The sequence below is a fragment of the Gallinula chloropus genome (assembly GCF_964237585.1).
Source record: "Gallinula chloropus genome assembly, chromosome: 2".
Classification (NCBI taxonomy): Eukaryota; Metazoa; Chordata; class Aves; order Gruiformes; family Rallidae; genus Gallinula; species Gallinula chloropus.
In genome coordinates this window covers 124,343,659-124,410,610 of record NC_140086.1, presented here as the reverse complement: position 1 = coordinate 124,410,610, position 66,952 = coordinate 124,343,659, and the positions used below count along the sequence as shown (strand labels likewise).

The 66,952-nt window shown below is 41.8% G+C and overlaps 2 protein-coding genes across 2 annotated transcripts; one reads left to right on the top strand and one right to left on the bottom strand.

Moving 5' to 3' along the window:
* Positions 1–6,577: 6,577 nt before the first annotated feature.
* On the top strand, positions 6,578–50,774 carry KAT2B (lysine acetyltransferase 2B; the record flags this gene model as incomplete). The annotated part of the gene is made up of 18 exons (XM_084279806.1): positions 6,578–6,799; positions 14,796–14,922; positions 19,730–19,875; positions 20,363–20,452; positions 22,168–22,349; positions 24,609–24,800; positions 27,765–27,871; positions 30,090–30,215; positions 32,619–32,755; positions 34,197–34,405; positions 37,041–37,167; positions 40,120–40,230; positions 41,817–41,960; positions 44,344–44,458; positions 45,209–45,245; positions 45,559–45,622; positions 45,720–45,804; positions 48,745–50,774. The coding sequence occupies 18 exons, from the start codon at positions 6,578–6,580 to the stop codon at positions 48,936–48,938; spliced, it is 2,415 nt and encodes an 804-aa protein (XP_084135932.1). The 3' UTR covers positions 48,939–50,774.
* Positions 50,775–52,469: 1,695 nt separating this feature from the next.
* On the bottom strand, positions 52,470–57,232 carry SGO1 (shugoshin 1; the record flags this gene model as incomplete). Its single annotated transcript, XM_084260744.1, has 8 exons — positions 52,470–52,611; positions 52,851–53,019; positions 53,541–54,392; positions 55,512–55,663; positions 55,824–55,888; positions 56,370–56,474; positions 56,819–57,015; positions 57,097–57,232. The coding sequence occupies 8 exons, from the start codon at positions 57,230–57,232 to the stop codon at positions 52,470–52,472; spliced, it is 1,818 nt and encodes a 605-aa protein (XP_084116870.1).
* Between the last annotated feature and the right edge of the window lie 9,720 nt (positions 57,233–66,952).

Below are 66,952 nucleotides of genomic sequence, written 5' to 3'. Positions count from 1 at the left end.
CAGGTCGGGATAGGTGGTTCTGCCTCCCTGCTCTTATGAAACCCCACCTGGAGTACTGTGTTCAGCTCTGGGGTCCCCAACATAAAGAGGACATCCAGCTGTTGGAGCAAGTCCAAATGAGGGCTACAAAGATGGTCAGAGGGCTGGAGCACCTCTCCTATGAAGACTGGCTGAGAGACTTGGCACTTGTTCAGACTCAGGAAGAGAAGGCTCTGGGGACAACTCCTAGCAGTCTTCCAATACCTAAAGAGGCCTACAGCAAAGCTGGAGAGGCACTGGACATAGAATGATAGAACAAGGGGTAAGCTGATGGAGGGTAGAGATGGAGGATAGAGATGAAGAATACATTCTTCCCTGTGAGGGTGGGAAGGCACTGGCACAGGTTGCCCAGAAAAGCTGTGGCTGCCCCCTCCTTGGCAGGGTTCAAGGCTGAGTTGAATGGGGGCTTTGGGCAACCTGGGCTAGTGGTGGTTGTTCCTGCCCATGGCAGGGGGGGTTGGAACTAGATGGGCTTTCAGGTCGCTTCTGACCCAAACCCTTTTGTGATTCTATGTAGTCTCTATTACACTCATATTAGACCTCTGAAAACTCTTCACCTGAAAAGACAAACTCATTTGCTAACCCAGAAGCCATGCCCTACACCTTCCACCAGTCTTAGGAGAGCTGGCCCTCTCATTCTCCAAAACTGTCTGCAGAGGGAAATGATGCGGAAGGAGCAAGACATCTCCCAAATGAGTCAACTTAGGTGTGCTTAGTAGCCTACTTACTGTATCCCCAGAAGCAATGATGTAGCTTCAAAGAGGTATTGTTATGAAAGGTGTGGGAAGAGATAAAGACGAACTCTGTGAGTCACAGGAGCATGCTGGGGGCAGAGCCTGCCTTTGGGACTTGGGAACACTCCTACCTCTAGACCTGGTAATAGGCAAGAAATAAGGAAATTATTAATAATTAAAATAATTATGGAATAGATTAAGGTAATTAGTATCTTTATTTATCATCTTAAGTGTTGTCCAAAACTGGAATCTTAGGATTCTAGGCCCACTGGTTTTGTGTCATCCTACAAAGCGGAAATGATCTGTATCATTAGGTCGTCTTAGGTGAGAGTTGTAATTTGTGACACTGTCTGCTTGGGCAGAGGTGCAGCTCCTCCCCTGGTAGGAAGCCACACTGGGAAATGGGAGTAGCAAAAAAAATACCAGCACTTCCCACAGCCTAGACACTGTGTACCTCTTCCTGGTAGCTGGTTCTGTCTTGGTAGGGCAGAGACAGCAGTTTGTAATGCACCTTGGATGCATGAGGTTTTAGGGATCCGCAAGGAGAAAGCTGTGGCAGAAGTTGGAAGATGGGTGAAGATAACTGTCTCCTGCACTCTTTACCCATGGACACCCTGCCTCCCTCAACCCACACCTGGCATTTCTGCAGTACTCCTTGGGTTCTCCTGCTTTTTCCATCTGTACATACCGCTGCCACAGCTGCTGTAAACAGGGGACTTTAATCTGTTGAGTTTCTGTGGTTTAGCAAAGGGACCAACTATGGTGCCTTCTGCCCATAGTCCTTGGTGTTCCCAGGTGCTCTCCAACACAGGTGTGGGGAAGGCCCAGGAGAGGGTTTGCATGGTCACATGTGCTTAGGTCAGTGTAACTTCATTTTACAGGAATAAAAGGGATTTTCCATGTGGAGTTTTATTATTTAAATCAGCGTCACATCAAAGGTGCTCAGGTGCAGGTAGCAGAAAGGAGGCCCTGTCTCCTCACCCACCTGCTGCCAGCTGAGCTGGTGCCTATTGCCTGGGTGTCTGTAAGGCTGCCAGCACCCAGAAACCATTGACACAGGGATGGGGAGTCTTGTGAACCTGTTGATGCACAGGCAGTCACAGTAGGCCGAGTGGGGTCCTGGAGAATCGTGGTGATCTCTGCTGCATACCAAGCAGCAGGAAGAAGAGAAAAGGATGTTAAGAGAAAGGAATAAACAAAACACACAGAAGTGGGTGGGCAGAAGAAAGAAAAGGTAAGGGAAAACCAGACAGTGCCTCCCATGTTGGGTGTGAAGCAAGGTAGAGCTACCGCTGCCACCAACTAATGGTGTCAGCCTGAGTAGCGACTGCCACTGGCTCAATCAGTGTCACAAGCAGCTTCCAAACTTGGCACGTACGATTGACATTGTACCGGCAAAGGCAGTAAATGCCTTGAGCTGTGTGAGCCCAGCCTTTAGTTCTGTTTGTGTTAAAGCAAAGCTGACTGCAGTCAAGAGGAGCATCGGCTGAGTAAGAAGTGAATAAAAACTGCTACGTGCTTCATCGCTAACAAGCAGATTGTGTTACTAAAACAGCCATGAGTGTTACAATGACATCTTCTCTTCCTGCTGCCCTCCTCCCCCCATTTTTTTTTCTTTTAAAAATATGGGTAATTGGGGTGTGAGGTTCCCTGTAACAGACAAAACCCAAGTGGGAAGGTCTGCCATCTGTATGATTAAAGTCACATGTAAGCACCATGGGAAGCTGACAAGATGCGAGAGACCGCATAATGAGCAAAACTTTTGTACTGTTAATACTTCCAGTCATTCATAAAATATTGATAGCAGTCTTTGAATGTGGTGTGGCCAAGAGGGAGGCCGCTTCACCCATGAGGAATGTGCTAACGAAAGGACACAATAGGATTTTATATCCAGAAAAATTCCCTAGAGGGGCAAGAGCCCTGCTTTTCAAATTTGCATTGAATGGCAAGAATAAAAACAGGTGGGAGAGCAGGAAGAAAGTCCCATCTTGAACAAAAGGAGAGAGGGAGAAGGCTGGGTTGGGTATGCTTGCTCTGACTAGTTCAGGAGACAGGGATGAGGGTCAGGAGTGGGCTCCCAGAGCTCAGCTACAGGGCTGGGAGGTCCCTCTTAGAGAGAGGGAGTGTTTGGCTGCTATTAGTTGAGTCACTCTTTTAATTTACATGACCAAGATAGGCCCCAAAAGTCCTAAATCACAATTGGGTAATAACAAGGCATCAGTCACACCCTAAACTGCATTTTTATTTCCTCTTTTGTGACTCGGCATTATGAATGCAACCTCCTACTTTCCTGCCATAACGCACAGGCTCTTACATTGAAGCCTGTCGGGCATTCGCTGGGAGTTCAGGCGAGAGCAGCAAACACCAGATCTCCTGGGAGAGCTCTCTCCTCCTCAGGGCTATCAGCAGCCTGAGAGACACCTGAAAATCACAGGAACTTTGTCTCACCCAGCTCCTGGCTTGCTTCATTTGATGCAGATGAGTGGCCTGCCTGAAGTCACCCGGCTCCTCACCTGAGTTTGGGAGCTGAGCAGCACAGCAGGCAGCCGGGCTCGCTTGGGCCCCACCAGCACCTGCTAAACGCAGGTTTCCAAGTCAATTCAACCCATCGGCATGCCCCGAAGGGCAGAAACTGGGAAAAGGTGGTGAGGGTTTTTCAGGCAACGCTTTGAGTTTGGATCTAGTGTCTTCATAGCGTGTGTTTAATGATGGAAAATAAGCAGGGGAGTGATTCTGCTGCGCTTAGAGTTACACATGCATTACAATTAGGAAATGAATATGTGCTTGTTTGTAAACTCAGTCAATAGAAAAAGGCAGCTTGGGTATACAAACTGGAGAATAACTTTTGTCAAAGCATGATTTTGGTTTTGCCAATGCAGTGCAACGTGTCATGGCCAAATCACGTTCGCTGAAGCCGCCACGAATCAAAGCAGCCCAAGTTATAGTCCCATGTTTCCAGACATCAAATGATATTTTAATTCCATATTTTTGACAAAATTGTGAATATATTATTGTACCTGTCACTGGAGCAGTTTAACAATGTTTTTGTTTTTTTTTTAACAATATATTTGCACAAACTTACAATGAAAGCAATGATTTAAGTCAGGCTTAAATTTAAAAAAAAACAAACCAAACTTACCTATTTGCAGTTAGTGATTTTTTTCTAAGCTGTCCCTCTGCAGTAGCAGGCAGTAGTTCTCCATGTGTAGTGAAATTAGTGTTTGTAAATGTTACTATAGTAACTGTATCCGTAGCCACAGGCTGGTAGACTTACTGTACTGGTTATCTAGTGAGCAGCAAGGTAAAAAGGGAGGAAAAAAAATAACAGTATTGTAAGATGTGCTCTTGAGGATTCAAAAAGGAACTGCAGTAAAAGTAATTTTTGCCTCTACAGTAACTGGTGCCTTGCTGTGAGCAATGCAGCAGTGTTGTTCCCATTAGACCCTTATAAACACCACGAAATACAAGCAATTATTCGAGCATTTAGCCAAAGTCAGTATCTGCTTTGCAACAGCTTCCATTTCTGATTCTACTTTAATGGAAAGAAAAACTTTTCAGATTTTTGAGGACCTTGAAGAATAAGCTTTGCGTGGCCGTGACGGTGTGAACACTCACCTACGCAGCTTCAGACATAAATGCACACTGAGTGGCCTTAATAAACACTAGTGGAGTTACTCATCTGTGTAGAAATAATACATGTATTTTCAAAACTGAAACTTCTAATTAATTTACGGGTGGGTCTGCAAAGTCAGTGCTGGCTTAAATATCATTAGCTGACTGCTTAAAGGAGAAGCTGGTGATTTGGGAAAAGAGTTAAAGAAAAAAAAAAAAAGGAAAGAAAAAAAGTGAGGACACCCCCCCCACCCCCCCCCCCCCCCATATTGGGGGTGTGAGCGCTATAGTAGCCCCAGAAAAACTTAGGAGTCTGTATTCAGGATGGGCATTACCGGGTCCATAGGAGCCGGTGCGTTGTTCCAGCTGTGCTCTTGGCTTGAAACATCGGCTACCGAGGAAGAGCAGTGGGAAAGGTGAAAGTGAAACTAAGCAAGAACAGTTTCAAGTAGGAGAGGAAAGTAGAAACCTAACCGGCATTAAAAGAAAAAAAAAAAAAAAAAAGAAAAAAAGCAGCAAGCAAAGGGGCGGCTGTTACCATGCAGCGACTATTTTTTATTTTAAAACATTGTCAAGACACTTAAAAAAAAATTACTCTCTCTTAAATTGAAGAGAAAACGTATTTTTTAATTATTATTATTATTATTATTAACAACACACGTCCCTTCCCTTTCATTTGCTGCCAAGCCTAGCGCAGCCGCCGCCGAGGACATCGGTTCCTCCACCTTAACAGTCCGTCTTAAAGCACCGGGGATGGCAGCAGCCATCTTACGGGTCGCTGTCACAGCTGCCGGCAAACCCTAAGCCAGCACCCGGCCTCCGCCGCCCGCTCCCCGGGGCCGGGATTCCGGCCCCGGGGAGCGGGCGGCGGAGGCCGGGTGCTGGTCCAGACCTCCCTCCCCCCCCCATTAAATCGTCAGCCAAAAAAACCCACCCCAACCAATCAAACAACCTCTCCCCACCCCCTTTTCATTAAAACACCACAGCGTTTTTATTCCATTCTTCTTTTTTCCCCCTCTGATGAGTAACACCGACTCGCCGTGTAACCTTGAGCGCTTGAAAGCATCCCCAAGAGCTCTGAGAATCCGAGGACCACGGTGGGGGGGAAATCGTTGAAAATACATCGTATCTATCATCCCTCCTCCCCCACCCTATGCTACCCCTAACTTTGCAGAAGTCCGGAGTCATCTTCGGTGGCAAGGCCCTGCATCAGCGTGGAGCTCTTTGTATGCTTTGGGGAGCGGAGGGGGCCGGGGAGGAGGGGGGGTGGTTCCCTTCCAAACTACTAACGCTGCCTCGGGTTTACACATCAAAAGAACCGGAGATCCCACGCCTCAATCCCAACCTTTTGCACCCTGGTGCCGCGCTGTATAGAGCTGCCGTTTGTGGTTTCTCTGCTTAACCGCGGCTTTTTTGCACGGGTGCGACGGAGGGCAACCGCCGCAGCGCACAAGTGCTCGCGTGTGTGCACCGGCCGCAGTTCCTGCGGTGGGGGTCATTTACGTAATTTTAGCTTTCAGTGAAAAGGCGACAGCTTTGTAAGACGTAAGCGGACCTGCTGTCAGCGCTTGCTTGTTCCTGGACAAAAAAAAAAAAAAGACAAAAAAAAGACAAAAAAAAAAAAGGAAAGAAAAAGCCTGAAAAGCGTAACGCAAAGCACTGAGCGGACTCCCCTGTGTTTAAAACTTACAGGTATTGATCTACCGAACCCTTTAAAGCGGCCGCGAAGGGCGTGCTGTGGAAACGGGGCGGTCAAGTCATACAAAGTGGGGAAACTGAGGCTGCGGCCGCGCCGCGGGCTCACTGGGGCTCAGCCGGCGACGCTGCCTCTTTCCAGGGCAACTTTGCCCGCAGGCTCCAGGAGGGCCGGGATGGCTCCGTAGCGGCTCCCCGCACGCAGCGGGTGCCGCCGCCCTTCCCGCGGGGGCGTGAAGCGCCGCCCGCCCCCGCGCAGAGATGCGGGCGTGACCCCCGCGGTGCGCAGCGGCGGGAGGCGGGTGCCGGCCGGCCCCCCCCCTCCCCGCCCGGCGGGGCAGGAGCCGCCTGCGGAGCGGCGGGGCCCTCCTCCCTCCCTCCCGCCCGCCTTCCCCCGGGGAGCAGCCGGCGGCGGCGCGGCGAAGGGGAGGGTCTAGGGCCGGGCGCACCGCACCGCGCCGGCCGGCCGGACGGGCGGCTGCCGCCGCGCCGCGGGCATGGCGGAGCCTGGCGGCGCCGGGGCCGGGGCGGCGGTCGGCGGCGGGCCGCAGCAGGGCTCCCCGGCCGCCGGCGGGGTGGCCGCCGGGGGGCCGGCCCGCAGCGCCGCCGAGAGCCCCGGGGGGCCCGGCTCGGCGCGTAGCGCGGGGAAGAAGGCGCAGCTGCGCGCAGCGCCGCGGGCCAAGAAGCTGGAGAAGCTGGGCGTCTACTCCGCTTGCAAGGTACCCGGCCGCGGGCGCCCACCCGCCCACGGAGGGTGGGGATTGACGGGAGGAAGGGAAAGAGGGGAGGAGGGCGGTGGTGAAGGACCGTGCCGGGCGGGCGAGGCAGCCCGGCGCTTCCCCGCGGAAGCCGTGGCCCCGGTGGCTCCTGCTCCCCCCGGAGCTTTCCGGCCGGCAGTCGCAAAAATAAATCCCAAACCCACTGCAGACGGGACCGCGGGGGAAGCGCCGCCCTCCTGCTGCCCGAGTCGGGCGGCAGCTGAAGGTGTCCGTCCTTCCGCGGGAGGACGCGGCGGCGGGCGGGGCGGCTCCCGGTGCCGGCGGTAAGCCCTAGGTTAACATCGCTGCCGCAGCTGCCCGCCGCGTAAACACCCCGGCAGGGAGCGGCGACACTCGCCAGCCCAGGGAGGGTGCGGCCCATCGCGGCCCCTGCCCCGGCCGGGGGGAGCGCAACCCCGGCCCCGGGCGGAGACTGCCTGTCGGCCGGGGTGCGGCGGCCGCCTCGCAACGCAGAGCTGTCGACATCGCGAAAGCCGCTGCCCCGACCTGGCACCGTCGCCAGCCGCTTTGGCAGAGGAGCGAAGGGGCGCGGCCTCTGGGCTTGGGAAAGTTGTGTTCCCGCTGGTCACGTACGGCCGGCCCGCTGTCCGGGCCGGCAACAGTCACAGCTGCCCGGTGCTTGCCCGCCTGCCCGGGATCTCTTCTCCAGCGCCTGCCCGGTGCTCGCTGCTCGTATCCAGGAAATCGTGTTTCCCTCCATAAGCACTTCCCCTCCACCTGCAGTCTTCTTCTCAGTGGGAGAAGCAGGACCCGGGTGTGGGAGCCTGGTCGGAGCAGTCGCTCCTGCCTCCGGAGGTCTGTGACCACTGGCATTGTCATCTGTGCGTCCGCCGCCGCTGTCAGGGCGATTCCTGGATGCACAGTGTGTTTGACATGTTCAGATTGGCAGTGCTGATGTCAAATCTGCTAGTGATGCTTTCGGCATTGAAAATAGCCGTCTGTGAGAAATGCCCATCTTACTTTCGCTGTCTCCTTACTGTGGAAGCCTCGAAAGGGCAAACGTGAAGCGAAAGGCCAGACTAAATGCTAATGTATGGGAAGAAGCATCATAGTATGGCTTTGTGGTCCTGTCTGGTGGCACGAGGAGTGCTATCTGCATGCTGAAGGCACAACACCATGCTGTCATGTGAGGGCAAATGAAGGAAGCCACGCACATTTCAGTTTCTTAGCTGTTTCCAAATGTGCAGGCACCCCCACTTCAGCTTTGGGGAATGGGTGGGACACAGCAAGTTTACACCGGCGTCGGTAAGTTGAAAGAGCAGCTAGTGTACTTGAAACTTGTGGCCTTGGCTGCAGGCTGAGTAGCATGTTTTGAAGCTTTCCCAGTGCTGAATCTCTTTTGCACACCCAAATTTTAATAGTACCAAGTCTTGTGGTTAAAGGAGGCTGGTTGTGGGGTGGGTAAGGTTTTCACGGGCTGTTAAGAGTGTGTGTTTGTGTGTGTGTCTGGGTTGCTGCTTTTCTTCTCCAGTTAGTTCTTTTTTTCTTCCCCGATGTACTTCTAGTGAAGGCAGAAGCCTCCTCCTGAGGTGCTTTGCCTCACAGAGGTAGCTGTGCTGTGAAGAAGTGCGGGCAGCTTCATCTCCATACAAACCTTGTGGTTTTTCAGGGACTCACCAGCCCTTCCTTTTCCTTCCCTGTGGGATCTGGTCACAGCCACAGCACTAAATACTGCTCAATGTTTAGATTAAAACGCAGAATCTAGGGTGGAAGAATGTGTTGGATTTTTTCTTCCTGAACACTGGGCAGGTGCTCCAAACCGATGATGCTTGGCTTGTAACATTAGTGGTTTGCATGAAACCATAGGTAGCAGCGCAGAATATAACTTTGAATTTTTTTCTTACTTAGCTTCTCTGCCATTTATTTTGCATTTCTGTGTGTGGCTGCAAAAGAGTGAGAGGAGGCAAAAATTCAAGTAGAGGTAGTGCATGAATCTTGTGTAAATCCACATAGTACTGTGCAAGTTGGACCATGGAGAATATGTAATGGCATCCTTCCTTCCTATGGACCACCTTCTCCCATGTGAAATTCCTCACGAAATTTACTGTGCAGAATTCATGAGGAACTTAACCTCAGAGATGCTGGGAGTAGCAGGGGCAAGGAGCGTATGTTTGCTGGGGATGGAGAGCAGCAGCACAGGAAGATGGAGAGGTTGGTGGCTTTGTAGAGGGTGAGTCTCACTAGTGACAGCAGAAATACCAAGCAGGAAAGGGTGGAAGGCACTGCTCTGCGGTAGGGTGCTCAGTCCTCAAGACGGACCTCCCAGTCTTCCTTCAGTGATCCTTTTTCTTCACGGGTGACATGGACAAGGACCACCAGCAAAGACATCTTCAGTGTTCGCATATCCTGAGCAGAATGAGAGTGAAGTATAGGGAGCTGCTGCTTAGGCTAGAGAAATGCAGGATTTGTTTCTTTTTCCTGATGAAGAATTGGGACGGGACACTTGCAGCTGCTGAGCTGTTCTGCTTGACTTTTTTCCCCTGTGAGAAAAGGTTGGGGCAAAAGGGAGAGAAAAGGCTCTTCTGTGTGGAAAAAAACCCCACCTTAAATCCCAAGTTTGTGTGTGTAGGAAGAAAACACATTCTGAGCAGTAAGATATATATTTGGGAGTTGGCAGAGTTTTCATGACTTTTGGAAGTGCATAGGAGTGCTGTATGCTGCGTGAGGTTTTGCATTTGGCACTTGCTGTATCTGTGCTTTTATGAATGGCTGCATATATGGTTTTGGTTTTGTCCAGCATGAAATTGAGCATGAGGCATGCAAGCTTGCAGCACTTTTATATAAAAAGCAGCGCTGTGTGACTTAAACACATAAAGATATTTAATAAAGAGGTAGGAGGAAGTCTCCTTGGCTTTTTTTCTGTTGGTTTACAGTGTGTGAAAATGCAGCTCTCTTGTCTCATCGGAAAAACTGTCAGGGAGTTTTTCTTATAAACAAGTTGAAATATGTACTCTTCAGTACACTGTGCTTTCTGTGAAATTGGTTATTTCTCCTTGTATGTGTGTATATATATATCTCTTACAGTAATGCCTGGATGTTTATAAATATAATCAGAACCCAGTGGCCTAAGGCATTTGCACTAGTAGCGGGGAATATCACCTCCTTGAAGACAGACCTTGTGCTTTAGATAAACAAAACCGACAGAGAGTGAGAAGGGTTATGATGACATGACTTTGCCAAGGCCCTGTGAGCGGGTGGCAGAGGTAGAAGTGAAAGCAGTGTATCACTACAGCTGGACTCTGTACGGGGCAAGTACAGCTCCTTGGACCTCTACTGGAAATTTATTAAAGGTGTTTCCTGTGGAGGTGTGTAGGAGACATACAAGACATCTGAAGTTTTCTTATGATCATTTTCATAGTGGGGGGGAATCTGGTTTACAATAGCTTCCAGGCCCAATTAGAGCTTCTTCCTTTAAATTAAATAAGAAATCTACCGTTCACTTTCCAAGGCAGGACCTGGGCTTCTGTTATTATTAAAAGCTTTATATGGTAGCCTATATCTACTGATCTGTAACTGAAACTGGAAAACACAGGCAATAAAACACTCACATTGATCGAAAAATGAAGAGCATGTCCTTAGTGCTCCACATTGAACTGATTCTTTTGCATTGTTAAAGACAACTGGGTCAGCTTATTTCCCAATATGTATGAGTAGGTCTGGGTGCTGGACTTTTGAGTAGGAAAAATATGTATTTTGAATTCATCACCAATGTATTTGTTGTGGTTTGTTTGAGGTTCTTTTTTAAAAGCATCAATTTGAGATTGTTGCTTGCAGGAAAAACTTTACAGGGTGTTTTACACAGCTTTTGTGTTGGGAGGAAGAGTATGTTCTCCTGAGTAATTATACATGCTGGAAATAAAGATCTGCAGTGTTGTGTGTACATATATATATATATATATATTTATATATGTAAATCTTTTGAGTCAGATTTGCATCACAGTTACCAGACAGGGCAACCTGTGTGATTTTGATTTGGAAACAGAGCCCAGCACAACAGCTGCTTTGAAACTCAGTTTTAAAACTATTGGGATCTTTTACTTTGTAATTAAGTTAGCTTGCAGTTTGCACCTTCCTGTGCTCATTTCACTATCCGAGAAGGGAAGGAAAGTTTTAGTCCATAAGTTACTTTAAAATTCTTCAGTTATTATTCTTCAGATACCAAAAACCCACTTAAAAGGGGTTGAAATGTGCAACGTTGTAACTTTCAGGTGCTTCCTTTTTAAATAAAAATGCTAACAGTGTGTTAAAACGTGCTGTGTTTTTTCACTGTCAGTTTTCCCCTGTTCTTACTCCGTTCAGTATTTTCAAAGAAACAGAAACCTTACTATCTCCAGTGTTGCAGTTTTCATTGCCCAGAGCTACCAGGCAGTTTAATTTCTCACATTGCAACACTCCACCTAACGTGGAAGGGGTCAAAAAAGTGGTTGATGAAGTTGTACAATGCAAAATGTACATAGTTTTGGCACCTTGTACATAAAATGTACATAATTTTGGCACCTTGGGGGGGATGTGTGTGTGTGTGCAGGTGAGGAGCAGGCATGCAACAGTGTCTGATTATTGTGTTTTGTTATACTGCTCTCATCCAATTTTATTAAAAACTGACAGTGATGATGCAGCAGTCGTGATCCCCAGGCCTGCAGAGACGACAGTTGTTACTTTGCAGGCTTCAGTAAGGCAGAAGTCTCCAACTTTCTCCAGTGGCTTTATCAGAGCTTTGCAGATGTCCCAGAAAGCAGGGCTCCAAGGACTGAATGTACTAGTTCAAATGCTTCTTTTCCTTCCTTCCCTCAAAACTGTTTTGATCTTAAATTAAGTTTCTTCAGAGGTGAAGTCATACTTTATTTTCTAATGGAAAGCAGATGAGTGACATTAAAAAAAAAAAGGGGGTGGGGGGAAGAAAGGAAGGAAAAAGCTGAAGATAGTCAAAGAAAGGACTGAATGAAGGAAACGCTGTGGAAGACTTGAAACAACTCAGCAATTTAAGCCACTGAGGAATGCACATTGCGTATTCACTGCAAAATACTTGCACTGTCGACATCTACAATGAAGGCTTAGTTTTAAAGAGGACCTTTCTGGGTTGTGTTTCCTCTTGGCTAACAGAACTTTTCTGCTGATTCTGGTGTTTTATAGAGAGATTCAACAAGAAAACAAACAACCCCCACCCCAACCAAACCTCCCTAGTAGTTGTTTAAGAAAGGTCTCTGGAATAAGTTGAACGATACAAATGAACAGCTGCTTCAGAAAGATCTGGCGAGGAAATACTACTGAGGGCAGAAGAAATCTGCCGGCAAACACGCTGTTTTTATTCTTCTGTGGGTGGGGTGGTATTTATTTTTGGCAGTTTAACTGAGCTGTTATCACGATTCGTGCATCTGTTTGTTTGCATCTTTGCTGTTAATTATTGTGTGACACTAGAGTTTGTGGAGTTACTCACTGTTTATAGCTTTTAGGTTCGATAGTAAACATTGTGTGGTGAGCTTCTGTGAAATACTGCTTCCACTTGGCGAAGGAATTCTCAGAAAGCTTGTGCCTAGTTTGAGGGGGTTTTTTGGGCATGTTTCATTGTGATCTAATTTAAAGCAATTAATAATAAGCATGATATTATGTCAGTAATTTACAGCGTTGAACATTTGTCCAGACAGCTGCATGGGAAGGATCAAATCTTGCTTCCCTAAAATAATATTCAACCAATTTTTGTTTGAGAACTTCTTTACAGTTGTCTCTTGAATTTTCTTTGGCAATGAGCTCATTTTCTGACAGTTTGGTTTGTTTTTTGTTTTTTTTTTTCTTCTGTGACAGTTTCTCTATCCTTGTCTTAACTGCAAAACACTTCCACAGTGATGTTGCCTCTCCCACAGAGCAAATGCAGATAGCTTATTTGGCCTTGATTTTGCCTGGCTCAAGGCTCTTAATTGAAAGTGTGGTTTCACATTATCTCTTATCCAGAGTCCCCAACACTATGACAATCCTTGGTTTGCAGGTGGCACTCAATCACTGATGTCTCTCTAGTCATTAAACTTTTAAGAGGTTCTGTAGGTCTGGGTAACAAACAAAAGCAAAACTGGCTCGATGTCTGTGAAACTGTAAGAGACGGTTTCTGTTGGAAAATAACATCGGGCTTTCTTCACTTCTCTGCCAATCATATTACTCACAGAAAACATGATAGAGAAAACAACATAAAATTCACTGTGAATCCTTCCAGATTGCATTTCATGGGACTTTAAACCAAATAAATAGTTTTGATCTTCCCCATGTTCCATACTGAAACCTCACAGATGCCACATTATAGCTCCGTGGGGTGGCAGGCAGTCTGCACCCCCACAGTGAGATTGGAGAACCAGGGGTTTAGGTGGTGTAGGTTGTCCCTCTTCCAAGGGAGGTACGTGTAAGTGGTTTTTGTGGGCACTTGCAGGTGGATTTCTGAGTCATCCTGGTGGCTCCAGCTGCTGAAAATGCCACTGACATCCCGTTGTACCCGCCAGCCCACCCCATGTGCAGGCAGAGACAGTGGCATCTAGGGCCAGGAGCGCAGCTGAATAGACTTAAGCCTTAGACATGGTAAAAATATCACGTGGGGCTCAACAAACTGCAGGCAGCTGTTTTCTTGGTGCTCAGGTTGTTGAATATTGAAATGAGTTTGGAAGAACAATTTACCATCAATCTACAAAGCTGTCAGTCTTAGGAGCTGTCAAGCTGTGATCCTTTCTGCTTCTCCTGGGTGCTTCTTCCTTGGGTACGATGGGATTTGGAAACATAAAAGCAAAATGAAATAGGTTCCTGAAATAGATTGCTTTAAATATATTCAGAATTGGTTTTGAAAAATGACACATTAGTGCTGGATATATTAACATCACAATTTTTCCTACGGAGGTTGTTTCAGCGATAAATATTAGGCAGCAGTTGGCATACTTTCCTCACTGAGGTCTTGGCACTGCAAATTCATGAGTATCTTGTTACAGCCCAGTGCACAGATATCTCCGAACAGTAGAAAAGCACCCTTTTCTTCTGATTAAGATTCTCACCTAGGGCTACAAATGCTGCAAGAACAACTCTGCCATCAAAATAACTAAGACCTTTTGGATATGCAGAAGAAAATCCCCTCCTATAAAGCTGCTCTTTGGATAACTAGAATCAGGACTTTGAACTCCTGAATGATTTGAAACACGATTACCCAAGTCATGGCCTCTCTCTCTCTCTGCAGTCACCCCTTTTAGCTGCAGTCACTGAGCGTAAATAAACTTTCCAGGGTAAGCAGCAGGTTTCATTGGCAGCGTCACTCTTTGGCACCCATTGCTTTTGTGGCCAAGCCTTGCTTTAGTCAGCATTCTCCAGCAGCACGGTTATTGTTAGCTGGTTTCAGCATTTAGTTAGCCTTGCTTGGGTTGTTGTGGGCTTGGGTTTAGTTGCATGATCCCTTGTTGATGGTGTAGCTGATAAAGCAGTGATAAACATGTTTCCTGCTAGATAACTCGTTTCTGTTTAAATGACTGCAACTGTCTTGGTGACAGTATTGGTACACCAGTAAATGTTTGAATACGTCTTTGATATATGTGCTAGAGAGAGGGCTTTCTCTAAAGGACTTAGCCAGAGCTTGTGTATGTCATTTTTGGAGCACAGTTTGCTTAGAAGAGCAATGTAACTCTCTTGATTCCAGGTGGTGTTCTATTTCTGATAATTTCCAGAAATTAAAATCTTGCTGTGTGGTAGATATAAAAAACCAACAAGGAAACAAAGCAACAACAAGAAATTCACCACGCCACCACTGCTGCACCCCAACTCAAAAGACAAAAAAAACACCCACCAAACTTGAAATTAATAACGTTACTTCATGTTGCTTTAAAAATAACACATTACCAGCAAGTTCCTGGGTTTTGTTTTGAGATTATTTTTTTTTTTTTTCCTGCTGTTGATCAACAGCCTTTTGCTTTGATTTCAGGCTGAGGAATCCTGTAAATGCAATGGCTGGAAGAACCCCAACCCGCCCCCGACGCCTCCCCGGGCAGAGCTGCAGCAGGCGGGTGTCAGCCTCGCAGAACCCTGCCGCAGCTGCAGCCACGCACTGGGTAAGCTTCTGCCTTTCTCCTGCACTCCAGCGGCTTGTACCCAGAAGTGTCCGCTGTGGTGAGACAAAGGGCAGGATGCCGTGCCAAGACCTAGAAATGGGGGTTAGGATTGGGCACAATTGTCAACAACTTGAATTAGAACATGTCAGAAATACATATTCAAAACTCAGAAAATGAGTTTTGAAGAAACTGAACCGAGGTACAACTTCTGAACTAAGCTACAACTTCTTACATCCCAGACCTCATAAAGCTGTTAAAATGCAAAAGCACTAAGTTACCCATCACTATTTTGATACTCTGTGTAACATATGCATTAACCTCACAGAATCACAGAATCGTAGGGGTTGGAAGGGACCTCAAGAGATCATTGGGTCCAACCCCCCCTGCCAAAGCAGGCTCCCTATCTCATATTACATAGATAGGCATCCAGATGAGACTTGAATATCCCCAGTGAAGGAGACTCCACCACCTCCCTGGGCAGCCTATTCCAGTGCTCTGTCACCCTCACATTGTTTTTGCTGCCAGCTGCCTTATGACATAAACAACTTTCTCTTGTAGGCTGTGTTATGTTTTATTATGGCAGAATAAACTATAAAAATTCTAGAACATTGTTAAAGCAGGTAGTATTCTGTACAGAAAGCACCATGCCTTTGCCATGCTGCAGAAAAGAATTCTGGGGTTGCACGCCTTAGCATTGTCCAAGTTATTGTGCAGACAGCTTGCACATCTTGGAAGCAACTGCTCAAGATCCACCATTAAATACTGTTATGAGGTTGGGTTTTTTAAAAGACTAATACATAATAATTTGTTCCACAAATAGCCTGAAAAAGAATGTTGAATCACTGTGTTATTTTTTTAAATAATCTGTGCTTATCCAAAAGAAAAGATGATGACTTTTTCTGTAGACACCAGAATAAAAATTGGGAAAAAAAATCAGAACTAATGGAAAAGAAGCAGTTGCTAGTTAATTTTTGTTGATATCCAAAACTTAGGACAGTGAAATAAGAAAAAGGAAATAGAAAAGTTTCATAGTGGAACATTTATGGTTTTACTTTTGAAAATAATATTGTGCTTTATGTGGAATACCTTTTTAAAAAAAAATTCGAATTTACTTCTATTTCTGTTCTCCTCTTTTTATGGTCTCATTACACTTGATCTACTTCTGCACTTTTCACCAGGCTTCTTTCCCAGTATCCCAAATTCTCTGGGTTTTCTTGCAGATTAAGAAATGCATCCTGTTACAGAATGTCCAGTCACTGTAGCCAAGATAGTTTCAACCTTTCATCATGCAGCTGCTCTGCACTGCTTGTGGTTTTGTCAGTAGGGTAGCTTGTGTTACCCATCCCTTTTACTCCTGGCCTTTGAAGAAAGAGGGGTTTTCTTCTTGGGCTGGGTTTTTTTTTGGGGGGGGTGTGCTAATCTTATGAGATGTTGTATCTGCCAGTTCCCCGTTCTTCAGTGGAATTTGTGGATGACTATGAATTTTGTAGAAAACCTCAGCTCTTTGAAAGACTGAGACTGGTTTTGCTCTATTAAAAAAAAATTAAGATTGCTCATTAGCTAGGGAACCAGGGAAAATCAGTACTGTAAACTCAGTGCCACTGAAATTGTATGAAATGTGTCTTTAACTTTTCTAAAAACAGCAATAGGAAAAGTTTCTTATTCTGCTGGCTGCCGCTAATGAGGATGATGTTTCATTTGAAATAACTGAGATGAGTTGCTGCTTGCTTCTTTGTACTACTGGCACAAGCATGTCTTTCAGTGGTGTCTTCCAAGATAATTTTCCTGTTCATCTCCTCTAAATGAGCGTGTTACTGATGAACACCTTGACACCAGACTGACCACGAGATGTGCAGGCTGTCATCTACACTGCGTTTTCTCTCCCTCAGAGAGCTGTTGAAATAGCAGTGTGGAAGTTCCTGTGCTGGTTAAAACCATACCTGATATAAAATGTAGGCTAAGGGCAACAAGGCTGGTGAAGGGGCTGGAGGGAGCTGGGGTTGTTTAGCCTGAAGGAGGCTGCAATTACCTGAAAGGAGGTTGTAGAGAGGTGGGAGATGGTCTCTTCAGCCAGGTGACAAAAGGTAGGACAAGGGGAAATGGCACTAAGCGGCTCCAGGGCAGGTTAAGATAGATTTTAGGAAAAAAATTTTGACTGAAAGAGTCGTCAGGGCCTGGAGCAGGCTGCCCAGGGAGGTGGTTGAGTCACCATCCCTGGGTGTGTTTAAAAAAAGGGTAGATCAGGTACTTAGGGGTATGGTTTAGCAAAGGATAGGAATGGTTGGACTTGATGATCTTAAAGGTATTTTCCAACCTTGTAATCCTGTGATTCTGTGATAATTGAGCTTTTTGCATTTTTTATGATTATTTTTTTCAAAGGCAATTGTAGACATTAGTTTTTCTTGAGACATCTCTTTTGCAGGGTACAGTTCAGTCTTCAAGCCAGTGCAGTTTCTAGTGCATAAATCAGTTTGGCATTGCATGTTAGCTTACTGAGTTTATTTCTGCCTACTTAGCTACACCGTGTATTCTTCTACTTGAGGCCCAACCCTGCAGGTTGGCTCTGTACTGGGTTTTTCATTAATATTTCTTCTGTTTGGGTGATGTATTGGATCACTACCCTAGCACATTGAAGTGGCAACTTAATTGTGTGCTGAGAATTCTCTCCTCCAGCCTGAAGACCAGGTATTAGGTAGAAAGAAGCTCTTTAATCATTTTTATTTTATTGGCATCTCCTGTGTTACAGGGTGCATTTTCCTAGTGGTAAATATGTTTGGTCTTGAGTCACATTTAAAACCAGTTAATTAATGTGTTAGTACATTATATACACCCTCAGTCTCTTTTTACTTTTTTTACCTTTTTGTTTGTCTGTTTGTTTGGGTTTTGGTTTTTTTTTTTGGTTAATTTTCTTTTTTTGCCAGCCGAACAGCAGCTGAGGAAGGATGTACCAGTCAGGCAATACAGATGAATGGACTTGGGTAGTTCTAGTCAAGAATAACATAGTATTTGATATCAGTGTACTAAACCTTTGATTTTAATAAAAGGTTCACTAATGAATTCCCACAAGAATCTGGGAATGGGCTGTGAACATCTGAAGAAAGATAGTTTGTTGGGCTGATCTACAAACATAGGTACAGGAAATGGTCACTGATGGTAAATACATGCTGGTGATATATTTAAGTTACTTTTAGATTCACAGCATGTGTAATAATTCTCTAGTTTAATAAAATGTTTAAGTACATCTACTAAGCAGTCAAGGTAACTTTCACTATTGTCATGGAAATTGCATGGAAATGGCTTCTTATGCTGATGTTTTATTCATATGTTAGTTGAGTGCAAGGTTTCTTTAGTATGCTATCAAATCCTAATGCAATGCTCATCTAGGAGGGAATTTATTACTTCTATAAGATCAGAACAGACAGCTGGGAATATTAAACCTTCATATCTGGCTCAAGGACAGAAATGAAATAATTTTATTCTGAACCAGAATGCTGAATATTTGTCCTTAAAGAAAGCCCATGATGGCTTTCCCAAAGACATTAAATTGTGGATGTTCATTTAAGTGGAAGTGATTACTGGCATCTTTTTAATGTTCTGAGCCACGGTGTCCTTTTTACTGGGAGATGCAGGAATTTACTGAATGTAAACATTTTGGCAGGTGCCATACCAAACTTTCCAAAATAAACCCATATTTGCTGAGCGACAAATAAATATGATTGTTTTCAAGTCAGGTGCTATTTTTCTCCTTAAAAAATCAGTTTTATGCTGAAAATTTCTTACCAGTCCTAATCACGTTGGCATATCTAAGATAATGTAGTAATTATTTAAGAAGTAAATATTGATAAATGTTATTAAAATATATGAAATCTAATATGCCCAACCTTTAATTTTTTTCCTTGTAGAGGATATTTTCATGTCCTTTCAGGGGAAAGGACATGTATGCATATCATGTACATTGGCCTATGAGTCTGCGAAGATGGTTGCTTTTTGTAATGCAAATATCTTCTTTCTGGGAATTGATTATTTTTTTTGTTTTAAATTGCCTTCTCTCTTCCTGGGGCCAGTTGTTCAAACCAGCTGGAGATTAGTGTCCTGCTGCATGAGTACAAAGCTCAAGCATTTAAAAAGTACAAGTGTGGGACTGTATTTGCCTTTGGAGATGATAAAAGGCAGTTCATCACTTAGAAATTATGATATGTTGAAAGATCCTTTTTTTGTAAACTTCTGAACAAACGAGCATGTACAATCTCCAGAAGCTTTGTTAATGTGCTGTGCACAAAGCCTACTCTCACCTTACATGAGATGAAATTAAGAGACTTAGCCAGTAATGTTCAGTTTAAAACAAAAAGCCTATTTACAGGACTGATTTTTATTTTTTAATCTTCACAGTATAAGGTGCTACTTGCATCAAAACCTGGATTACCTATTTTATGGGAATTACGTGTTTATTTTCTTTAGTTGAGAAACCTTTTCTCAAAAGCATAAATCTTGGAAAACAAATCTGTGTTTTGTTATATATTGCAACATCATTAATAGAGACAGGAGTTGTGTGGCCTGTTTTAAGTGTTAACAGATGCTGTGATTCCAACCAGCCGTTGTTCCTCCACTGTGGGAATTGCCACCACTGGACTATCTCTACGAGTGGCTCTGATGTGACACATATTTCAGTTACCTCAGATAAGATGTTCTGTTTAAATAGGTTATTACAGGATCGGTGCTTTTACCATTAGGGCTTAGTTTGAGATATCCCAGAGAATACTTGTGTTATTGGTGCTTTTTTACAGATTTGCATTTTTATCTTGTTTAGCTGCTCACGTTTCTCACCTGGAGAATGTGTCTGAAGAAGAAATGAATAGGCTTCTGGGGATTGTATTGGATGTGGAGTATCTGTTCACCTGTGTCCACAAAGAAGAAGATGCAGACACCAAGCAAGTTTATTTCTACCTGTTCAAAGTAAGCTGACCTCGCGCAGTATCTTCTCAGGTTCTTCACTCATGTGTAAGCAGATTTCACTGCCCCATATGCATATATTGACTTCATCTGGTGAGAGGTTTTCCTTTCCCTGGTGTGATGCTCTGGTGTAGGCTAAGTGTTGTACCGTGTGTTTATTCCAAAAGATGATTGAAGAGCTGACCCTGAGTCTCGTCCATAAACTGTGCTTGCAACCACCTGCAAGCCTTGCCCTCTTCACTTACATGTCAGAAAAGCCAACCTTAGCTGCCTACACGTGCTCAGAGAGACCTCTGGTACGTGTTTCAGAGAAGATATGGAGCAATTCACAGTAAACATGAGTAGCTATAAACTTAGATGGCTAAAGAAGCAGATGTATATAGCCAGGAGATTTTTTTACACTGCTAGCCGTGTATTATCCACCTGTGACTTCCATTCACTCTATGTATGCAAATATTCTGATATTTAAAAATTTGTATATTTTTAACAGCTGTTGAGGAAGTGCATTTTACAGATGGGAAAACCAGTAGTAGAAGGATCTTTGGAAAGTCCACCATTTGAGAAACCTAGCATTGAACAGGTAAACAGCCAAAATATGGGTTTGGTTAGTATGGTGTTTGTTTTGTTTTGTTTTTTAATTTGGTGGGGCTTTTGGGGGTTTGCTTGGTTTGGGTTTTTTGTTGTTTGGTGGGTTTTTTGTGGGTTTTTTTTTTGTTTTTTTTTAAACACAGGCAGTGGTTTTGAAAACATGGCATATAGGCAGTTTGCAAATCACTTAGGACAAAGTAAGAGTCATCTACTGCTGCTTCTCCATTAGTGTTGGTACAATACTTATATTATTTGATTTCTCTCATCATTTATCTTATGCTTTAATGAAATGATTTTTTGTGGTTTTAGAGAATGAATTTAAAATGCTACTTTTATGTGGGGCAGTTCTCATCTTTCTTTGTTTCAAGTGATGAAAAATGCTGTTGAAGTTTTGAAATCCATTATTAAAATGACACTTGTCTTCTGTAAATCAATGAGAATGTTACAATCCAATTCAGTGAGATCATAGCCTTTCCTTTCAAAGGCTACACAATAAAAAGCAAATCTGAAACCAAAGGATAACTGAGGCTTTTTTAACTCTCAGTGGATAAAGAACATATGACAAATTCAGATTTTGGTTAAGCAAGCTCCTGAGAATGCACTTTTGGCACAAAAACAGGGCCATTAGCTCCAGTGAGACTCTGTAGAGGCTCACATACCTCTCTGAAACAGGAGCTCAGTGTTTACTCATCGGTGTATGAATGGATGTTCTATTGTTAAACAGGATATCTTAAATGTGAAGACTGTTACGGGTAGTAATTATTTCCTTGCAACTCTCACTTCTTACAATTTAGGAAAATCAAAACACTTTATTGCTGAATTTCTGGGAAGTCTGCACCTTAAGTTCTTTAGTTTGAGTATAAACAAAAGAATAAGTGTATGTAGTCCCCATGCACACCTTAAAGTATACTATTTAAAACGTTTTGTGCAATGTAATTTTTTGTCACGTTCTTCATACTGTTCAATTTGCTTAAGCAAATAAAGTGTAGAGATGGAAGGGTAATTATTTTTTAATTATTTTGAAATAATTTTCCGTTAAAATAGACAGATATTTTCAATTCTGGTTTAGCAGTTCAACAAATCAGTCACAATTATTTGCTAAGCACAGTTATAAATGAGTTATTAGATATAGGTATTGCAGCAATTTCAGTCACACATTTTAACTGTCTTCAGTAGGGTTTTTTATAGTGGGCAGTATACACAGGGCAATGAAGTCACATACTTGAAGAAATAATATGGTGTGTAGACACGAGCCTAACCAGAAGTCCACAAGGCCTAGTTTGGCATTGAAAAATGTCAGGAGAGGGTTTTTTTTGGTGCTACTTGGTTACAGAGAGGAAAAAAAGATGCAGCAAATTCGAGCACATGTGAGCATATAGAAGAAAAACCTGGATCTTTCTCTATTCCTTGACAATTTTTTTTTTCATTTTGAAAAGCAAGGAAAAATAGAGACTTTTCCTCTCTCCCTTTAAGCCAGCTGCTGGAGGTGGAGAGAATAAGAACATCTGGATGTGCCTGCTGCTGTACAGACAGAGGAACCAGTCTGTGGCAGCTACATGATTAGCTGAGCAAGGAGTTCATGCTCTCTGGTTTTCTTTCCATTTAGTGCAAGTTCAGGGTTGATAAACATAAAGTGAGGAATGTTCAAGGGCTCTTCTGAAAAAAATTATGGCTAAGTAAATAAACGTACTTTTCTTCTGTTTTAAGGGTGTGAACAACTTTGTGCAGTACAAATTTAGCCACTTACCCTCAAAAGAAAGGCAAACGATAGTGGAACTGGCTAAAATGTTCCTGAACCGCATTAACTACTGGCACCTGGAGACACCTTCTCAGCGAAGACTAAGATCACCCAATGATGATATTGCAGGTTATAAAGTGAATTATACCAGGTAACTCTGCTTTTGCTTGTTGCAAGTCTTGCTTACAAATACAGCACATTCACACTTCAGGAATGTGGCAGTACCTGTACACCAATAGGTGCACTTACGAGTTTTTGCCGTCTTGGAGATTATATGAAAACCTGAGGAGTTTAATCAGACTATACCAGAGTCTCACATGCATCCTTGTGTTTTGAGAGGTGTGCTTTATCAGCCAAGAACAGGGAGTATATGTTGTGAACATCTGTATCTAATAAGGCTTTTGCCTTTTGTTCCATGTTTACAAAGTTAGTCTCAGTCCTCTTAAGATATGAGGCTCATGTGAGATCCTTACTTCATGTACTAAAAATTCAGTCAATTTGTTAGTCAACTTACACACACACAAAAGACAATAATATTCAGCATTGTAAAGTGTTTGAAACCAAATCATGGAAGATTTGAAAAATTAAAATAGTTTTGTAAGTGCTTGAATGCTAAATGGTGAATAGATACTAGTAGGTTCCATAAATGATAGTTCTTGTTATGACCCTTTAAAACCTTGTCAGAATTCAAAGGAATGACTTGGTCACTGTGGGGAGAAGAGTGAGGATAACAAGCTGGTTCTCTCTTAATTTTGCTTTTCTCATAACAGCAGCACAAGGCCTTTTTTCAGTTAGCACAACGGCCGCAGTTACAGTTCCTGCCAGTGTTGGCAACAGTTAACGTGCTGCCTGTGAGTGCAGGCAGCAGTGGGTGAAGGGCTCTGTCAGCACACACTTCTTCCCAGGAACGGCTACAGACACTTTTCCTGGCTGAGGATGAGCACTGCCTTCTGCTCACTTTCACAGCGGCCTTTCCTCTGACAAACCTCAGTTCATGAAGGAGAACAGCAAACCCTGGTAGGAAATGAGACTGTCTGGTGTGCTGTGACTGACCGGGATGCTCTCAGATGGCCTGTCACCTCAAATAACTACCTGGCATAAAGGACAGTTACTGATAATCCATGGGGCTCCTAAGACCATGTTTAGTGGGTCTCTGACCCTCATTTATTTGTGATGCAAGTGTCAGATAGCCAGGGTTGATTAGAGGGAGCTTCTATTTAGGAATTGATAGCTAGCATTGGCTCTGATTGGTGATTACTGTTGTTTATCATTTTGCCACCTGGGGTTTTTCAAACCTTCCTGCCCACAGTCCCTAAGGTTCCCTCCAGTGCTGATGAAGCCGCTGGGTGCCATGAGTACCTCATGAATTCTTGCAGTCATTTGAAAAATCCGATAACTTGGGTGAAATTTTATCAGCATTTCACATACATCCTTGTGTTTTGAGAGGTGTGCTTTATCAGCCAAGACTAGGGAGTAGAGGTCGTCAGACAACTTTATCTCACAACTCTTTTGCAACTCTTGTGTTTGCAAAGATTAAGACAGAAGAGTTTTGTAGAGCATTTTGAGATAGCCTGTACTTTGGGTCTGGATTAGAAAATCCATGGCGGGATCTGGCATAGTCTGTTTGCGTCCACTTCTTAAGGTTTTCTTTTCACTGTTGAAGGTTTCATAGCAGTTGTGATCTGATTGTGCTAAAGCTACCGATAGCATTGACTGCTCACATATACACAGATAACAAAGTCTTGTTTATAAAGTTAACAGATACTGTGACCTATGTGGTTGGCGTACTGCCGATTAGCCTCTTCAGTTTTGTGATCCCTTTTCCAAGAGGAGTAACACAACATGCCACATTTTCATAGGCACTTCTTGATGCAGAGCTCATTATGGAGGGAGTTACTGGTAAACATAAGAGTGTCAAGTCAGGGTGTAATGGGAAAAAGCCAGCTGGTGGGACTCCAGTCAGAATGGGATGGTGCTAGTTAAAAGTGTTACCCCTTTTATCTCTAAGTGTGGAAAAGTAGAAGTTTAAAGAGAGGAAAATGGGCTAGGCTAAGGGTCTTTGGAGTCGCAGTCAGGAGGCACGGGAGGCTGAAGGAATGAGCTGTGGAGAGAATCCCCGACATCAACACGAGTCTCATGTGATCTATTATTATTGTCTGGAACAAGAGCTCTTTGTGGAAACTAGACTGCAGAGAAAAAGAATATATGGAGACTTAAAAGTACTTGGCTGTCATTTCTTTAAAAAACTGGGCAATATAAATGCTACTTAACTCTGCCCAGACTGGATGTGGAACTGATTTATATGGTCATATAGCTCTCAGCTATGTTATAAACGATGTGGGTAGTGGTTTTATTGCATAAATTCATAAGTTTGGTGGTGATAATTATCTGGCTTTTTCCCCCTCTACAGGTGGCTTTGTTATTGCAATGTCCCTCAGTTCTGTGACAGTCTACCTCGGTATGAAACCACCCAGGTTTTCGGTAGGACATTGCTTCGCTCGGTTTTTACTGTAATGAGACGACAGCTGCTGGAACAGGCCAGGCAAGAAAAAGACAAGCTTCCTCAAGAGAAACGAACACTAATCCTCACCCACTTTCCAAAGTAAGGGGTCGCGCTGTGCCTGCATTCAAGGTTAACCAGTAGTATGCAACTTTGCCATGGAAATGGAAAAGTTATCTGCAGCTTAAAATCATTTTTCATTTCATTCATAACAAGGAGGTACTGCAGCTGCGTCTTCTGCCATATCTTTAACAAATGTATTTATGTACACCACCGCTTGACTTGCTTTGTCCTAGGGCTTTATATAAAAAGGCTTATTAATTTTACTGTGGACTTGTGCTTATTGCCTATTACTAGGTATTGTTGGTCACTTAACTTTCTTTTCCTCTAGTCCCTGGAAGCAGCATAGGTCCAGATCTCCAAAAACATATGCTCACTTCTGGTTTTGTGATAGACCACTAAAAAAAGAGGGTTGTACTGGGGTTTATAAGCACCTATGAATTTCAGCATTGTAATAGTTAACAGAGTAGTCACCCTACCCCAGAAGAGATGTGTTCATTTGACAAAGAGGAGAGCAGATGCTATAAAGCTGCATCAGTGAATCCGAAACTCATGAATTTCATATTGACTACTGGTTTCACGACTGGAATATTGATGATGCTCTCTCACAGTTAAGCAGTGATAATTACATATTAGTGAATGTGGGAGAATGACTTGTCTCGAAACATGCTCGAGTTTGACTGTCCTTAATTTTAGACATTTTACTAATTGTTAAGTGGGATGGTGGTGCCAGGATCATTCACAGAATCACAGAATCACAAGGTTGGAAAAGACCTTTGAAGATCATCAAGTCCAACTATTCCCATCCTAAGATAAACCATATTCTTAAGTATCTCATCTACCCTTTTTTTTGAACACGTCCAGGGAAGGTGACTCAACCACATCCCTGGGCAGCCTGTTCCAGGCCTTGACAACTCTTTCAGTAAAACATATTTTTCTAATATCCAATCTAAACCTGCTCTGGTGCAGCTTCATGCCATTTCCCCTTGTCCTATCTCCTGTTACTCGGGTGAAGAGACCATCTCCCACCTCTCTACAACCTCCCTTCAGGTAGTTGTAAGTGGTGATAAGGTCTCCCCTCAGCCTCCTCTTCTCCAAGCTAAACAGTCTCAGCTCCCTCAGCCACTCCTCATAGGATTTGCCCTCCAGCATTCATTGTATGTTTCATGTTAAAATAGTGTATCACTTCACAAATACCCTTATTTTGTGAGGATGCTTGGCTATCTAGTCCATATCTTAAAGGTCTGGCCCTCCCTAACAGCAAAGGAACCAAACCTGCAGGAGACCTGGTGGCACTGATGCTATGCAGGCTACTGTCTGGGGCTGGAATTGGGTTAGTGCCCAGGGGAATGAAAAACATGAACTTTCCAAAGCTGAGTACAGCCAGGATTTGTTGTTCCTACTATTAGTAGGAGCAACAAATTAATGCTTTTTACCACTTCAAAAAATGTAGACTTTCTCTGGGGTAGGCTATTAAGGATTTGGGAATGTTTGGGTCTATCTGGGAAGAGGATCATGGTCTGTCCCTGAAATAGGTATAAAAAAGGATTTAACACCACACTGCTGATACAGGAAGCAGATTTGTGGAGAGAGGAGGTGTGCATAACCCCCGGCTATGTTTCCACTACCTTTTCTAGCCTGGATAAATAATCTGAAAAGCATTATTATTCACTCCAATGCCTTTTAATATTCTGCTGGGTGGGAAAAAGAAAGACAAGAACTGTTTACTGATGATCTGTGAGAAGTGTGAATAATGTTTTCAATCTTTTATGGGCTCTACTTGTCTGAAGCATTTGTCTCTCTGCTGGCATTAAGCAGACCGAACCCAGCGGAGTTGCTCAGAGCACTGAGCCGGTGCCTGGCTTCAGTGCAGGGCTCCTGGCTGCCCCAGTTGTTCCTTCCTGGGCAAAGGGAGTGGCCACAGGGTATGTCTGTACGCCCCTAGGAAATAGTCACCAAGGGGTCTGGATGCAGAGCCTCTGGGCTGCCTGTAAATGTAGCCTTGGCTGAAGTTTGATTTGTGCTTTTGCTCTGCCACAGATGGTCAAGCAGCTGTTGCAAACTCCTTAGCCATTATCAGCTGTAGAGATCACCACACATTGCTGTGCTTGGATATAGATGTCATATATATATATATAATACAAGAATAGGGCTTGATCCTGAAAATCCTTATCCTGTTCAAGAAAGCCTTATTCAACGGTCCTATTGGTTTCAGCTAGACAGTTTCTATACATATAAATGACCCCAGAGAGTAAAAAATGTGCAGTGTCAACTTCTGGTCTGAAAACCCCTTTTGTGCATCATAGGATATGCAGCTATCTTGCTTCTGAAAGGGAATTGATGTGTTAGCCCTGTGAAGGCAAGCGTGCTGGATAGTCTGATCTGTGGAATTTCTCTCAGATAGAGTAATACCAAGAGAGGTTTAAAATTATACTGTTGCTGTAAGTGTACCAAAGAAAGATTAAAAATACTGTTACGTAAGCACAAGCATGCAATTAAATGTTACAGTAGCACATTTAAAGGAATGAAATATTTTCCTGAGAGCACTCTTAATATCTAACACGGGAATTTTATAAATCTGTAAGAGGCAAGAAACAGATGCCTTTGCAAAACACTGGTTTATCAACATAGACGTATTTTGCCATCATTGTATAACATGGGTACCTTGACATCTGTCAGCCTGTAACGTTCTTATTAGTGCACAATTTTGATCTATAAAAGTAGTTTGTAACCGTTTCTTCCTGCATTTGCAAATTAGATAAATGACACTTAAAAGAAGAGATAAATTTTCATAGGTGAAAGCACTCTACTGAATTAAGGTACTTAATGCCTACTTCAGCTTGTGATTTTGTGTGTTTGTTTTAAAGGAATTGGCCAACAGCATTTTTGTTCTGAATTATTCAATATCTTTAAATTTTAAAATGACGTAAATGCTTATTCTGAAAAAGAACCTGTTTTGGATAATCCTATTAAATTATATACACCTACACCTGATTTTGTGCCTAGGTTTCTGTCAATGCTGGAAGAAGAAGTGTACAGCCATAATTCTCCCATTTGGGATCAAGATTTCATGGTTTCTAGTTCCCGTACTGGTCAACTGGGAATCCAGACAGGTAATTTGCATTTTGTTATGGGTAAGGGAGCACCTGAATATGAAGATAACCCTGTACAAGTGATGAATTCTAAGCAATGAGGCTTATATAGTTATCTTTGTAAATAGGAGGCTCTACCGAAATCAGTCTGCCTCGAGTAAGCACAGGGTATCTGACTCTGGAGCTTCCTCATAGAAAGATCCAATTTTGATTGTAAAATCCAGCTGATTGAAATTGCCAGTGAAGCATTCAATTTGAGACTGAGTATTCAGGCGACACAGTGCACTCAGAGTGGACAAGTGAGAATCATCAGTGGGTAACTTGCTGTGGTGGTCACCTCCTTCACCCATGACAGCCCTCCTACTTCCTAGCAGTAGGAGTGTAGGGACCTGCCATGTCATCAGGGTTTAATCCCGGCTGGAAACTAAGACCATGCAGGTGCTCAGAGGGAGCCACTTGTTCTCCAAGTGGGATGAGGGAGAGAATTGGAAGAGTGAAAGTGAGAACTCATGGGTTGATGTGAAGGCAGTTTATGAGGTAAAGCAAAAAGCATACACGCAAGCAAAGCAAATCAAGGAATTCATTCCCCACTTCCCATGGGCAGGCAGGTGTTCAGCTGTCCCCAGGAAAGCAGGTTCCACCACATCTAACGGTTATTTAGAAAGACAAATGCAGTAACTTCCAGTGTCCACTGCCACCTTCTTCCCCCAGCTTCATATGCTGAGCATGACGTCATATGGTATGGAATATCCCTTTGGTTGTTTGGGGTGCACCTCCAGCTCACTCAGTGGTGGGATGGCATGAGAAGCAGAAAAGGCCTTGGATCTGCATGAGCACTGCTCAGCTGTGACTAAAATATCCCTGTGCTATCAACACTGCTTCTAGCACAAATCCAAAACACAGCCTGATACCAGCTGTGAAGAAATTAGCCTATCTCAGACAAAACCAGGACACGCATCAGATGTCCCACTGCCTTTGCAGACATGCCTTTGCCCTTCTTGTTTTTTTTAAAATAGCTTTTCCTTGCTTTGTTTCTTATCCATGCACCTTGTTGGCTCTTCTACAGCTTTATTCACTTATTCACACCCAGGGTACTGAGGTGTAAAGTTGTCTCTAAAATTGCAGAGACAGGTTGATGATGGTTTTCTTCCACTTTCCCCTTCTCCTCTTCCTTCCTGTTCAAAAGTATTTAAAATCCTGTTATGCAACTCAGGTTGAACTTAAATTTTCAGGTATTTAATTCAATATTTTGTAACAATTCAGAGTTTTGTTGGTTATCAGTTGGCAAAACCATTATGTCAGCACTATATCTGATAGTAAATCTCCTAGAGTAGTTGGGAAATTCCACTGTGACAGATACAGGCTTTTTTGGGTGAGAGATTCCTGGTTTGCACTATGAACCAGCTTTAGGTACAAGTTCCCTGCAACTGTAAAATCATGTTGCTCTCAGAGTTCATTCGGTCACATACATCTCTGTTTTAATGTGCACCTCTTAAACACTGGATTCTTGACATGAATATGGCACAAAAAGAGCTGTTGCTGGTGGCAACACCAGGATAATGGGATGCAAAGAGAAAGGCTGCAGGTGTCCAGATTACGAGCTGTCACCTCAGCCCCGCACCCGCCTGCCAAAAATCCCGACACAAGTGAAAAGTGGATGATTTGTGATGAGATTTTGGTTTGTTCGTTGTGTTTTTTTGGTTTGGGATTTTTTTGTGTTTATTTTTAAAATATTAGTCTATGGCTTTTAAAAATAAGTTTCATCCTCTTAACTGGTGCAACAACTTCTCCCTTTATTGAGTTTGATTTGTCTGACCAGTCTTAGAACGTTGTTAAAGTGGACAACTGAAGCTGAATGATGAGATGTTGCTTTTCAATAGACCCCTACAAAAAGCCTTTTCATGAAGCTAAATGCCAGCAGACTTGGCAGGTATGTGAAGGAAGCTTGTTTTCTTAGCCTGTGCTCAGCACTGCAGAATAATAAAGCCTGACACCAGCAGTCTCTGTCATCCAGCAGTAATACAGTCCCTCGTTAGGTAGAAGTTTAGAAAAACAAGTTGAGGTAAAGATTTAATGTCTCTGCTTCTGAAACGGTGGTATTGCTGTGTTGCACAAACTCAGCAGTTACTCTCAGGTGGTGGGTGTGACGTTGGGTCCATCCCTGTGCCAGTCCCTTAATCAACACGTAATGGGTTCTATGTCCTGATTTTTTTTGTGTTTGTCTTTTATGCCATTGCAGTTATCAATCCTTCTCCTGTTGCAAGATCTGTTTCATACAGTGCTAGTCCTTCATCTCTGGAGCAACCCAACAGTGGGAACATGAGTCCTGCTTGCAAAGTTTCTTCTGCCCTTGACCCAAACCTAGGTAACAAAGAAGGAGACTTGCTTTTTGGCTTCTGTCAATGTCACCAGTTGTTGCACTACATGGTGACCATTGCCTTCACTCTGCAGTAGTGCCCTTGAGGTGTTTTTGTTAAACGACACGCACACACGTACCTTTTCCTCACTACGGTAATGTTTAACTAGCAGAAATGGCAACTCTGTTTGGAAACAAAAAAAAAAAGATTTGTTTAAATTAAATTAAAATGGGAAAAGGTCTGCTGATGTTAGGGGTTGTATAAAAAGACTTTATTTGGCATACACGTATTAAGATCCATGAAAAAAGTTTCATTTAAATAAAGACAGAGCAGAAGGGGCCATTGCACTTTGTTGGGGGGGGGGGGTTGGGTTTTTTTAATATTCAGGGCTCTGAAATTACATACATTTGAGCAATAAAGAAAAGCACAGACATACCAACCAGGTTAAATTTAAAACCTGAATGAGGTCAGGTTAAATAAAAATAAAAAAGGGGGTTGGGGGAAAAAAAAAAGTTGTTGAATGCATAAATTCTCCTAATAAATCCTTTTTCAAACACCTCAGGATTAATGAGCCTGTCAAGAGAGTTTGTAGGTCAGAGAGATGATCACGAGTTTATATAAAGTAAGTCCTCAAGGAAGTAGAAATGGCTGAATGAATTCTTAGCCTCAGTTTTTGCTACAGAGGAACTTGAGGCAGCTCCTAAATGGCAGATTTCACAGAGGGACGAATTGGGAAATAGTCTTTGAAGTGGGAATGAATAGAGGATTATTAATATTATTATTATTACAGGTCAGCAAAATGAGTAGTAAGTAGTCACTAGAAAAATTACTTTTTTTTAAGAGTTTTGAAAAGAAATATGGAATTGACAAAATAATTTAAAAGTTTTGCAGCTGAGCTATCATTGGAATTGCCCTTGGCACCACAGAATTGAAATACCACAGATGCAAAATGAGTTTTTAAAGGGATTCTGAGAGAATTCAGAAAACTCTCAGTTGTAAGTCTTCTATTGCAGAGAATTAGAAGAAACTTCTGATTAAGAATGTGAGTAATGTGTTGCACAGAAATGTAGCGTGCCTTTTGTAGAATTCACTACTTGCAAATATCTGTGAAGGAACTGGTGAGCATTTAGAAGGGGTCTTGTGTGCCTGGATTTCCAGAAAGCTTTTGACAACTTCCTTCAAAAAATTGTTTTAAAACAAGAAATGAATCCTTTGGGAAAAAAAGAAGGAAGGCTCCTTCACATATAAGTAACTGTTTAAAAAGTAAGGTATAAATGATTGGGATAAAAGTTTTACAATGAAGAGATGTTAACAATAACACTCTATTGTTAAGAAAACAGTTGCACTATTTAAAGTCTGAAAAGGAGAGTAAACAGTTTAATCCTCATATATTGAGAACCCTGTATCTCTGGGAAAACAGTCTCTACCATACATGGAAAATAGCGGGCTCTAAGCTACCTGGTTGTTTAAGGAAGAAGATCTTAAAGTTGTTTGGAGTTTCCTTAGGGGAAAAAACCCAACCAACTAAATAAACCCAAACTAACTTAGTTCACCACTAAGTGCTGACCATAAAGGCAAAATTTTGTGTATCCTGGCTCTGACCTTTAGCAGATCTCTAGGGGAAAAAATAGAGGAACAAGTTACCCATGGAGCGATATTCCTGTTTGTATGCTTTCATTTGGCACTTTGCTTTTTGGGTGAATACTGATAGCTGGCTCTATCACTGTTGTTGGGCCTCTGCTGGTACTTGGTAGACATGTCTATCATGAATTTGTTTGACTGGTTGCTTTTGCTGTATTACATGTTGGTCCACGGTTAGCAGGGTAGCTAATAATTAACATGTTGTATTTTGATTTGGAAACTTCATATGGATTTTCTAAGTCAAATATGTATGTTGTGTTGGACTGTATGTGCTGCTTGGTTTACAAAAGGGGTGAAAGAAATCTATAATAGATGCTTAATTCAAATGAATCCCAAAATGAGATTTTGCGTTATCTGGAAGTATGCACAATAATTAGTGTATTGAGCACTGACCTTTCAAGGCAGCAGCACAGAGGTTGACTGCAGAAGATGTTGAAGCAAAAAGAAAAAGCAAGTAGTTTCACTGTGAGCTTACAGAGGTAGAGGAGTAGAGGTATATTCATCCTGCTGCATGCTAACATACCAGCGCGAAGACGAAACTGCAGCAGTAAGTATTGTTCGGATTTCATTTAGTTCTCTCTCTGCATTTCTACAGAGATTAAAAATCCAACCCAAAACTTGGCATGCAAACTAAAGAATATAACTCAAGGTCTAGAATTCGTCGTGCTAGTCTGTGTCAGTTTGGTTGTTTCTAATCTGTCCTGGTTTTTTGGTTGTGCTTTGGTGGTGGTGGTGGTGATGGTTTTCTTTGGTTTTTTTTTTTTTTGTAGGGGAAAAGAGAAAAAATAATGAACCCTATTCTCTGGAGGATTCCAAAAGACCAAGGGTTGTAGGAGACATTCCTATTGAGTTGATCAATGAAGTAATGTCAACGATTACAGATCCTGCAGCAATGCTTGGGCCAGAGGTGAGAAATGCATAGACTTGGTGTTCCAAATGGTCTGTTTGTAAATGGTCTGTCTTTAAGAAGTGTTCCATATGGAAAGAGTATGATAAAATAAGCCCAAAAAACGTACGGTGCTGTCAATAAGAAAGACAGAGACTCTCAAAGAGTATGGTTAAGTGAGCAAAGACTATTGATGAAATGCATCATTAACATGAAGAATAGTTCTACAGTTGCTTTTTTTTAATGTACTGTGTATGGTTTGCCAAGAGGTCTGGAAACCAGTAATGGTAAAAAAAGTAGGTCCCAGGTTGTTTTGTAAGGTACTTTTGTTACCTATTAGTTCCAGAGCATGGTTTTTATTGTTAATCATAGATGTAGATCATATGACAATGTAAATGGGCTTCAAATATTGCAGCAGAATGAAAGATGCAAAGTTAAAACCTCTGTCTAGTGTAGAAAGGCAGATCTAAACAGTTATTTGCTCTGACTTCCACAGTTGCTCTATTTTTTTTTCTGCTAGGAGAGAAAAACAAACAATTGCAGAATTGTACCATGTACAGAATTACACACTTTTTTTTTTTTTTTTTTTTTTGGCTGGCTTTTCCTCCTTCTGTTCCCTTCTCCAGGCTGTGTTTTGCCAGCAGCTCTTTTTTTGCCAAGCTTTAGCTAGAGACTGCTGAAGATTTGGAACCACCTACATTTCTTACTCAAACTATATACTGTGACTGATGGCTCTGTGTATTACAAATGCTGTGCCAGTCTGGCTGTTGGGGCTGGCAGTGATTAGAAACCCAGCAGCCAAACGTTGCTCTAAAAAGTAAACAGTATGTGCATGCAGAGATGTTTTGGCACTGTAAAACGATCTTGGGGAAAAAAAAAGTGAAATAAATTGTGTGCATTCATTTCATCTCCATTCAGATATATGGATGCCATCGCTAGCTGTGTAACAGCAAAATCAGTAGGGATTAAAATGTTCTTTTTAGGTTCTTGTGATAGTGGCATAGATAGTAGAAAGCACTACAAAAATGAAAAAAATATGACTTTGCCTGCCCTGCCATTAAAATATGTGGTTTGCAGTATGCATAGGCAGATCTACTACTTTTGTCCAAGCTGGCTGGACTGAAGAAAATAAATATACAGACTTAGCGGCATAGGCTTCAACTTGATGAGTGCCATCCCCCAAGAGATGTTGAAACTTGTTGGGTCATAACCATCACTGTTGTTACCTAATCCTGACCAAAAGAAGTTTGAGTAAGCCTTTGTACACTGTAATGTAGACTCATATCCGACTTATTTGACAGTATCACCTGTGCTGAAAGAAGATAACAGTTGTCAGCTCTGTTTTTGTGAAAAGATGGGTGAGAAGAAAGAGAGGGGATTGTTTGTTACGTCCTTAAGGCTGTTCTGTCAGAGGATGTGAAATCTCCAAAATGTGGTTTTGTTCCTCTTTTGTGCTGCACAGACCAACTTCCTCTCGGCACACTCAGCCCGGGACGAGGCGGCGCGGCTGGAGGAGCGCAGGGGAGTGATCGAATTCCACGTGGTCGGCAACTCCCTGAACCAGAAGCCCAACAAGAAGATCATGATGTGGCTGGTTGGCTTGCAGAACGTGTTCTCCCATCAGCTTCCTCGAATGCCGAAGGAGTACATCACGCGCTTGGTCTTTGATCCGTGAGTGTTGCTGGAGAGGGGGTTGGCGGGTGAGACTGGGAGAGCCTGGAGCTGGTTGCAGGCAGCAGTGCATGAAGGGCCCAGCTGAGGGCAGCTCTGCCCTTTTCCCAACTTTTCAAGGCCCTGTAACTCCTGGCTAATCCACTGGACTGTACCTAAATACTGTCTCAGTGGCTACATTAATAAGTGCTGCCTTCCTGTGGCTTGTGGGCCTGCAGGGAGGGCTCCTACGTATCTTGTACTTTTGAATGTTAGAATGGAAAGTCAGAAGGTAATTGTGGTGCCTATTAGTGGCTTCCAGGCCCATACTAACTTGCAGGCTGCTCCATCCTCTATAGAGATCATGTACCAAATGGCAGCAAGAGACTGATGTTTTTCAGTGAGAAGGACTGGAGGGACTTATGAAGAAAGAACATTTATGTCAACATGGGAGATATCGCTCCTCACCCAAGCATGTTGTTTTCATCTTTATCAGTGCAAGTTTCTATGCTTTATCAGTGCAACTCTTGCTTTTGGGTGCAAATCTACACTGCAGGCACTTGAAAAGAGACACATTGGCTCTATCAGCATCCACAGATTGCACATGTCCTCCACCTAGCCTAGTGTCCAGGCTTAATTGTGCCTCAGCTGCTCAAGAACAAAGGGAAGTTCTCCTCAAAAGTGTCGGCTTTTCCACCGTTGTGTTTCCTGCAGAGCCTGCTTCCTCTTGACCAGTGTGGTCTCCCCAGATTTGTGCCTCTGAACAATCCATGCATGATGATGGCCTAGGGGCCCACTGTACTGACCACAGGACCTCACAGTGGAGGGTGCATATGGCTCATTGCTCTGTGTGAGGAGAGACTTTGAGGAGCCCTGACTGAGCTGACCACAATCAACTGCCCAGCCTACTTCATGGAAGAGCCTTCCTCCACCACTGGTGATATCAGCCTCTACCTTTGTGCCCAGTATTGTAGCTGCAGCAGTTACGAAAACGTTTCTGGGACCATTTCCTCTGCTTTTAGGCTCACTAGCATTCCCCTCAGCAATGCTGCTGGGTCTGTGTGGTCCCTGAAGCATGAAGGGTCTAGTGCTGGGGACTGTTGGACAGGACTTTGGTCTCAAGGTACAGGAGACTGATCTTGTAGCTGCCTTCTGGGTTCTTTGCCTCCAGAGAGCATTGTTCTTTTCAGGGCCAGCACCAGTTGAGATCCTTTTATTTCTCCTGTGTTCAGTGACAGCCACTCTGTTGGGAGAGAGGCAGCGCTTGGATCTTGTCTGAGCTTAGGAGCTCAAGCAGAAGCTACCACCTGAAGAAGCCACAAAATGTTTTGATGTTGAGCTGACCTCCCATATTTCTCTAGGTCTTCCCTTACTGGAAAAGACTCTTTTAGTAGGCTGAGAGGAACTGCTGGTAGTTTAAGTGCTCTTCAGTATAGATATCTGTCTGGAGAGCAGTCTGTGTTTGGGAAAGAAGCATAGATATTGCTCCAGGAAGAAAATGCTCTCCTTTATGTGCCTGTGACAAACAGTTGGCCAAAAGGAAGTGAACCATTTTGCCTGGATTGCCTGAGCCACTCAGAGGGCCCCAGCATGTGCCATGAATCTCCAGTGACACACACTGGGAACCTGTGCTGAGGAGTGGGTACACGCAAACCTAATCAAGTAGGAGATACTGGAGTCCGACAAGTTTCTTCCCAAATTTCTTTCAGCTGTTACCTTTCTTATTAGCACTTTCAGTCTTCTTTTTTCTGAAATGGCCATCCTTACCGAACCTTGTAGCTTAAGCAAATCAAACATGAGGAAACAAAATTAAAAGCTCAAGCTGCTACTTTGCTTCTGTTCTTCCAGAAATAAAAAGCACCACAGTAAGTGCAAGAAGAATTGGTGGCACATATAACTACTTCTGAGAGTTTTGGCACCAACTTCACGCCCCCTTAGCCGCCCACCCCCCTCACCCTCAAGATATCTTCTGTAAATTTACTTCATTGCTTATACAATACATGTGATACTGTGTGTCAAATAATCTAGAGAACAGGTGCAGTGTATATCTTTCCAGACCTTGAGGACGACACTAAAATTCTTAGTCGTTGACACAGGAGTTCATATTGCACCTTGTTATATCTTCCCTGGCAGTTAATGGAAGTGTGGTAGAAATGGATATTTCTCCAGATCTTTATTCCACTAAATATGAAATATCCTTTATTCCTTCATCAGCTGCATTTGAAATGGATAGCTTAGTTGTGGAGAGTGCATGCAAGGAAACAGGAATCCCTTAGAAAGGACTTGCTGTCCTATAACTCCATTAATTTCTAATTTAGTCAGAGTAAAATTGTTCTGAGAATTGCACAGTGGCATAACTGTTAGCGATGGCATTAATGAAAGCAATGCAACTCTTACTTATTGGGCATTACCCTCATACCTGGGGGTACTTGGCAAGGCTGGGATCTTGCTACATAAACAGTCGGCCTTATGGTAAATTCAACACAAGATGTTAAAATAGCAGCTCTTCTGTAGATACAAGCAACTGTCTCAACAGAGGCATATACAATTGCATTAGCATCATGGAAAGAAGTGAATCGAGTTTCTGAAAAAGGAGGGTAATGGCACATTATGTTCTATGTACATGAATTAAAGTGACTTATTTTTGTCTACCCAGGAAACACAAGACCCTTGCATTAATAAAAGATGGTCGCGTTATCGGCGGTATCTGCTTCCGGATGTTCCCCTCCCAGGGATTTACGGAGATTGTTTTCTGTGCTGTGACTTCCAATGAGCAAGTCAAGGTAAAAATAATTCTCTGCTACTGTTTATTAAACATGTTAGAATCCCATTCACTACTGCATACGCTCCTGATTTTGTTAGGCAAATTGAATATATATCGCAGGGTCACCAAATGGAATTCAAAAGGCACAGTGGTTCAGAATATACTATACAAAAGCTAATGTTCAGATTTATAATTGTCAGCATAATAGTAAGATTAATTGTAATAGTAATAATAATAAATCTTCCCCAAAATAAAAATAGTGGTCATTTGTGTACCATTTTTGGACTATTCACTCCTGTCTTCATTAATAGTAGCATATCGCCTCATGATTGACTGAAATTTGGGTGTAGTGTTTTATCTCAGAATAAGCACATGCACAATTTTATAAGGTCTTTCTTGAGTTCCTTTCACATAAAGTTCTCAGAGGGTTGAGAATTAGCTGCTACATTCAGAGAATGTAGAGCACTGAATACAGGAGGACTACAGGTAGATCTGTGACCGTTTGTTTCAGGATTTTGCCTTTAGGTGGTGCTGTAGCTTTATGTTTTTCAATTGAAACTGTTAGAGCTGAGATGTGGATGAAGTTAGTTTCTAGCTGTTAAACATGCAGGAGTTCTGTGCCCTACTTTGAAGGAAAGAGCTCTGAGTGTGGAAGGGTAACACAGTGGGATTGAAAGCCTGGGACAATTTTTAGTACTTGTGGTGTTTTATTTAATTCTGGTGTTAGAGAGCATTGGCTTGTCATAAAAGTATCTGAGTGTTTTAGGAAATGTGAATGTTGGGTCTGTCTGTTCCAGGCTTGGACAGTTTTCAAAAGGTGTTTTCTACTAAAACAACCAACTGCACCACACAAGTTAAGTTGCCAAAGGTGTGTCGCCAATCCCTAATAATGGAAATAAATCTGACCTTGCCTAGGTTGCATATGCATGCAGAATGCACAGTTTCTGCTGTTACTTTCTGGGTACCTCGTTGTATGTGAAGATCCATTAAATATTTCTGAAAATTCGTCTTCCCACTTTCCTGTATGAGTAAGGTGACCCCTGCCAGCAGGGATCTGAGAAAACCTAAATGTTCACACACGGGTGAACTGCCTTTTGGGAAAAAGGAATTCCTCATTTAATTCAGTTTGAGCCTGGAGTAAGAAATATGGGTATTGTTTTCCTTTACATGTGATATTTAAAAATTGGACTGGTTTTGGGATTGTTTGATCCTGTTACAAAATTATTCTAAATTTTAGTGTACTCCTTTTAGGATTGTTGGACTGAGAGTGAATGAATCCTGTGAAGGCTGTAAAAATAATAAGCCAGCGGAAAATTTTTGAAGTAATAGTTGTCATAACTGATGGAAGTTCTTTGAGACCCAAAGCAGACATTTCTGTCAGAGATTAGGTGCTTTAGAATTACTGAACTGAACCGCAGTGTTTCAGGTGTAAATAAAGTGTCAGTCTCTCATGGACTGTGTCCTGCTTGTGAAAAGGGGAGTGAGGATCTTGGCTAGCTCATTGACTGCTGGCTTTCATTTAAGGAAAACATTTTTCATTCAAATTTTTTGTTCAAGGTTTTCATTTTCATCCTCTCCAAAGAACTTGAGAACTCAAATTGTCAATTAGAAAGTCTCTTTATTATCATGAGCACATCTGAGATCTAAGAAATGCTGTGTCACTTAAAATGTCATCAGTTTCAAACCACTTCTTTGTATTTGACACCATGCACAATATGTGCTACTTTAACAAATGAACACATGACTTTAAGACCGTCCTACAATTCAGAAGTATTTATTTTTAAACATATGAGGTCTTAATTTCTCATATGAGGACTGAATACCAGATGCTCCAAACACTAGCTGGAAAGGAAGGAGAAATGCACAAATTCTTTACCTGGATTGTTAGTATTTTAAAGAAAATAGATCACTACTATATTTTTTTTATTGACCTTCAGTAATCTAACTTGCTTTCATCTGGCTATTGTCATGTTTTAGACTATTAAATTGTGAATTAAATTAGAACTGTGTATTTTCTCATCTAGTTTTCTGGCTTACATACATAAGTAAAAGATTCCCCACTTTTCAAGAACACAGTACTTGAAAACTTCCTGTGTATATTTCTGTAAGTGACCAGTTATTCTTCATGATGTTAAAATTGGAACATATGCAGGAACAATGCATTACTATGGGTTTTCCTGTCTATTGTACGTTTCTTCATCTCATAGCAGAAAGGGAAGACTGTAGCTTACCTTGAAATGTGAATAAATGGCACTTTTTGTTTACTTTGGAGTTGAATGAAAATGGAAATTATTCCTTTGTGCACTCAGAGGGCATAGGTATTTATTCGATTGTGGACTCAATAATTTTCTGCTGCTTATTATGGTAATAACTGTTTCACTATTTCCTTTTATGCCCTATGATAAATTCAGATTATAAATCCTCTGAGGCAGAGGCTGTTGCTACTACAGGTGCACAGAACAAAGTAAAACAGAGATTTTGTCTCAGAATGGATTCCTCTAGAAGGATTAATTTTGTCATTTCTATTGCTTTGCGATTTTTAGGTGATAAGGCTAATTATGATTGCAATATGTGTAGTTTAGTTATTGGTGAACTATGTATTAGTTGATATCTAACTTCAGAGGAAAAAACCAGATATGCATCTTGAATTACAACTTTCAGCACAACATTACCTCTTTAGAGCCATGCTTTACCCCTAGAGACAGCCGAGACTTTGGTCTCTTTGAGGTTAAAAGTGAATCAATCACATGCTAGAAACTGTGATACTGTGGGTCACAAAGATAACCTTACAAGGCAGAAAGCACTTTGTTCTTGAGTACATCTCACAAAGTTAGTTATGAGAAAATCTTTAAAGCAGGATCTAAAGGAAAGACATCATTTTGAAAAACAGTCTCTAGTAACCGTCAGTCCACAGTTTCTCCAACCCCCAGAGGCTTTGTAACTAACGGTTTTTCCTTTGTGTTTCACACAGGGTTATGGGACTCACCTAATGAACCATCTGAAGGAGTACCACATCAAACACAACATTCTCAACTTCCTCACATACGCGGATGAATATGCTATTGGCTACTTCAAAAAACAAGTAAGTCAATGGAAGAAATTACTTGGTGTGAGAAGTTAACATCTAGCAGTGCTGAACTAAACCACTAGACACGATAAACTAGTTGGATAAAATGCATAGTGCAATTTTATGTGCATGTTTTTATCTATAAAATATGCTGCACTCCTCTTGTGTAATGAAATTGGCTTATAATGCATTTTACTGTGATGGAATCATCTGAATAGCCGTATGATCTGCTCTATAATTTTTGACTCTACAAACCAGTCAGATGGGGCTTGGCTACAGCTTCAATCATTCAGTTCCTTCACTGGTTCTATAAGAAATCTAAATAAAGACCAAACTTACCTATGGCAGACTAGAACTTACCTGACTTGTGCTCACAGCTCCTCCTGGTTTGGAGCACGAGGTTCATATTCAGGAAAGACTGTGATGTCTTATCTGCCAAATAGATTTGATAGATTAAACAGGTGTCAACTGTTTGGTCAGGTGATGGAGTGAAGATGGTGTCAGTCTATTCTGAGAGATGTACAGCAATAGAAATGGAGGCAACAGACACAGGTTGGATCATGGGAAATTGCAACTAGATAAAGGATTTCTTTTTTCTTCCCATTCTAAACGTGGAAGTGTGCCACCAGAAAGTGTTGCCCAGAGAGGTTGTGGAACCTCTGTCCTTGGCACTCTTCAAGACTGGGCATGGTCTTGAGCAACCAGATCTGACGACAACCTGCTGTGAGCAGGGATGGGGCTGGATGACCTCCTCAAGTCTCTTTCAACCTCAGCTGTTCTGTGATTGTGTGTATAAAACTGACACAATTTGCATTTCACCCATTCAAAATTAATAAAAGCTGGGTTTGTGATACTGCTATCAGATCTGTGCAGACACAGACCCTTTTCATGTCTGTGAAATGTCCCTTCCCCAAGTGCTCAGTCTCCATGGAAGTCTAAAGCCTTTGATGATAAATTGTGAGGCAGAAGTGCTGGTTGGGTTCCTGATTTTTGCTGAGGTTTCAATAGATTCCACTGTAACTGAAGAATAAAAGGCAGCTAAAGTAAGAGTCCTACACTGGTTTTATCTCGGTTAATTCTTTTGTGGTTTTGTTTTTCAATTAAATTTGAACTTAAGTATGAAGACTGTAGTATAGCTTTTGAACTTTTAATAGGATGTGTTATCATTTTTTCTCTTGAAATACAAAAGTAAAAAGAAAAACCCATGGTATTTTTCTGCCTATAAAATACAGCCATCTCATGACTTCAACTGCAACTTTGACTACTGACTACAGGGCTGGTATCCTTCAATATTAAAATAGCAATCTTTTTAAAAAAAGCCAGAAAATCTATCAGCAGTAAAAATCTTTTCCCCTATGCATCCCCATCTCCCCACTTTTCCTATACATATAAGCAATTATCTATTATTGTATTGGGTGATTCCCACAAGAAGGTGTTTTGCAACACTATGAACTGTGGTCTGTAACTCTTCCCATTGTATTGTCCCTTTTATAACATTATGGTGAATTTGGTTCTAAGTAATCATAGCATTTCAGTTAAATGTAAAAGGAAAATGGCCTCATGATAAATCGAGGTTTTGTTTATTTTATTTTCTTCTTCAGGGTTTCTCCAAAGATATAAAAGTACCAAAAGCAAAGTATGTTGGCTACATCAAGGATTATGAGGGAGCTACATTAATGGGATGTGAATTAAATCCAAGGATCCCCTACACGGAATTTTCTGTCATCATCAAAAAGCAAAAAGAGGTAAAGGCTGGAATGAAACACTGTACATTATAATCTATTCAGATGTTTAATAACAGTTCACTCAGTGCCAGGTTGGCTCTCTTCTCTGCTTTGGTGCTTAAAACATTGGAATGTATATTTCTATTAGTTAGAATATTTTTTTCCTTGAAGTTCCAGTGCCATAACTGCAGTTGAAGCATTAAATTCTATCTTACTAACTGTATGGTAGCAGATGTGTTGAAAAATGCTGACATTTTGAGGAGCATTTCATGGCTAGATTTGATTATAGATGATACGAAGAAAACTATGGTGACATTAATGTGTTCTACAGCTCTGTCAACTTTTTTCTCCCCCCACCCCCTATGACAGTAGTGTTCATTAGAGTGACTTTTGAACAGATTATTTCTACTGCTGTACATTTAGCTTACAACATTCCTTTCACTTCATGCATTGGGAAAGTTTTCATATGTCCATACAATATAGATCATAATTTTTTCTGTTTCATTTCTTGGTTGGGTTGCTCTTCAGATCCCAGTCTATTGCTTCATATGTCACTTTCTCCTCAGGGATGGGAAGTTGTCAGGGTGGGTGGATAGTTGATGTGTCTCTTACAGCCTGTGGCATCATAGCCATGTTTAACTGCAGTGATACAGTTCTTTGCCCAAATCATCAACATGGTGCTTCCAAAAACCTAAGTTTTTGAGATTTTGGGCTCTGGGACTGCTTTATTAGCATATATTATTTTGCATTCTTCACTCTTCCACTTTGTGGGGTGTCCATATTTTTCTGAAGCACTTGGAGGCACTCCACTTTGTCTCCAAGTGCCTTGGTCCTCCAGACATCTCACGTCTACCTTTATTAGAAGGAAAGCTGCTATTACACACTGATCTATGCTGTTGTATCTTCTCTGTACACCTCTGGAAGTGCATTGGCGTCGCCTGTTTGACGCTCAAAACACGGATCAGGCTTTTTTCCCCACTCCAAGGAAATTTAGAAATGGGCCTCTCAGTCTGCAGCTTTGTGAAGAATGTTCCCTCGTGTGCTCAAATCAAAAGCAGTGACGATGGTACCTGTACATAAGTAGAATTTTGACTGTTGACAGTATGGATTGCAAACTCATTTGATTTGCTTCTGGCGTTGGTTGGCACTGGACATTAGACTTCCCTAGTCCTGTCCTTTTAGAGTTGAAGCTTTTCACTGGATCTAAACTTTTTACTTACGGCTGCTAAAACCACATCACCTGACACTGGGTAGCAGTCACAGAGCACCAGTTGTGAGTTGGCGCTGCATGATTGGTAGCTCATTGACAGGCATTCTGAAAAATACCTTTATGCAGAGTTTTGTGACCTGCTGACTTGTGGGCAATCAGTGTTACTGATTGAACATCTTGTTTTAATCACAAAGAGCCACTAGTTCCTAAGTTATAAGAAGGGTTTAAGGTGGAATTAACAATTTGTTTGAAAGTAATTTTTGACACGACGATGGAATTTAGCCATGGTGCTGTTGTGTACTGTATTTCTCTTAACTTTTGTATTGGAAGTCAGTTTGTTGTTTTTTATCTTTCCTCTTTGAGAGAAAATCCTATGTGTGGGAGAGTGAAGGTCTTTAAACATAGAAATATGTCCATCTTTATTAGTTCCAAAGAAAATGGTTCCTCCAACTGTGGCATTCTGAGTGGCTGTGCATTTGTTTACTCACAGTTATGGAGTAAGCCATTTTGAAAGTGACACATTGAGGACACACAAAGCTTAGGTAAGCATCTAAGTGTGTATCAAAAGCACCAGAGCAAATTACTTAGAATTCAGGTAATGAGAATGCAAAGCAGAACAGAGCATACCCCAGAAAGGGAAAAGTCTTTCCTGGCGTTTGCAAGCAGATAGAATTTTGGTTCCAAGGAGTGGCATCATTCAGACTTCACGGAGAGAAAAATCTGTGCTAAGAGTATCTCTGACTGAAACCTAAGCAACTTTGAAGTGAACAGGTATTTCTGAAGTTGTGGAACATGAACATGCCTGTGTATTGAAACGTGTGCGTTCAGGAGCATCAGCTGTTAGACTTAGAGCCAGTTCCCAAACCTGCTTCCAGGTATTTTCATTCCCTACCTCTGCTGCCTCCTTCTCAGGACCTCTGCAGCTTGCAATGGATTCAGCAAGCAATGACTCCTCCTCTTCCAGATTTGTGCCTAAAAAGGCAGCTGAGAGGCTTGGTAGGCTCATCTGCAGAACCAGTGTTTGCCGAGGTTGCTCACCCCTGTTACCAGCTTCAGCGTGTCTGAAAGAGCCATAAGATTAGGAAGCAAGAGCACTTCTGTCCATAGCAGTTTTGCATTAATCCTCTGGGTTACTTTTGATCAAATTGATCTTTGTTTGTTTGTTCATTTGTTTTCTCTGATGCTTTATTACAGATCATTAAGAAGCTCATAGAAAGGAAACAAGCTCAGATACGGAAAGTGTATCCTGGCCTTTCTTGCTTCAAAGATGGAGTACGGCAGATTCCTATAGAAAGCATTCCTGGAATTAGTATGTATCAATCTCTTTTAATGTAGAATGGCCCAAGAAAGGTCCAGGACTAGAAATGCTAATGTAGCCACATGTTTCTTTTTGATTAAAATGTAGTTGTTTTGGTCTGCTGATTTGATTTCTTTGAAGATGTTATTGTTTCCATTACAACTGCTGTCTGAGGCTTCCCCAAGGCATCCCAGGCTAATCCTCTTTTATGTACATGTAATTTTATTTGTATGTGATGCCTCTTTGATTTGCATTGCAGTGTAGTCAGCAGTTTCCCTCTGGCACCACTGTTGTGTACTGAGCTCCTGTACAAGGATGAGTTCTGTGCTAAACATGGACTTACAGGACAAAACAGAATCAGAACGTTTAATTATCATATTCTGAGGGATTTTTTCAACCATGCTTTTCTGTAATTTATTCTCTGTCCCTAGGGAATCAAATTGGATAACTTTGACATCATTATCCTTTACAGAGGTTGTGGTAAAATATGTATTGAATTATTGGTGGGGGAAAAAAAAAAGTGTTTCATGTAGGAAGATTTTTAGAATTTTTTTCATCAGTTTGGAGGAAGAATCACGTAGGAAATTGAATGGGGCTGTAGGCTAGAGGGTTGTGTTTTTTATTAGGCATAGCTTTTATTAAAACAAACCCATTTTACTGCAGCAGTGCTGAAATGGCTTATCTTTTTAGAGTTGCAATAACTCAGTTAACATTTTGACCTACTGTAGTTCCCATGTAATCTCTCATGTTGTTGGTGTACAGGAGAGACTGGCTGGAAACCAAGTGGAAAAGAAAGAGGGTAAGTGCTGCACAAAGTAAAATGATGAAGCAGTTTGGAGGTACCTTTGTGAAAAGTCTTTTAAACAGTGATGTCATTTGATATTTCCTTCCACACATTGGAAAATAGATAAAACATCTGCAAGGGGCGACATAAGTGCAGGGGGTTTTTTGAGGGTGTTTGGGGTGATGTAGGGGTTTGTTTTGTTTTTTAGATTTTTACTTCTTCCATAAAATGCTTGAAACTTTGGAGTTGGTTTTAGGTAAGATATACATCGTAGGGATGAAGCTAAGTGATTCAAGCTAATCTTTCTGTATTCATGTTTTCTTTCAAGTAAGGAGCCCAAGGATCCAGATCAACTTTACAGCACATTAAAAACCATCCTGCAGCAGGTGAAGGTGAGTGCTAGTTCTAGTTTACCCTTTGTAAATATTTTTAAATGATTTCCAATATAGAGTTTCCATATTAGATACCTTACTTTTTTTTTTACCAAAGAGCCATCAAAGCGCTTGGCCCTTCATGGAACCTGTGAAGAGAACAGAAGCTCCTGGATATTATGAAGTTATAAGGTTTCCCATGGGTAATGCCATTAACATTTTTTAAGTATAGAGTTTAAAAATCTTTATAGCTGGGGACATAGCAGATAAATTGTAATTGGATTGGTTTATGTCAAAAGATGTGCTTTTACTTGTGGCCGAATCGCTTGCAGCTCTGAAGTGCCAAGAGTACGATGCTGTCATTTGAAATTTATGACTGCTTTGTGACCTCTGTGAAGCATCTGCAGTGTAGACATGTGAAATCTTAGTGCACCCTAGGGAGCCCTAGCAAGCTCTTAAACGATGCAGTCAGCTAGGAGCGTTCGGGACTGAGTTGGTTTATGTGAGCTGTATGAATATGTTCTCGTGTGTGGTAATTGGTCATTGCAGATCCTACTGGTACGTTAAAAAAATCTCAAAGCAAAGTTTCAGGAACACCTAAGCTTTGGAATTGGTTTGAAAAACACATTTAAACTTTCTAAATTGCATGAATTTCAAAAATACCAGGGTTTTCTAATTACATCCTAACAGTTTGCTCCAGTTCAAGCTTAGGAAAATGCTTCATGCAACTGATTGTAAGATAACTTTTATCTGTGCATTTTAGATCTACCAAAATTGTCCAAGGTAGTTTATTTGCTTATTTAAATGATGCAGCTCTGGTTTATGCAGGATTACTTGCAAAGGGAAGTACACAATTGCTAGTAATACTTTCTTTGCTTTCGACTTCTGGGTCATATAATTTCAATGATGATGCAGTGCTGTTTAAATAGATGCTTGGTTTGATTTGTAATGCAGCAGATGTAAAACCGAATCCTGCTGCTCCTTCATTGTTTATCCAATACTCACCTCCATCTTCCTGATTATGGTTTCTGTGCCTTTTAATGTTATTAGAGAATGAAATACAAGTTAGTTGCAGGCTGCTATCTATCAGTTTCTCAGGGAATTAAAGTGTTTGTTCATGTTGCAGGCTCCTAGCCTGTGTGTAACAGTTTGGCTTAATGATTTTTTTATATTCAAATTATAATTTCCAAATAGAACTTCATAAACCAGCATACGGCTTCCTGTATCCCTGACAGGAATGTATTTTCTAGCAATGAAGAAAAACAATGTTGACACCTTCCAGTGGCAGTGTTTTCTCTCTTTGCTTTTCTGAGCAGGGGTTGGGTCTTGCTGGCTCTTTAATGTGAACAGTGGTTACAAAGAATTTACTGCCTGGGTTTTGCAAACTCGAGATAGCAGCGTGGTCTGTCCTTTCCTTGTTCAGTTGTATTACGCTGGAACTGAGGCAGTGGCTCTCATTTTAGGATTAAGCTGAGGTTTGGTTTGGTTTGGTTTTTGCTTCGGGTTTTTTTCAGCTAAGGAGCCCAGCACAACCAAACCCCGTTTGGATTCATCAGCTTCTGCTTGCTTTCTGCTCTCACTGCCAGCATGCTGATACTGTACAAAAAAATTGCTCAGACATAATTCCAATTAAAAAGAAACAACATTGTCTTTTCTTATGCTATCATAAGTTACAGCATTTGTCTTTACATTTGCATGCAGAATGAACTGTACAGTATTTGAGAGGTATGGCTGTAGTCTTTTCTGACTACCTTCTCAAACTGTTTCCTTTTCATCTGCAATTCAAAAGCTGTATCCCTGAGTGACAGATAGAGCCAAACTGTCACTGTAGTTAGAAGAGAACAGTTTAACTGACCAGCCAGACAACAGTTTGCTTTAGGGTGAGCTGAGCAGCCTTCTCAGTTGGATGCTCTAAGATGACTATGGATATCTAGTTTAGATGTAGGCACCTACATTTCAGGCTTCGTAGGAGCTGGATGAGCCTTTGCTTCTGCAAAATACTGTGTAACGTGAGTGAATGGCAAGTTTTATATCGTTGGAAGAGGTATTTGAGAGCATCCATCAAACCTCTCTTAAATAATCTCATTTTATTGAGATTTATTTATCTATTTTACTAGTCAAATCTCTCCTGAAAAAAGAAACCAAAAAATAACAAACTAAAAATGCCCTCAACTCTATTATTAAATCTTAAGTATAAATTCCTTTGCACTGGAGGTCTCTTGTCTCTCCTTTCCTTGTAATAGTTTTGGCAGTAAGTCATCTTCATTTCAGCTGTTTGTGTTACAGTTTCACAAAGGTGCTGTGGAAGCCTGGCTCAGGCATTGCTAAAAAACCCCCCAGTTGTTAGAGCATCCGAGGTGAGAAGAGCCAAGGCATCCAGCACACCTCCCACTACTTCTATTCCTGTGCTGGCTCCTAGAACACTTGTAATGTAGGCAAAACTTTTAAATGCCTGAAAAGAATCACTGGGAAAGCGACATTGTGGATTACACTGGGGAGGTTTCTGTGTTTTATGGATGACTGATTTTAGCAGAAAGGAATGTATTTCTTAAAGAATGAAGTAAGTGAAGATTTTGTGTGATGTGGTGAAAGCAGGAGAGATCTGTTCTCACGTAACTCTGGAGATACATAACTACATTTTCAAGATTAAACTAAAATATACATGGAGGATGGAAAAAACTTAGTTTTTCAAAGCTGCAAGTACTGCTTACAGATAGGTGTTTCGTCTCCATGTTCTCACAGAAGTGAGGATTTTAGGTTAACATACATGTTTTGTGGCTTGATTTCACAAATTATTCAGGCCTAAGGCCTCCTCCAGGAGAGCAGTTAGAGGAGAGTCAGGGCCACCTCATCCACTGAAAACTGAAAGTATCAGAGAGCACAAAACAATCATGCTTTAATCTTTTGAAGAACAAAAAATAAACTGTAGACCAAGTCATTCTTCCAGTGAAATAGTTTAGTTCCAGGGTTCAGTTGCTGTTGAAGCTAAAGAAGGGGCTGCACCTTTACCTTAGATGTAGGCAATTTGGGATTCCAAATCCTAGCTTGGTCAGTTCATGGTAAATAGCAAATGGGTCTGAAGGGATATTGCATACAAGAATTGTTTGAATCAAACGCTGTTACTCTATTTTTCTTCTGTACAGATCTCAAAACAATGAGTGAGCGACTCAAGAATAGGTACTACGTGTCTAAGAAATTGTTCATGGCAGACTTGCAGCGAGTCTTTACAAATTGCAGAGAGTACAACCCCCCCGAGAGCGAATACTACAAATGTGCCAATATACTGGAGAAATTCTTCTACACAAAAATTAAAGAAGCTGGATTAATTGACAAGTGACACTGTCTCTTTTACAACCAATCAGTGTGCCTACTTTATGGGCAGGGGAAGCCGTTATATATCTGAGTTGTGGGACTTTAACGTTTTCAAGAAACTTCTGTTTAATACTTAGCACTTTTAAAAACCCTTTTAGTTTTGCAAAACATGTATTATACTGAACTTACAAAAATTATTTTATTAAAATGCTTTATAATGTATTTAATTATGGAAAATTTCTTTTGTGTGCCCATTACAGTATGTTCATAGTAAGTTTATCAGCTACAGCCTCAGAAACCCCACGAAACATGTGGGAAATTGCACATGTTTGGGAATATGAAGAAAATTCCCAGACAACAGATGTTATAGCTTACCTAATGCAGTACCTATTTGATAAAGTTTTAGTATTTTTTTCCAGTAAAAATAAAAAAAAAAAGAAAACAGTAAGGGAAAACAACAGTTGGGGGGGTTCTGAAACACTTGTTTCTTTGTAGAGTCTTTTTATAAGATATTATTTTTTAAAAGAAACACTCAGCTGGTTGAAAAGCTGTGAGAGAAGAGCATCCAGTTCTGAAAAAGGACTGCCTGCAATCTTTGATAGATGCAAGTTTTTCTATTCGTTTTGGGTTTTGATAAATATTTTACTTGCAAATTGTAATCTCATAACCACTATTTAAAAAAAAAAAAGGAAAAACAAAGATACCTGGCTAGATGTGTAATGTCATAGTGACTTGGCTTATGCAGGACATAAGTACCCAAAATAACTTCAGAGAACCTGATTCGCATATACCAGACAATTTTAATGGGTTGAGTAAAGGTTTTCGATGCACTTGATCATCTACCCTCTTTACTACTCTTCACTGATAAATTCTTTAGGTTATTCAGCAGAGAGAAGACTGTTCCTCACAAAGGAGGTCAGCATGTGACAGATTCTAGCTTATAGACTTGGCTCTGTGGTAAACTGGATTTTCTACCAAGCTTTATTGTAAACGCTAATTAACTGTGATTATTTAGACCCAGGAACATACTAACACTTTACAACTCATGTTCGTGTATTTTCAAATTGAGCACATATATATATTATATATATATATTTTGCTGCTTACACTACATTTAAGAGGTACACCTAACTTTTCTAATGGAGATCAGTACAGGCCAAAAAGCTGTCACTTGATACTTTCTAATTGGCATTTAGAAGTGTAAATTATAATTGCTTTTGTGAAAAAACAGATTTAACTTTCATTCTTGGTGTTTTATATTTACAGATGTTACACTGGTAAAACTCAGTAGCTATAAGACTGAAAAAAAAATCCCAATCCTGTGCTGTGTCAAAGACTAGAATTCCTGCAAAAATCCCTGTGCAATGTTAAATCACCAGTCGATTCAGCAAGTAGATGTCAGGAACTGCCTGGAAGTAGTAAATGTGGTACACAAGGTGTTCAAAATGTTAACACTAGACTTGCCATAGTATTTTGTATAAGATTAGTCTGACTTACATTTGGATCTATAACAAAGGTACAGTGAGTATTTTTTTTCTTTTTAAATAGCCAATACTGGATGCTGTAATCCTGTTTTTGTAGATTGGGCCTACAGATGCACCTGTTAAGCTTGGTATCCTGTGAAATTTTGTTATTTTCAGAGTAGATTTTCTTATCGTCTTTCAATCAGATTGTCTCTTCTATATTGAAACATTTGTTTTCTAATTTAAGAATTAATATTTTCATAGATACTGTGCAATAAAGTTACGGTAGGATATGTGGTTTTGCAAATGCTTTAACAGCTGATGAACTTTACATTTGTAAAATTAATATATTGTACTGGTACAGAATAGTTTTAAATTATATATGTATAAAACTCTTCTTCTTCTGGTCTCTTTTTTTCATTGAATAGTCCTTGCACTAAAACTATAAACACTGAAGTGACATCACAGCTGAGCCCAGTGGAGCTACAACAGTGTAATTAGTGCATCTTCCATCTGTGTGAGAGTGTGTACAAAAAAGCCTCCATGTTCACTGGGAGGAGGGACTCCTGAGCTGAGCTTTCAGTGGGAAACTCAGTGAGTACAGAGCTGGGAATGCTAGAGCCAGGGCTGTTACACCGCTCTCTCTACATCTCAAAAAACTTTAACTGTTAAAAAACGTTGATTAACCTCAAAGTATGCTTTTATTTACAAGACAGTTGTACATAGTAGCAAACTACCCTCCAGTTTGAGCTTGTGGTTACCTACTATCACCCTGATGTTAGTGTTAAGTCAAGTCAGAGGGTATGCTTACTTCACATGCCCTGAACAAAGCTGGACAGGGCAATTACAGGCTGTGAAAATTGGGGGTGCTTTTTCCCTATCCACAAAGATATAGTCCTGTGCCCTACTGTGTGAAAGTGTAGTACCAAAGAGCAGTCAAAAGAGGCTTAAGCCCTTTCTTTGGACACTTGCAGGAATAGCACTAGACTCAACTGCAGGAAGAAGTCTGTGATGCAACTTACTCATCCAAAAAGCCACCAGCCATGAGCCTTGGGCTGCTGTGCTACCCCAGTAGCTGTTAGAGGTTGGGTTGCTGAAGGATAAGAGCAGCTGAAGTTAAATCAGTTCCTATGGCATTGAAGAATTTCGGAATGAAGAGGGTAAGGGCTAGAGCTCAAGTATTAGGGCCCCAACAGAATGTTAAGTTTCAATTCCAACACCCAAAGACTCTGCTTGAAAAGATTTGTACATAACTCAAACAGCCACAGCTTTTATTATTACTGGTGCAAGGGTTGTGTAAGGAGGGATCAGTACAAGAGTAATTAATGCTACACATTTATTACAGAAAGGGAGAGGTCTTATACCTATTGAAGAGGAACAAACAACCTGTAAGTTTTTTACTTTCCCATTATTTAATTATCTGTGACATTCAAACTGTTTAAAATTTGCTTTATTACTCCCAGGCTAATTTTAACTCACACTCACAGCAGTACCAACCCACCCTAGTTGTAATGTCTGAGGGCTCCAGCTACAGAATCAAATTACAGCTGACAACCTTGCTCCAAATACCACTTATGCTGCATAAAAATGGGGGAAGGAACATGAAGCAACTCTGTCAGCTGTGGGCAAGAGCAGCAACAGAAACCACACAAGAGCGCCAACCCCCACTGAGCTGTTTCTAAAAACTAAGATGTTTATTATAAGCATCAGTATAAAACTATAGCCATTACATAAACAAGGTCTGTACAAGCCACCCCACAAAACCATTCAGGTACCTGAAAGTCCACCTTTGCTGAGCATTTTGAGATCAAGCAGGGTCTAAGTCATACAGTTACATTCAGCATCATTTCCATCAGTCACTGGATGTACTCACAGATCCATGGTTAGGGATGCCCCCTCTCAAGAGTTTGAATGAAATTACCCTTAGTTATATACAAGTAGTCTTGTGCCTTCTATATCATTAAAACCCCCCTTAATATCAGACACCTAGAAATAATGGCCTATTTGTGTAAGATACTGTCCAACAACAGTTTCACAGACAAAAGATTTTCTTTCTTCAGAGTGAGCATGTTTTGCCAGCATGACTGGAAATCTCAACGACAACCAACAAACTTCTCATTGTATTTTAACACAGATGTTTTTTTCTGAGAAAGGCTTTTAGTGTGTTTCGTCTGCTTGAAAATTGGAGAACGTAGAAACTTTGTATCTGTAAATGGATCACCTCTCCTGAGTTTCCTGTAAAAAAACACCAAGAAACAAAGACAAAATTAACTTTTGCTGCCCACCTCACTTAAAACCTTAGCTTTCAGCTATTAAGGTCAATTTCACATTCACTATTTTGTATTACCAATGCCAAACCTCTCTTTGAATGCTTTGTTAAGAACTTTTTTCCAATATTTAAAATGATCCCCTGAAATCCTCCACCTGATGGAATATCACATACTTTGTATAGAACTGGGAAGACAGACACCTACCCTGCAATACTTGGTTCTTTATAGTTTACAGCAGAACTACAGCTTCTTTTGCGTTTTGGAGATCTTGGTCTTTCATCTTCTGGGACCAGAGGCACATTCCCAGTGTTGGGGAGCGATGAAACTGTATTGGTAACATCACAAAGAGGACGAGATGGCTCAGCAGGGTTCCCTGGGGAAAAAAAAAAACGGCATGTTTAAAACAATTCAGGCAAGCTAGCTTAAAACAGAACATCAGTCAATGTACTAATATGAAGTAACTCTCAGCTATAATTATTGTCTTCGCCTTTCCACTTAAGTAAAAGTACATCAGAGGATCACCACAGTCAGGATTTCAATCTGGGGAAATAAATTAACACAAAGCAGCACTAGGCACAATGCCATTTGTTACTCCACTTCTCCCTCACTTTATACTCTTGTTCTCCTTTTTTTCCCCCCTCAGCTTTAATACTGTATTTTTAGACATGTTTAATGATGTATTAATTCCTTGTTGACCAATTCCTTGAAGAAAACATATCTTTAATTCCAATTTCTGCTGAGGAAAAAAAAAAAAAAGGTGGACAAGAGAATGACATTTTTATAACATCATTCTCTTTGCATTTATTAGAAAAACCAAACCAAAAATCCTAAACCCCTTATCAGTGTTCTCCCTCAGTAAAGCAAAACCAATTATAGAACATTTTCTGCACTTACCAATAGGCTCATCACTTGATTTATTCCTTTCACTCTCTTTTTCATCCTGGACCTTCTGCTCACGCAGTGCCAAACATCTTTTAGACCTTCGCCTGACATGGGCTGGTGGTGTATCTGGGTTGTCCTCTGAGCTTTTCCTCTTTTTGCGCTTGCTCTTGTAAGGTTCATACAGGCTGTCTTCCGACTCGTTGTCAGTATCGCTTGACTCAGTGCTCGTTCCGGAGCAGCCATCTTCGTCATCCACCCCAGTATCTGCCTTGTTCGCCTTTTTTTGTCGAAAAGGTGTAACATGGACACTCTCTTCAAAATGAAAGTCATAAGCATCACTAGATCCACCCAAGGAATCCAGCTTTTCTGAGGATGTCTCTTTACCCTGTCCTTTTTTTGGTCTTTGTCTGGAAGCATTTTTCCGTTGTTTCTGTTTTCCCTTCTGATGCTTCTCTTTCCTTACTTGAGAGCCATCTCTGGTTTTACACGCTTGTTGTTTAAGAACAGAATTATTGTCCAAGTAGAAACATGTACTTTCAGAATCCATCTGCTTTAACACCAGCTCTGAACCTGCCTTGTTTTCATTCAGCTGAGAAATATCTGAATTTATGTTTTCTACTGTACACTTCTCTAGACTTTCCTCAAGACTAATCTCATCCAGTTTAGAATGTTCTCTTGTTGAATCAGGTGCTTCCAAGTACTCCAAAACACCAGTGCAAAGTTCACTGCTGGTTCTCAGCTTTGAATATCGACGCCTGGTGGACACACTTTTTGGCAATGCATTACCAAATCCATCCTCTCTGCTTAAAAACACATTTTCTAGCTCCGACCCGATGTTGTCCAGGTGAGAATCAGATGTTCGCCCTTGTAATTGAAGAAGAACAGTCTTATTAAAGCTAAATAGCAACAAGCTGAAAAGGTTGTTTTGCAAATTACAAGCCTGACAAAAATTAAGACAGGTTAGAACTTTCTGCACACATTTGTATAAACCAGTATACGGCAATCAAGATAAGCTTTGTTTCATACAGCTTCCAGAAAGCAAGCGGCTGAGTATACCGCATTAGGAAGTTCCTCTGAACTGCTCTCTTTGGAAAGATTACCTACAGGTCATTTATTTTTCTGAGCATTTTGCTTTGTTAACAGTTGTTGATTTCATAAATGAAAACACATGACTAAAGATGAATTTACTCTGTTGAACTGTTTAGTAGGTAATGAAACTAGATTGCTTGTACGCAGGAGACAAAACAGTTCTGCATTTCTTCAAAAAGTTTACCAGTTGCCAACACGAATATCTAACTTTAAGAAAAGGAAAGTTACTTGACAGTTATTTCAAAAGCAGCAATTACATTTTGAACTTATAGTCACATTCCCCCCGCCCCCAATTCAGACCAGAGCACTATCTGATACTTAGATTTAGCTACCTGCTGTGGTTTTGCCCCAGCTGAGAGCTTGGCACCACGCAGCCACTTGTTCTTTGTGGGGATATGAGGATTGAGGGAGAGGCAAAGAGAGGGAGAAGACAACCCCAGATACCAAAACCTTGTGGGTTGGGATAAGGATAGTTTAATGAGATAGTAGAAAGATAGATATAACAGGACTTCACAGCAAAATATGTGAAACTGGCAATACACAATTCAGTGTCTCACGGAACATCTCTGAGCCATCCCAAAACTGGACTGTCCCCAAAACCGCACGTCCCGGAGCTGGCCTGCCTCCTCCCCCCACCAGCCCCCCTTTTATGCTGAGCATGACATAATTGGCATGGAGTACCCCTCTGGCCAGTTCGAGTCACATGTCCTGGCTCTATCCCCTCGCTTCTTGTTAGCTGGGAAATACGAACAACTGAAAAGTCCTTGATTGCTTAGCAATAACTGGAAACATGAGTGTGTTATCAGCACTGTTCTCATCCGAACTCCCAAACATGGCATTCCGTCCACTGCTAGAAAGAAATTAACTCTATCCTAGCTGAAACCAGGACATTACCTTCATCTGAAGATATTTTAATTAAGGAAATGGCATTTTCCGATTCCTTGGAGATCTCTGGCACAGGATGAGCCAGCTCATTTCTGTCACTATCAGCCTCCATCCCGCTTGGAAACGCTTGATGACATCCATCAGCAGACTCTAGAGGTCCTCTAGAGAAAATACCAAAGGTAGGGTTTACTCAACAGCAAAGTATTTTATGGCAACGTATTACTTCATTACATTGGACTTCTCCCCATTTCCCAATCAGAAAATTAAGCTTGCTGTAACAGAATTTTCAGCTATAGATAAGTATTATTAAGAGATACTTACAATGGACTTACTTGCCCTATGACACTGGAACTATTTTCAGGAACTGAAGAAAGCACACTCTGATTCTGTCAACAAAACAAACCTTACTGTGAATAAATAGCCAAAACAAGCTTGCACGATATGCAAGTTTTCCACAAAAGCCAAATTACCCACAGAAGGGCCAAAGAGGCCTCTGACTCTTTCTAACTGGCTAACACAAACTGCTGTGGCATCTCACACAGTTAGCTCCCACAAGTAAGCACATTCATCACCAGCCCAATCATACAGATAGCAGATGGGGGAAGAAACAGTGAGGATGGTACAGGGAACAAGACAAAAACCATGGGGCATCGCGGTAGCTCCTACCACCTCATAGCAGAGCTTCAGTCCCACTAACAGCCTTCCAGGCACCCCCACAGTGGGACCTCATGTCATATTGGGAACTGTGGGGACTAGTTGTGCCTCCAAACTAAGGCTCAAATCTAAAAAGTTATGTACATCTATTCTAGAGGGAGTAATGGGGGGGAATTGCAGAAATCCTGCCCCTCCAGAGGAAAAGGTACTTACTGTGCGTATGGAACACAAATTCTTTGCTGGGCCAAGGAGATCAATCGAGTCCAGTAAATTCTGAGAAACCTTTGAAATAATCTCACTCAAGGCTGACAGTTGATTCTAATGGACAAAGGAAGGAGAATAACACTATTACTGTCATACCCCAGTATCAACTACCTATGTAGTAACTTCTTACTAGCATTATGAGATGAGTAAAACTTGAAGATACCTGTGTCAGATATCTTCAACTGTTATAAACATAAGAGAAGACAGATTTTAATTAAAGAAGAAAGAGTAACCACACAAAAAAAAGTAGTCAATGATCAGATTAAGTGAAAATATGAAAAGAGTTATTTTATAAATTATGTTTCTAATCAAACATTTAAGATCATAAAGTTATCAAATGATTGGTACAGATTATGATGTTCAGCTTCACTAAGCCACAGAGTTATTTTTAATAATACCTCAACAAGCCCATGTGCTCGCTTGAACCCAAGATTTCTTTGCAAATCGAACATCTGAAACTTCAGATCTTGGTATTCTTGCTTTAAAAGAAGAATGGTAGCCTGGGCATCCCTCAGTTTGAGCTTTTCCTCTTGCAAAGCCTGAGCTAGAGATTTGTTGTTTGCTTGGATGCTCTTCATTTGCATGGAGCTGTTAGCTACAACAAAACAGTGAGTATTTCAACTTGGCTTAAAAAAATAAATAGATAAAAAGTATTTAAGATATTTAAACACCTTACTTGCTATTTTGCACTTCACAGTGGAGATCTGGCTAATTTTACCCAGCCTCATCCATTTCTGACTTCTTTTCTCTTTCATTCGTTCCTTTATATCATCCAGGCTGTCTTTGAAGGGCTTTTTCAAATATTTAGCCATCTTCTACCTTTAGAAACATAAAGGGTGAAGAAGCCATGAAGCTGGTGCTGCACAGCGCTCCTCAAGGCCAACAGAAAAGGGACGGAAAAAGCAAAAGTAAAGCTTAAGGTATTTTTAAGCTGGACGTGCGAGAGACCCACAAACACAGAGAAACACGCACCTGTGGTGGTTTTCCAAACAGTTTTTTCCAACCTGGCCGCCGTCACCACTGCTGATGGCTCGCACGGCGCCCACCCAGGCAAAGCTCAGGCAGAGGCCTCAGCAAACAACCACAGAACCGAGGTTGGGAAAGCCCAGCCGCCAGCCCCACGTCCCGTAACCTCTAAAGCACCTCGTGGAGCGCCACTTCTAACCCGTTCTTTGAGCGGCTCCAGGGCCGGCGACTCCACCGCCTCCCTGGGCGGCCCCCGTCCCAGTGCTTCGCCGCTCTTTCGGCGAAGGAGTTTCTCCCAACGGCCAGTCTGAACTTCCCCTGGCACGATTTGAACCCGTTCCCTCTTGTCCGCGTTGGGGGTGACGCGACGGTGACGGGAGGGGTGATGTCCCCCGGCTCCTCTAACGCTGACGGCAGGCCCTCATGACACACGCCCACACCCCCCACCGCCCAGCCGTACCTCCTCAGAGCGGCGTATGCGCCACCGGGCGCCTCCCACGCGCGGCCGCGGCTGACCAGAGCCCCAGCGATGCCGGCGATGCCGTCCCCACGCCCCAGCCACCGTCACCCCTCAGCAGCAGCAGGCGGCTCCGGCTGGCGACCCTCACGGAGCCCCAGCTCGTCCCGGCACCAACCGCTACGGGCGCGCTCGGCCTCGGGAAGCAGCAGAACGTCCCCGCGCCACTGGGCAAACCGTACGCGCTGCCCAACGTTCAAAATCCGCCGCCGCGCCCTCCGATTGGCCAGGCGGGCTTGGCGCGTCACATTTTCGCGCCTGGCCCCATCCTTGGAGTGGAACCGGAGGTTTTGCCTTCCGCTTCCGCACGGCAGCCCAGCCCAGCCCAGCCCAGCCCAGCCCAGCCCAGCCCAGCCCAGCCCACCCCACGGTGTTACGCGGTGTCAGGCCCCGGAGGTCGTTGTGGCCAGTAGCGTTGTCCCAGGCCGCTCCGGCATCCCCAAGCCCCGCCTCGGGGGCCTGACTGGAGTTGGGCTGAGGCCCCACCGTGGCTTCACCGATCAGGCCCCGCATGCCGGGTCCTGCGCTCCCTCAGCTGTCAGAGTGGAGAGACGCGGAGACAGAGCCACAGCTGTTTATTAAACAGCAAAGCCAGGAGGCAGAGCCCACCAGTCTTGAGATATTTTGCTTACAGCGATTGCTTGTTGCAGCAATAGCAAGTTGAGCCTTTCCCCCTCGCCCAGACTGTGCTTCTTGTGGAGGGCTCCTAACTCTAGCTGCTGCAGGTGGAAATGAAAAGCCTATAAAAGCTGCAGGGTTAGACCTGTTTCCCAACGCTTACCTTATGAAAGAAACTGTTCCAAAATCCCATTGATAAGGTGATGACAGCACTCTCCCTGTGAGGCTTACATGTGGCCAGGCTGTGATGGGTAGGACAGGTGTGGCTGAGGGTAAGGCTCAAGGGCTGGCATGAGGGAAACCTCCCCAGGAGTGCATTTTTTAATGTATTATTATGTATTTTTTTTTCTGACAGGTTATTTTGTGTTCGTATCTATGCCTATTGGAGTGCTAGACTTTGATTAAACGCTGCCTTATGGTGGGAGAAGAAAAAATGGCCAAGTGATATCTTAATAATGGCAGAATAAATTGTATTTTTGTATCTGAGAAATTAACATTTTGTAGCTACTACACTTTTTCTGACAGCTACTCCTGCCTGCTGGGTCTTACTTGTTACAGCTTGGATGCAGTGTGGGAAGCTGATTTCAAACTTGAAAAATTCTCATAGATCATGACAGAAACCATAGTCCATAATATGTATGCAGCTATCCTTCCCCATTCATTGGAAGGTTAGGTTCTTGTTTTTTGCCAGCTGGCCTCATCTACATGTTTTTTTTCATTAGTGTAGTATCATTTATCTTACTCTCTTACTTCATCAGTAGATAGTGATAAAGTTGGGGTTGCATTTTCTGTTGCCCAGCAAACACAGTTTCCCTTTTGAGGTGTGAGATCACATCAAAAGGAATCATAGGGGTTTTTTTTAAGATTTGGCATGAAAAGTTATGAACAAATTAAACACATTAAACCCTCGTAGTTAGTAGGGTCACACAAAACCAAAGCAATACAATCAGAGTTTCTCTTTACACATTTCTGTGGGTTTTTGTCTGCTTGCTGAGTCTACCAAACACCTACCAACCCATCCTTCCAGCCCCCCACTTAACCCTCCCAAAATCAAACAAAAAAAAAAAATCCCACACGCCTGGGGAAAAAGAAAAAGGAAGGAAGAAAAAGAAGGAAAAAATCTATCACATTCCCAGTAGAAACACTGGCTTTCTGATACTGTACAATTAACTTCACATCCACTTCCTACTGCTGTTTTACAGGCAATAATTGGGCACAGCCCTCCACTCAACAGCAGCTAACAGCCTCATCTAGACCCTTGCACGCAGCTCTCTAAACATTAGATGAAATTATCTCATTGGACTCAGCTTCTGGAGGCTTGGGGGGGTAGTTGTTCTTGGGTCGGGGGTTTTTTTTCAGCTAAGCACCAGCTACTCTAACCCAAAGTACCACCTTTCCCGACAAACTTTGTCTCCCTTGAAGCCAGCAGGTGTTTTGCATTTGGCCAAGTAGCAACTGGTAGTTTCCAGCAATGCTGGTGAGGTCTTCCAGCCATTAGTCATTCATTTGCTTGACATGAATACACTGAGTGTGATTAAATGAACCATGATTTGACTGAAAAAGAATACTTTCCCTGTTGCCATCGAAGTGCTACTCTTAATTACTCCCACCCCATCCCCTGGAGAATACCTATCTCAAGATTGATAAAGCCTCTCCTCACCTTTTTTCTCTTTATTAGTGTTTAGTGTTATCCAACAATTTTGTTACACCTTTTTTTCAGAAACACTTTTGGATCTTTTTGTACATTATCTTTTGAGGTTTAATATTGAATTCTTGTATGCTGATAATTTCATTTTCACTGTTACCAAGGTGTGCTCATTTCTGCATTATTCTCATCTCAAGGCAGTTATATTCCTATTAGAGTATTTGCAGGTTACACTCTCTGTATTATTTTATTTATTTATAGCGTGGAATTCCTGGTAGTGAATTTTTCTAGCTTGACTGACTCTTTGCTGTAAGCAATTTCACATTTTCCTCTATGAAGATTGATGCTGTGATTGATGCCAGAGGTGCTCTAGATGATTAGTTTATTTCTAGCGGGTGAAGTCATGTGGCAAAACAGCTGCTACTGTGACTGGAGTTGGAGTATTAAAAGACTTCCTCTCATCTTGGATTCACTGACTTACATTACAAAGAAAATGTTTCTTTATATAATTACAGCAAGTTAAAGGAACTGGAGCTGCAATTCTGGGAGTGTTCTAGATACTTCTTGTTAGGGTTCAAGTCTGAGTGTGGTGGTACTTGCTGATGTCCAACAGATTCTGTTAGCAGTCCATTAAAGAGGTCAAGGTGGAGCATTCAGATACGAAATACCCTATGGAATGTTAATTAGAATCATAGAATGGTCCCCATGGAAGGGACCTTAAAAATCTTCAAGTTCCAACCTGCCTTCCCCACCTCCATGGGCAGAGACACCTGTCACTAGACCAGGCTGCGCAAGGCCCCATCCAATCTGGTCTTGAACACGTCCAGGGAGGGGTCAGCCAACACTTCTCTGGGCAACCTGTTCCAGTGCCTCACCACCCTCGTAGTGAAGAATTTCCTCCTAATATCCAATCTAAATGTACCCCCTTCCAATTTAAAACCACTCCCCCCTGCACTATCACTCCATGCCCTTCTAAAAAATCCCTCCCCAGCTTTTCTGTAGGCCCTTTCAGGTTCTGGAAAGCCACTATAAGGTCTTCCTGGAGCCTTCTCTTCTCCAGGCTGAACAAACCCACCTCTCAGCCTGTCTTCATAGGAGGGGTGCTCCACCCCTCTGATCATCTTTGTGGCCCTCCTCTGGACCTGTCCCAGCAGTTACTCTTAGTTACTTTTATTGCTACCAACATGAAAGTTCTCATGTAAAAAGAATTTTAACTTTTTTAGTGGATACTTGTGAGAGGTATTAATCGCAGTATCACACAGAATCACCTGGGTTGGAAGAGACCCGTAAGATCGAGTCCAACCACAGCATAACACTACCTAGTCCACCTCTAGATCATGTCCTTAAGCACTTCATCTACATGCCTTTTAAATACCTCCAGGGATGGTGACTCCACCACCTCCCTGGGCAGCCTTTTCCAATGCTTTCAGTAGATTCTTCCTGATATCTAACCTAAATCTCCCCAGTGCAATTTCAAGCCATTTCCTCTCATCCTATTCTTTGTCACCTGAGAGAAAAGACCAACCCAAACATCTCTGCAACCATCTTGCAGGTAATTGTAGAGAGCGATAAGGTCTCCCCTCAGCCTCACCAGCTTTGTCGTCCTCCTCTGAACACACTCCAGCATCTCAACATCCTTCCAGTAGTGAGGGGCCCAAAACTGAGCACAGTACTCAAGGTGCGGCCAATGATAATCCAGTACTTGCTGGGAAGTATTTTTAAAACTCCTGTTGACTTCAATAATGGGATAAATTTGTGTGGCTCTGCAAAGGCAAATGGCTAGACTCACTCACCTTTTCATTCATTTTTAGTGACCACCAGTGGGGGCAGATTAGGACAGAAGAGCAGCCATGATGTGATGATGGATATCAAGCTTTCTTTGATGCAGGCAACTGGATGGCCTCCAGATACCTAACGTTAAACACCCCATCCTTCTTTTCAGCTACCCCATGTCCAACCCTACAGCAGGCAGCTGCAGTGATGATGTTTATATCATCTGGTTTTGACTATCAGTTAAAACTGACCTACTGCTCAGTTAGGTTAGGGTAGGTGATGTGACTTGTATTTCTCTACCTCTGGTAAAACAAGATGAAAATAACAATGCATTACATAAATGAGGACAAAGAAAAAGTATATAAATATACTGTTATGTTTAATAGCAAATTAATTAACATTAATTAATATTGCAAAGTGTTCTCTGTTAGAGGACCACCTTAGAAGTAGTTATTACGCATTACCAGTATTTCCTTGACTTAGCTGGAGAGTGAGCCTGGTTAGTGGTGCATGAGACTGTCATGCTTTCCTTTGTCTTTGGAGTCAGGGAACGTAGTTTATGCTCCTGAGATTTGCTGAGCCAGCTCTCTTCTTGTTTCTGGTGCCGTGCACACTCATGCTGCCTTGCAGTGCTTTTCTCCTTGACCATCAGATGGATCATTTGTGAACTGCCCCCAGACTGTTCAGTTCCAATCAGTTTTGAGTAGGACATGTGTAACTGTCATCAGCATGGAAGTGTCATATCAGGAGCCTAAGAATGTTTGGTATGGTAGAGCTGTGGGGAATGTAAGATGCTGATGCATGCACTGCATCCCTGGAAACTGAAAAGCAGCAAACATTTTTTGAAGAAGATGGCACAGACTTAACAAGCAAAAAGGTCTTGCACTAACCTGACCAAGTTCAGATGAAAATTCTGTAGAAATGATGAGCTGAAAAGATTCTGACAACCAGGCAATTGATAATTGTCTTTCAGCAAGGTTAAAAATAATTGTGAGGATCATCTGGGTGTCATGTTTTTATGTATGTCCCTATGTGCTATTTCTTTCATGTTTCAGAAAGATTTATCAAATTAGACCCATAAGAAGTTCAGACCAATTCTGTTTTGGAGTAGAATTTCTATTAGAAAGAATAACTTTCTTCTAAGTTATCTATAAACACTTCTAATTACAATTTTTTATATATTTCTTCCACAAAAATACGTTCTTCTACTTACAACTAAGCCCACATGCGTAAGAGGAAAACAAGTGTGAGTTAATTGAAGCGAGACAATGTGTTTCATTAAGCTAAAATTAATAAGCAATAAGTCAGCATACCTACATTGATGGTATCAGAGTCTTTTTTGATGTAAATATATATTCCAAAATGTTTTCAATTATTAATCAGTTTAATGTAATTAAGGGGGTGAAAGATTAATAAGTATTTTGATCTGTTCATGAGAGAGATTCTAGAGAGGATAATATATGCAATGGTTATTGTATGGGCCAAATGCAGCTGTCCCTTCCACTACAGACATAATTTATTGTAGGTACTGTGATACATCCAAGCTGCCCAAGCTGCCACAAAATGTTTCCTTTCGGTGCCAGGGGAAATCTTGGATCCCAGAAGGTGTCTGAATCCCATGGTGATATTACAGCAATATAAGTACTAATCCAAAATCTTGAAACTATATAGATATAATGAGCAAAGGAGGAATCATAATGTGTGTATCAGTGTTAAACATTTTCTTACTGTTCCCACTAAGTATGGATCTTAATTTCATTATACCCTCTGTCAGCTGATTAGAACCCTTACCTCCCCTATGCAGCAGCTCTAGAGCGTGCAGTCAGAAACAAGTCTCCCCCTCAAATTTTCTGTCCCCAAGTGTTATAGCAACCTCTGTTCCACGTTACTGAGTGTGACTATCACTGGTCCTGGGTTTCCAAGTAGTTTTAAGTAAGTGTTTTTTATAAGCTTTAAAGTTTATCTATTGACAGGAATATTTACTGACAAAACAGTTTCCCCCTATAGTGTTTGTATAAACGTGTGGCTTTCCACTAATTATTACCCTGTTTTTTTCTGATAAATAAATAGCTCACAGACAGACTAGTAGAATGTGGCATAAAGACACAAAGATAAAACGTGCTCTCATCTGCATAGTGGATCTTGATGATGAGGAGGATACTGTCTGACATAATTAAAAGAAACTAATTCATAGATACAAGGGCATATCTTGGTGTATTTTTTAATGCAAATATGCCTGCCATCGTCTGGGAGGTGAATATTAACCATATAAATGGTACATGCAGCAACACTGGCTCCTGATGGAGCAGGGTGACACCAGGTTGCTACTTCTATATACCTCCCCTCAATGTGTACTGTGATGTCAGAGGAGAGGGGCTTGGTTTATATGGGCAAACCTGGGATTAGAACTGATCTTTTCGCTTTTACATTTCTCTTTAAACATGATTACTCTGAATGTGCACATTAAATGCAAGTATTTGTTGGAGGCCTTATAGTGGTGGATATTGTACTGTCATCCTTACTGGCTCCTAAAGCCACTGGTCAGACACAAGGACAGAAGGCAGAAGAAGTTAATAGCAGCATTCTGCATGTGCATTGGCTGGACCACTGTGCATTGGGCAGGAAAAAATGTCTAGGTAACCAGGTCTCCTTCTAGATCAGAATATTCGGTTTTATGAAGTGTGGAAAAAGCAATTTTCCTTCCTGCTGGGGTTGTGTTGCTGCAGTCAGCTCTTGGAGGTTTGCGTCATGGGTGAATGACTTTCCAAGAGCTGATCATTGTTGGTAGGTAGAAGGCATAGATACAGATTGACACTTTGTTCTCTCACAACAGGTCCTGTGCAAACACTTTTTAATGACTTCACTCCACCATGGAGAACAGTGGAGAGATGATCCGGGTGCGATTTATAGCCAAGGACATACAAAGTAGCAAACATCGTTACCTGATAGAAGCTCATTTGGTTTGGCTCTAGGTATGCTATGCATATTAAAATAAGCAGGGTCATTTTATTACTCAGAGACCTTGTGGGTATTGCTGTGGGTGATACCAGACAGAAAACAGAGGTGAAAAAGGAATGGTTAGTGCTGTAACAAAGCAATACACCCCAAGCATCATTTGGTGCCTCTGCTGACAACCTAGCTCAGCTCACGCTAAGGCTACTGTTTCTTTCTAAGTGAGGGACTGGAAAGACTAGCAGTCATGAGGATCAACAAAAGTAATAACTCTGTGGCCCAAATGACATTGTAATGTTTGACATTAAAATGGCTTATAGTGACTGGGGTTGTTTTGTTTCTCTAGCTTAGCCTGCCACTAAGATCCTGATGTTTGTTTGAACGGTTGAAGCCGATCTGTCACCAGCGAAAGCTGTAAGTGGTGTGGCGGTGGTAAAGAGATATGGAAAGCAACGCTGCTGCTGTGAACTTCAAACATGACAAGATTTGTGATTGACAGAACAGCGGAACAGTGGCAGAATTCTCTGAGCTCTATCTGCACTTTACTTCTGCTTCTCTATATCTTGGTACCTTTTATCATTGTTATCTTACTTTGCAACTGTATTATAATGTCCAGTGTTACAGCTTTTCATTCCTAAAATTTTGTCTGGTTTTCTGTTTTTTTTTAGAATATGTTCCCTTAATTTTATTGAAGAAATCAGAATAAAAAGATACTAGTATTTATATTTTATACTTATATGCAGATACAATTAAGAAAGAGGAAGTATGGAAGCAGTATGTTGAAAAAGACTGTTTTAATGGATGTTCTGAGGTTCTTAGTTTATTTTGTGTGATTCAAATGTTTTAAATTTAAGAACATTTGAAAAATGAGGTGCTGTGAACAAATTTTCTTTAGTCTTAATATTTAAATCAATGAGAGAGAGCATACCATTTGTCGTGATAAAATCATTGTGGAATGCTTGAATATTACTGAAAAAAGTAATTAAGCTATTATGTCACAAGTTTTCATGTAATCGGTATGTTCCCAGAAAGTTTTTCTCTGTAGTTAAGCCAACAATAGCTGATATAAACAGGTTGGGAGAAGACCTTTCAAAATGCTTTAGTAGAAAGCAATCTTACAGAAATTAGATTGAAGTAATTGTCTGTGAAGAATTAAGCAGAAATGTAAACAGAGTTGGTCACATGACAGTCTATGCCTATGATGTAGAGAAAATGAAACTGCAGATGCTCAGCCCACTCAACATTCGGTCACCTTCCTATACGTCTCCTACCATTTTTGCTTTGGCAAGAGTAGGTGCATGTTGTCACAGAAGAATCTGTTGAGGTTTCTGTTACGTACATTTAGATCAAACAACTTATTTCTGGCTTTCTTAATTTCATTCCTACAAATACTGTCGTACCTCCATCAGGTGTGCTGGCTGCTGCCCCAGTCAGAAAAAGAAATAGAGACACACACATGCTTGGTCAATTTAGGCCAGTTAAGAAATGACAGCTAACCTGAGCCTTTTCCTCTTAAGATAGATGTAGAAACCCGTAAGTTCTAGAAATGGAAAAAAGAGCCCTGTGCTCTTGACATCCACCCGTTAGATATTTGTAAGTATTGATTAGCTTCCCCTCTCAATCATCTCTTCTCCAGACTGAACAGACACAGCCTTTCCTTACAAGATGCTCCAGTCAGCACCTTAATATGCTCTTCAAAAGGAGTCTGTTCTGATCCAAGGAGGGTTTTCCCTGTCATTTTATTCACTCCCCCTGCCTTTCCCTCAGAATAACACCAGGATCCAGCACACTATCAGCTTGTATTGGTCTGTGAGGTTGTCTCTTCCCTCCTGTGACAATATGCAGAGTGGAGTACAGCTTTGATGTGGAAATGCCTCAGAATTTCATCTTATAAAGAGCTCCCCCAAAAGACTGAAAAAAAAAAAATTCTAAACTAAAAAGAAGCCATGCTCAATTTAAATAAAAGGTTGCATTTCTATTTTATTAAAAAGAAAACTTAAGACAACTTGCAGCAACAGAACAGAAAAAAGATTTATGCATTTTTCTCTTCTGGCCTAGCAT